The sequence below is a fragment of the Manacus vitellinus genome, unplaced genomic scaffold, assembly GCF_001715985.3.
Source record: "Manacus vitellinus isolate BGI_N305 unplaced genomic scaffold, ASM171598v3 scaffold_45_pilon, whole genome shotgun sequence".
NCBI lineage: Eukaryota > Metazoa > Chordata > Aves > Passeriformes > Pipridae > Manacus > Manacus vitellinus.
Window position 1 is genome coordinate 905,635 of NW_021940571.1, and position 71,036 is coordinate 976,670.

The 71,036-nt window shown below is 47.1% G+C and overlaps 2 protein-coding genes across 5 annotated transcripts; one reads left to right on the forward strand and one right to left on the reverse strand.

Annotated features, from left to right (window-relative positions):
• Positions 1 to 27,287: 27,287 nt before the first annotated feature.
• MME (membrane metalloendopeptidase) lies at positions 27,288 to 57,613 on the forward strand. 2 transcript variants are annotated; one of them, XM_029962346.1, is made up of 23 exons: positions 27,288 to 27,325; positions 29,966 to 30,133; positions 31,220 to 31,255; positions 35,042 to 35,203; positions 36,116 to 36,196; positions 36,930 to 37,025; positions 37,131 to 37,249; positions 37,866 to 37,931; positions 40,379 to 40,513; positions 41,878 to 41,979; positions 43,646 to 43,782; positions 43,885 to 43,978; positions 44,956 to 45,084; positions 45,832 to 45,930; positions 46,401 to 46,481; positions 46,898 to 47,001; positions 47,179 to 47,237; positions 49,242 to 49,361; positions 49,607 to 49,740; positions 50,667 to 50,732; positions 52,830 to 52,925; positions 53,301 to 53,377; positions 56,223 to 57,613. In XM_029962346.1, exons 2-23 carry the CDS (start codon positions 29,974 to 29,976, stop codon positions 56,320 to 56,322), a joined length of 2,253 nt encoding a protein of 750 aa, XP_029818206.1. In that variant the 5' UTR covers positions 27,288 to 27,325; positions 29,966 to 29,973; the 3' UTR covers positions 56,323 to 57,613. The 2 variants fall into 2 exon arrangements, with proteins under 2 accessions (XP_029818206.1, XP_008926046.1); XM_008927798.4 differs by lacking the exon at positions 27,288 to 27,325 and adding an exon at positions 29,635 to 29,767.
• Positions 57,614 to 60,791: 3,178 nt separating this feature from the next.
• Positions 60,792 to 64,282, reverse strand: STRIT1 (small transmembrane regulator of ion transport 1). 3 transcript variants are annotated; one of them, XR_003916056.1, is made up of 4 exons: positions 64,197 to 64,282; positions 62,118 to 62,217; positions 61,958 to 62,030; positions 60,792 to 60,888 (listed from the first exon to the last, which is right to left on the reverse strand). XR_003916056.1 is itself a non-coding variant. In XM_025895832.2 (3 exons), the coding sequence occupies exons 1-2, from the start codon at positions 64,207 to 64,209 to the stop codon at positions 62,123 to 62,125; spliced, it is 108 nt and encodes a 35-aa protein (XP_025751617.1). In that variant the 5' UTR covers positions 64,210 to 64,282; the 3' UTR covers positions 61,930 to 62,030; positions 62,118 to 62,122. The 3 variants fall into 3 exon arrangements, 1 of the variants encoding a protein (XP_025751617.1); XR_003212850.2 differs by having other exon boundaries at positions 60,792 to 61,060; XM_025895832.2 differs by lacking the exon at positions 60,792 to 60,888 and having other exon boundaries at positions 61,930 to 62,030.
• Between the last annotated feature and the right edge of the window lie 6,754 nt (positions 64,283 to 71,036).

Here is a 71,036-nt window from a genome sequence, read left to right on the forward strand (position 1 = left end):
AGAATGTGTTCACATGTGGGAGCTGGAGTGGAGGAGAATGTGTGTGGATTTGAAAACAGGATGACTTGACTTTACTTTTAATTCCAGCTCATCACAGTGTGCCAGGAATCACTGCCCCAGCTGCCCCAGAGCAAACAGAGCTGCCATTCCAGGGCTCCTGGGGTGGACAGTGCCAGTGGCACACAGACATTGCCAGAGGCTGCACTGGGGGCTCAGCACAGGCTACTGAATGTTTCACTCACACGTTAAACAAGAGAATTTCAGCTGATTTTGACCTTAATCTGTTTGAGGAAGTTTTAAGTAAAAGCTGAATAAGGACTCCAGGGCTGGAGGCAGAGATTCCACCCAGACTCACAGTTCCAGCCGAGGCAGGAGGACTGAATGGGCAGAGAAAGACTCACCAGAGCTGTTCACTGGGAAGCACAGCTCGAGTCCCCAGGGCTGGGAAATCAGCCTTTCATTAGCATCAGGTTCTCTCCACTGTTTTCTGGAAGGAGGAAAAAAGTCCAAGTTTGGGAATAATGGAAATGCAGGGAGCTCTGCTCGTGCAAGTGCTTCTCCACCAACCCTCCTTTTAAAAGCTCTAATAGCGGGGGGCAGGAACTCACACCTGTGCAGTTACAGAGGTAATTTGCACCCACTTAGAGCTCCATTTGGAGAGGTATAAAAATAGCCCAGGAACAGGAATCTGGCCCATTCCTTATAATGATTATTGGAAATATAACTGGAAGAATTATTTTAGCTTCACTAATAACATGAAAATTAGGCAGAAATGTGCTTCTGAACACGCTGTGACAATCTCTTCTGCTATCAGATATGAACACAGTTCCTGCAAAAGTTCTCTTCACTCCTTCATTTTGAAACAAAGGAAAATCTCCAAAGACTGTTCCAAGACATCTCCAGACCCAGGTTCACTGAAGTGCCTGTTTCTATGCTGGGTGACAGAGGCTGCATCCCTGCAATCCTGAGTTCCCAGGGATGTCAGGGACATTCTGCACATTTCCCCCCCAGAGAACCTGGCTGCACACTGGCCCGTGGACGTGGAATGCTATGGATGCAGGGACACAGCATTCAAAGGAAGGGCATTTTCAATAAGCACTAACAGTCTCCAGCACAAACAGGCCATTTGTGCCAATCCCAACTGGGTTAGTGATCCCAGAAACACCACTGCTGCCCTTCCCTTCTGTGCTGCCTACAAATAAGAGCCTAGAATTTTGAGTTCTGGCATAACCTCTTTTCTATTTAGGGGAAATTCACTGTACCTACAGTATAGTTCTTTTGTCAATTCTGCCAGCCATGTTTGTTTTCATTATAGGCTGGCAAATATTTTGCCTGTAATTGCACACACACGAATTTGGTGATGTGTCCTTCATTTCCAAGAGGAGCTACAGGCTGTTCTGCTCCTGGGCAGGAAACAGTTCCTGACTTGCAGCATTTCAGCTCTGTGTAAGCGTTCAGCTAAGCTGAGTATTCCACACAGTGCTGAGTATTCCACACAGTGCTGAGTATTCCATACAGTGCTGAATATTCCACAGAGTGCTGAGTATCCCATACAGTGCTGAATATTCCACACAGTGCTGAGTATCCCACACAGTGCTCCTGCCCAGTGCAACCCCCCAGCCCAGTGCATCTGCCATATTTAGCAGCCAGAGTTCTTCCCTGCTTAATGCTTTCTGTGACAATGTATGCAAGGACTTCTTCCTAAACATTATATATTTGATCACAGAATTAGACAGTGTTGCAGATCTCCTCACCCAGAGCCTCCACCCCAGGGACCCAGGGATTTAGTCTCACACATCCCGGGGGAAGAACGAGCTGCAGGCTCAGCTGGCTCCTCGTGGGAAGCATCTGAACCTCCCCACACGGAACTATTCAAGGCATCCCGAGTAATTTCCTCTGCTTACAGGGAGCAGATCTGTACTCCTGCCAAGCACAGGTACTAAAGGAATCAAACGTCATTTTAGCCCAATGCAAACAAATCTAAATTAAGAATTTTGATTATAGAAAAGTGTAAGGGACAGTGTGGCATTACGTGACCACCGCTACAATGCTTCATTTATAAAAATGAAAATGTTATTCCATCAAAATCCATTATTCATAACAATGAATATGTGATATAACTAAGGCCCATTAAACTAACTCATTATTTTAAAACAACCCATTGCAGTTATAAAAACCAGTGTAAATACAGTCTCTTATAGCAGGATTAAAAATATTCTTAAATTAATTTTTATCTTTTCTTTGTTCAAGGGTACATCCAATGCATCAGCTTCATCAGCCACAGTTCAGGAAGGTGGAAGTTGGAATCATTACACAAGTCCAGATTAACTCTCTTGGCAATAGCAGAGAACCAAATGTCCTGTCTGGACTTCTATAAGTATAGGACAATAATTTATATAGCATTTATTGTCCTCCAAGTGCCATGAGCTCACATCCCAGGATCCTGTGCATCACTGACAGACACAGAACAGCTGGTTCACCAAAGCACATCTGCAGCAGATCCTGTCTGCCCTCCCAGAGAGAGTGCTGGGACGTGGAGGGGTAGCCCCCAGAGCACATGGGACCACTGAATCTCAGAGAATCCCATCATCTCTTTGGAAGGACCCAAACCCAAACCCTGCCCAGATTAACTCTGCTTTGTGCTTGTGCAGGTGTGGATGCAAACCTGGAGATGGCACTTGAGGGAAAGCAAGTGCAAGCAAAGTCACAAATCCTTTACTGCTGTGCAACATCTGCTGGGTTTTCACAGATTTAACGCTCTTTAACAGGAATGATTCTCCTTCAGCACAACTCAGACTCCAGTATTTTTAGCCCCACTGTTTCTGCCTGTGCTGCTGTATCACAGGAGCAGGAGGAGTGTCCTGGCACTGGGCCCTGACACACCTCAGAGGGTGTTCTGGTGGTGCAAAGATGCCCCTCTTGCCGTTCACTCCGAGCTTTAGAGCCAGAATCAGCTGAGAGCTCACTACATTCAGTCAATCACTCCATCTAAAATCACCTCCTTTCTGAGACAAATCTCAGCTGGGTTGCCCAGTAACCCTGACAGACAAACCCCTTCACAGGAGCCCACTTAAGGCAGAGCTCAAGAGCAGAGGTTTATGAAGCTTCACAGAACTCAATATTTATCAAGTGTGACCCAAACACTGAGTTTTTGATAAAACCTGAAAAGAAGTCAGTAGAATACAACTTCAGGTCCTACTGTGAGCTCTCTGGGAAGTCTGAACGATTATTCCACAGGATTTAGGAAGGTGGATGCTACTCAGACCTCCAGGATTTCAATGCATTAACAGAATGTTCTGAGAGAGCTTTTACAGAGCTCTCTATCACAATTAGCTCTTCCCATTTGCCTTCCAGTCCCACAGGAGCCAAGCACATCCAGGTAAAAGCAAACCAACACAGAGAAAGTGCACAGAGGGTGCACCTTCTCCAGGTACAAAACTACTGATTTCAGTAGAATGGGGCAAGTGAGAGCCTAAAGTCAGAATTTTAAAGAAAGGGGAGGAAATGAAAGGAGAAAGCATTGGATTAACTTTGAGAACGGGAATGTAACACCTGCTGAGCAACCTCCTTCAGCTTTTGGTGAAAGGTCTGTGATGGGCACAGACACCAGAGGACAAAGAGCAGGCTGATGACAGATGTGTGGCACAGGGAAGGGGCAAACCTGGGCTTTAATGGCAGTGAAGGGGAGTGTTTCACTCAGGAGGGCCCCAGCTCTCTATTTATAGTTCCCATAAAGCAGCAGCAAGCAGAATGTGATGCCTCCTGATGCCAATGCCATCAGCACTGCCCAGAACAGCTGGGGGGATCCTCCCTCAGCCCACACTTCAACCTTTCCCCTTCCCACCCCGAACACTCACAGTGTCCCTGAGTACCTGCAGGGAAGAACTAAAGCACAAGTGCAGCAAAGTGGGTCAGAACAAAACAGCCTCAGCCCTCTCCTGAAGTCCAGCTGTTTAAGTGGGTCTCAGAGCTGAAAGCAGTGCAAACACAGTGTTTGCTACCCAGAAAATGTCCATTCTCCCTTAAGCGGAACACTTTGTACCTTTTTCCCATATGGAAAGGCATCCAAGTGAAGAATCTAAGGCCACTAACATTCTGAGATAAGTGTGCTTACCTCCAAGGTGGTTTTTAGGTGTGGTACAGTGCAGGTCACCACTGCTGTCCTGTGACAACGGCCAAGAACTGTAAGCTGAGAAAATCGTGTGACCAATTTGTTTCTTTCCTTTCTAGGTGTAAATTTTTTCAGTAAAATTATCCCTAAGACCCACAGTGAAACACTGCTGCTTGCCAGATTTCAAATATGTATGAAGACACCCTTAAAGGCCCAGCTGGTGCAAGTCCATACTTTCCTTTTAAGTCCTTGGGTATAAAAAGAATTTGGCTTTACTGGTATATGAAACATTCATTTCAGCATTTTAAATAGACTCTAGCAGGAAGAAAATTATGGTCTTTGCCTCACCTGGTTTCCAGGAGCTCCTCAGAGCTTTCCCTCTGCAAACAGAAGAGCTGAGGTCCAGCTCCTCCATAAGCTCTGTCTGGCATGGCTGTGCCCACCAGAGGATTAGGAACGAATCTGACACTTACCCACAGTGCTCTTACCAAAGGGCTGAGTCAAATTTGCCTGAAACTCTGCTCCCAGCTTTGGAAGCAGATCAGATCAGATGCCAAGCCCCCCCAGAGAAGGCAGCAGAGCAAGGCAGGCACAGGAGCTGTAAATACCCTCTGGGCAGTCCAGGTCCAGGCACAGCACCTGCAGGGCTTGTCCAACCCCACATGCCCAAAACAAGCACCCAAACCTCTCTCCATCCCCGCTGCTGCCAAGGCAGAGCTGTGCTGAGCCAGCCCGTGTCACACAGCCATCACACCATGGGCAAGTTAAACATTCACAGGTTCCTCTGCCAGCCTGGCTGGGGCTCCCAACACAGTTAGCAGCAGGGATCCCCCAGGATTCTCCCAGAGAAGGAAATGGGTTAAACTGATGAGGTATTTTTAATGTGTGTTGACAAAGGTCCAGAGTGAATGTACAGTTACATTAGTCAGACTGGGACTGCTCTGCTCAGCCCCAGTATGACTGTCTTCCTCTTCTATTATTTAAAGCTTCTGGGTTTTTTTAACATTTCATTATGTCGAAAAAAGAAATACATCAAATGTGAATCCACTGGGAGAACATTCCTGCATTTGCTGTAAAATCACATAGAAGCAGCCATGGAAATTTGTTTCATTTTCACACTATATTTATACTTAATTCGTACACAATCTTTTTCCTGTTAAAGAAATCAATGCCCCCTTGGAGAGCAGCTTGGGCAGATTGTTCAGGGATGGCAGTGATAAAAATCAGCAGCACCAGTTTCAATCCCTTTTGGTTCAGTCCCCACAGTGACAAGCAGAGCAGGACAACCTAGAGGAAAAACTCAGATTGTGATCTTCCTCAGTGATAAACTGTCTATTGCCACCTAAGAGTACAATGTCACATGGATTTTGTGGCTGATCCAAGAAGCTAATAAAGTAATGCCTTATCAGATCTCTTCTGAATTCCTTTGGATGTCACCAGGATGCTTCCCCAGGCAAGGGAAGCATCACAAACCCAAATTGTCCTCTACAGCAAATCCTCCTGCACTCTCACTCCCGAACTCTTTCTACAGGGAATTTTCTTCCTTTCCTCTTCCTTCAGGGCAGAATTCAGCACTGACTGACTGGATCAGGCAGTGACTGCTTCTGTACCAAGGTTTTGCACCAGACTTGTGAGCAATGTGTGTTCAAACACACTTAGACCTGCTTGGCATGTCAGCTAAACTGCACCTTACCCCCCCTTCCCCTCAATTCTAAAAGAACTGCTGGGGAACAGCAGCACTTTGGGGGCTTTTTAGGGAGACTCCAACCCTTATGGCAACTGGGTTAAAATTACATATAGGTACAAATTCCCTGCTAAAAGAATGCATCAGTCCTGTATTACGAACAGCATGAACATAAACAGATTTTACTGTTATTCCTTTAGATAAAATCTTTCTCCCCTTCCAAGGGTTTATATCACTTCACACTTACAGGAAAAGATCCCAGAAGCTTTTCAAATGGGATTGAGCCACAGCTGCTCTATCATAAATCTAGAGAATTAAAATGTGCAGTGAGACAGTTTGGCTAAACAACATCTTAATTTCCTTCACGTGAACCAGCTTGTATAAACAGGAACAGCAGGGATGGGAGCTTGCTCAGGATATGGAAATGGAGGGAAAGGGACAGTAAAGGCACAGGAAAGGCAGCACTGGAGGAGGCTGAAGGAGGGAGGCTGCAGGGAAACACAGGGAGCCAAGGAGAATTCACACACAAGGCCTTTGGAGCCAGGGAGGGAGGGAGGGAGAGGGGCCAGTCCCCTCTCCAGATGTAGTCAGAGCAGCTGCCAACCATGAAAAACCCCCCTGAGCCACTCAGATCCCAGGGGAAGTGGGGAGGGAGAGTGGCATAACCTGGCATCACAAAAGTGACTGAGAGAACAATTTAAACCTTACAACATGAGTAAAAATTTAGAGAGGTTACCCTGAAGTCTCCCCAACTCAATTCCTACACCATTTACACAATCCTCTCCCTCAAAGGGCCATTCCTGAAGGCTGATCGAATTCCTCCACTTTTGAATGCACACTTTTTCTGTGGGATACACACAGGCATCCTGCCAGCCCCTGCTGGATACTGGGTGTAAGTAACTTGTCAGTGTATTGCAGATTTTAGCAGCCACATCAATGAACTGTGCATGAACAGAAGAGTCAGGATTAACCCAAACCCAAACGTGCCATGCACACACCCGACATGAACACTGTTCCTCACTCCTGTCCAACCAGCTGAGCTGGCAACTGGCCATTCCTAACAAAAATACTTCATACCAGAACAAAGAACCAAGAACCTCCAGGTCTTACCTCTCACTCAATTAATCAGAGGCATGTAACAAAGATACTGTTGTTCATTACAAGAAAAAAAATTGTTATTCCTGGTGCAAAATCCATTTTTTCCTGACACCAGCAACCAGATGGCAACTAAACAATGAACTGTCAAAGAAAACTGGGAAGAGTTCCCCTTCCTCCAGCTAACATGGATATAGGTCTGCACTGACCACTGCCCCACAAAGCACAGCCCACAGCTGGGAGGGAGGAGCACCATCCTCTGCAGAACCTCACAAATAACAGCAACTGTTCTCCTTGTCATCTCCTGAGCACACAGAGACACTGGGACCATTCCACAGCTGCCCAGGCTGGAAGGCTCTGGGACTCAGGGCTTCCCAGCTGCAGGGACACTTCCAAGGGGCAGCTTCTTGGAGCCTCGAAGAGCCAGTTTTCTTCTGGCAATGGAATCCTTCCTGAGTTACTGTGAGCCCAGACAGGTGGATCTGTGTCTCTGCCTTCCCCTTTGTCCCAGGTGGGTCACACTGTGCTGTGTGCAGGTCACATTCCCTCTCTCTCACAGAACTCTCTCAGATTCCTCTCCCGTGGCTGATATATCACCATCCAATCTGCAACTCCAGAAACCCCTGTCTTGGCTCTGTCTTTCCATTCACAGCTTTATCTGTGCTGAACTCAGGCCAAACCAGGGGATCACATCTTACACTCCCATTTCTACCCCTGCAGAATGAACCCCTCAGCCTGGAACACTCCGTGGGCTGGATCAGCTTTCCTGGCTGCACTTTGAGGTGTGAGTCAGGACAGACTCTGCCTGTATTTTAAGACACACCAAGAAACCACAAACACCTTTGCTGGTTCTGAGACCAGCTGTGCTCCAGCACCGGAGTGGAGATCCTTGGGACCCCCCCGTGCCCTGGGAATGTCTGGGATAACACACCCTTGCCTCAGGAACAGCATCCCTGCTTCTGTGCCTCTCATCTGCCCTTGCTGCACTTTTCTCTCCTCATTTTCCTTAGAAGGGGTGCAAGATGATCTGGCAGGATTTTTGGCAGCCTGAGCTCAGCCTGGCTGTTGAAGCACCGTGGATTTGTGGAACCAAGTCTCTGTGGCACCTTTGGCTTTGCTACAGTCCCAGAGCACAAATCCAGTCTCATTCCTGACCTTCCCACTGTCTCCAAAGTGCCCCACAGCAACCACAAGCTGCAGAGCCAAACCGATCTGCAGGAATTCCTAAGGAACTCTGCTTTAAGATAAAACAAAATAAAAGACACCCTCCTTTTAAAACAGAAGCACAAGGCCCCAAGCAAAAACATGCACACAATTAATTTGATTTGTGCATGGAAATGTGGTGAGCACATGAGAATGCATCATATTTCTGTGCTGCCTTGGGCTTCTGGCTTTATGGAAATACACACCCATATATTAAGGCCTATTTTTCCTCTGAAAAACAAAATCCCATTATTAACTAAACTGACCAAATTAAATAAATGTGATGGTTCCACACAAGCTTAAAAAATGGATTGCCTATTTTTTAAAAAACCCCAACAACCTAACAGAGTGGTGTTCATTTTATTAATATAACTGTCTTTTGAGCAGAAAAAAGGAAAAAGACAATGGAAGAGTCTCTGATGCTGATGTGCACATTAATCACCAAGCCACTAAGCAATGTTAATAATCCAGGCAGTGTTCTGCTCTCCACACCAAGATGAGTACGAGCAGTGACCCCTCCAGAGCGAGCAAATCTCACTCCTGGGCTGAATTCAATCCAAAACACCTATTAGTAGGTTGGTTCTTAAAATGAATAAAATAAACTTTCTCCTGGAACAGGGTTTTTAATAATGAGAATCTGGGAGAATCTTTTTCCTTAGGGGTCAGTCACTGTAACTTCCCACAGTTGGACCTCAGGGACTGTTTTGTGGGAATATGGGTCCCACCAAACCAACAACTGCTGTTCCAACAAAGAGTAATGAAACTGAGGGAGTGGGAGGACTAAGACAAAATGCTGCAACCCACAGGATTTTTGAAGCACTTGTGTCATGGCTCATTCTCCCACCCCTTCTGATTCCAGAGGAGTTTTATCACTGACTTTGGCAGGAGCCAGGTTTGCCAACACCAAACACTCAGAAGGACAAACCCCAGAAGGGTCACTCACAGACCCCACCAGTCCACTGCTGGGTTCAGTCAGGAAGCATTTATCAAATATTCCTCAGCCACCTGTTTTCTTCTCAGTTTTCATATCTAATCAGGTCTAAGAAAAGACCTGTTTTACAAATTCAGGCAGTGGCATTACAGAATGTGACCTGCATCGCATATTTGCTGAGATAGTGACACTGATGTGTGTCCTTGTGCAAGCAGACTGCAGGGACCAAACCTTTCACCTGCTGTGATGGTCTGTACTGAGATCAAACCACAACAGATGGATCCCAAGATCATCCCAAGAATTAGTTCCTGACAAACAATAACGTCAGTGAGATTCAAATCAAACACTTTTAAAGACAAATTTATAAATCAGAGGAGAATGAAATAGTAATATTGAATTAGCAGCAAATCCTTGGGGTTATTTAATATAGTCACAGACTGGTTTGGGTTGGAAGGGACCTTAAAGACCATCTGCCATGGGCAGGTACACCTTCCACTAGCCCAGGTTGCTCCAAGCCCTGTCCAACCTGGCCTTGGACGCTCCCAGGGATGGGGCTGCCACAGCTGCTCTGGGCAACCTGTGCCAGGGCCTCCCCACCCAGAGCAGGGCAGTGAACACACCCCAGCAGGGCAGTGAACACAGCCCAGCAGGGCTGCCCTGGCCCAGCCACACACGTCCTGCACACAGAGCAGGTCCTGCACACAGAGCAGGTCCTGCACACAGAGCAGGCCCAGCATCAGGCCCAGCATCAGGCCCAGCACCCCCTCCCCTCTCTGCCCGCTGTCCCCGCAGCACCAGCTGCAGCTGCTCTCCCCGTGCACACGGAGGGAGTTAAGGTTCCCTTATTGCTCAACAAAAGCTGCTCTGTTGGGACGGTATGTTTGGGGTTTGGGACGCTCCTGCTGCCAAACACCTGCATTTATTCAGACACAAGTGCGAGAGGAGCTTGTTTTGTCGGTGCCGTTTCTGTGTCAGACACCAGCCCCGAGGAGGCACCTAGGGCAAACCCGCTGGGAGCTGCTCCAAGGCTCACTCCAGTGTCTGTGCAGCACATGGGAGCGAGGGAGGAACCAGCAGCCTGTTTGTCTCAGTGTTAGGGCAATCCTGCATGAGCAATGGGACTGCACAGTGTGCTGGGGGGAAATCTCGCTCTTTATTCAGTTTTGCTTTTTCTTTCGCAATTTTAATGTCAGTTCTGACTTGCTTCCTTTTATCTGGCTAGTGAGATTCGCCCCTTTGTTCTATTTAAAGTGGTGTGCTTTATTTAATTATTTTATTATTAGAGATAACATAATCAATACATGTATTTTAGGAAGGAAGACTTCACCTGACCTATTCTGTTTGTTGAGGTTGAAGTTATCTTATCAGCTGAGAGACTAACAGGAGACTTTCCAAAGCACAGGGCTGTGCCCTGCCCCTGCCAGAGCAACCAGCTGTAATTACCAGCTCACTTATGATGCCAGAAGGGCTACAGAAAAAAATTCAGCATTGCCTTTGGTGTTACACCCCAAAACACTGCAGAGATGAAGCACAGAAGGGAATCTGGATCTTGAGCTTGTCTTTCCTGTAGAACTGCTGGAATAGCAGTTATGCTGCAGGTCACCAGCTCCTTCAGCCCCTGAAATTCCAGTCGAGCTGTGCCAGCAGTGACACCAAACACTGTCCTTAAATCACAGCTCAGGCAGAGCTGAGGGGGGAGAGCTGCTGCAAGAAACAGTTCTTTCAACACACCTGGTGCCCCCCTGGGCATGGTCATTAGTGGTCATTAGTGGTAGCACGGTGGGCACAGGGGTGTGTGAGAACCAGCCAGGAGTGGTACAGCTGAGAGGGGAGACTGTCAGCACAGCAAGAACCACAGCAGATAAACTGATCCCACTGAGAGCTGCTGAGAGCTCCTCCAACTCAACCACTGCTCCTACAGCACGTGAAATCAGAAAAGAGCTCAAACAGGAGTTCAGATTAGCCCTAAAAGGATCCTCTTAACAAAGGCTTTGGCAGAGGCAGTTCATCACTGCCATACACCAAATCTGGACAAGCAAGCCCTGGGCTCTTAATCTGCTACCAATTCCAGAAACCATCCACAATCACTTGGGTGGCTGGATCAGAGTCAGCTGTGTGGGAAAGAATGTGAGCCTGTCACCTTCAATGAGTGCATGTCCACCCTGCACTGATCCTGAGCCTGACTGCAGAGAACTGGAACTTGAGCTGGGATTCACACACAGCACTTGGTACAATTTGGGCTGTATTCTGGATATCCATGACTCAGCTATATCCTCCTCTGATTTCTTTCAACATTCCAACAAAAGTTTCCTGGTTCTCCTCACAGCAGCTGAGTTTACACACCTTTCCCAGAGAACATGCAGGCTGATCCCACCTTCACTTTACACCAGAATTTATTTAGCACACCCAGGCCACTACCCTTAAGAATCCTGTTTCCTGACTCAAAAATCAGAGAACATGTGACCAAAACACACAAGTGATCCAGCATTTAATATCATCTTGGTGAGGCTTCAAATAAATGCACAATGTGGAGGGAAATCAACATATATTGGGAAAAAAAGAACATCTTAAAAAATGTTACCCGAATGTCTGCTGAACACTTTGTTATTAATTTTGCACACACACACTGGTCCAAAGTGCCTGACCAACTTAACTCCTGACCCCATACAACGTGTCCCACAGACATTGCAACCTGTTCCTTGCCCCAGAACTCCCAGACACCACAATGATGTGTAACTTTAGCCCGTGTTTGCCCCCAGGGCTTTGTGTGCAGTGTGCCCGTGTCCTCCTCGTGTGCCCAGCAGCAAACTGGCCAACACACAACACAACACAGCCAGTGGGGCAGGTGGGCCCCTGGGGAAGGTCTGGACTTGGGATCCAACCAGATTTACTATTTGCAGAATAATCCTCAGGACAGGGACTTGTCTCAACAGCAGCACAGGGCAGGTGAGATCTGTAACTGGGGCACCTACTTCAGTGACACAAATATGTTGTTCCGAATATCCCTGATGCCAGAGTGGGAAAAGCAGAGGACTAATAACTGCAGCTAAATCCCATCCTCCTGGCAGGGAGAACACAGGGTGTGTAGCAGCCAAAAACTGTAGTCTGGGTTGTTCTCCCCAGAAGCACAACACACCACAGGAATCTCCATCTCAAAAACAAGGCTGTGTCCTTTTGCTGCCTTTCATGTGACACAGTCACAGTGGTAACAACAGGTCTATCAGATATTGAGAAATATCTGATATTATCTATTTGAACTGTAGTGTGCAGGATAATTATAAACAAGCTGCTGGGGAACCTTCAGTACAAATGCCAAACAAACACAACAATCATCCCCACCAAAGTGCAGCAGCTGGGAACAGAACAGCTCCTCTGCAATGCCCAAAAAACCAGGAGGCACAGAAGGACTGGGAACAGAATGCTGCAGAAAAACCTAATACAGCTGCATATCAAAAGGAATAAAGCTCCTAATGGAGTTCTCAGAAAGAAAAGAATTCTATATTTGGCCTTTCTGGAGATGTAATGACCTGACCTCGTCACCTGGAGGGTAAACTGCCCACCCTGCTCCACTGAGAGGGAATCTGAAAAATGATGGAAGGGATCAGGAGAAATTGAGACTTTCTATAGCAGAATCAAATATAGCTCATTTGGCTTAAAGACTTCAAGTTGTTTCTGAAGTCTGACATAGATTTTCTCAAGTCTTTGCATTCCACCCCAGCAGTGAACAGCACCTGCACAACTGGGGGTTCCACTGTGACCCCCCAGGGGTCTGAACCCTGATACTCAACAGTTCAGTCAGATTGTCACACTTGCCAAATTAGGCCACTGTGACAATAAAAAGGATCAATGCTCTGATCTTCCATTAGGATTGACATGAAAAAGTTTCAAATCCACTTTGAGGAATTGGTGCAAGTCAGATCATGTTAATAATGGCCCAAAGATCTCATTATTTGGGGCTTACTTATTATTATTTACTCTCCTGTAAACACAGGTTATCACGGAATCCCTGGGGTTGGAAAAGCCCTCCCAGCCCAATGTCCACCGTGTCCCCCAGCCCAGAGCACTGAGTGCCACGGCCAGGCCTTCCTGGGACACCTCCAGGGGTGGGGACTCCAAACCTCCCTGGGCAGACCCTGCCAGTGCCTGACCACCCTTTCCAGGGAGAAATCCCTCCTGATGTCCAACCTGACCCTCTCCTGGCACAGCCTGAGGCCGTTCCCTCTCCTCCTGTCCCTTGTTCCCTGGGAGCAGAGCCCGACCCCCCCCGGCTCCCCCCTCCTGTCAGGGGGTTGCAGAGCCAGAAGGTCCCCCCTGAGCCTCCTTTTCTCCAGGCTGAGCCCCCCCAGCTCCCTCAGCTGCTCCTCATACGACTTACAATATACAGATTTAAATTTTGGACTCCTGCCTTTTCAATCCCATCCCTGCCCCTGCCCTGCATTCCTGATGGCTCATTTGTGTCCCACCGACCCTGGAGTCAGCACACGTGATCCAACATCCCCCAGAGGTGCTGCAGGAACAGGATGGGCTGCAGGAACAGGGCAGTGGTTTGGTTTCTGCAGGAGGAGTTTCCCCGGGTGCTGGGGACACCTCACAGCCTCTCTCTCCTCTCTGTGTGCCTCGAGCCTGTTCCGAGGGCAAACAGGGCCCTGCTCATCCCAAGGGCTCTGGGACCCTTGGCTGGGCCCCCCAGTGCCCAGCACGGTGGGGTTGGTTTCTGTGTGCACTGCACTGCACCAGGGCTTTCCTGAACCTCTGCATCACAGTCAGGATTTCTTCCCTTCCACCACCGTGTCCTAAAAGAACCCTTTCTATGCCCAATCCCTAACTGTCATTCTGGGGAAGAGTGTGTATGGAAAATTATTATGTTGGAAACATGTATTGAAAGAGCTGCCAGAAGTACACAATTTGAAAGTAGTAAGAGCAAGGCAGAGCACTGTGGGCTTTGGCCAGAAGAAATTTTCACTCCAAAAATCTTATTTCATATACACAATAATTTCCCCAAAGAAACAGTGCTGTAATGCTAATAATGTTTATGGGATGGGGTGGATCTCTTCTGAACACTGGCACAAAATTTAAATTAATTGACATGAAGCATAATTTACCTTGAGTGCTCTTTATTAGGCACCACTGGCAGCTTCTCCTGAACTAGGAGGAATAACAATTAACTTCAGATGGAAATATGAAATCTAAATTACAGTTGCTAAATCTAGGAAGAGCGAAGAGAAGATTCTATTATAATAAGATATATTCAAATTACATACAGAGCACCTTTAATTTAGGAGAGTGGGCTCGTTAGGAATGACAGAAATGTGGATGGATTATGAAGTTTAATATTTCTTCATATTTTTCAAACTGGATCATGAGCAACACAAGACTGCACCTTGTTTTCTCTCATAGTTTACGTACAGAAAATCGTAGACAGCTTCCCCACTGCCAGATACAGACACAACTTACGTTCCACTGGGCCTATTTTCCAACCTAAACCTTCCAAAAATTACTGAAGAGGAGACCAGGAATGCTTGAAACTGCAAGACACACCTCCTGTCCCAAACCACTCTTCCCACTTAAAAATGTATTGGAATTTGTTCAGGGCCCAAGTCCCCCCTGTGGCTCCAGCTGTGCCAGCCCCACTCCGCAGACACGCCTGCCAGGGCTCCACCCCACATGTGCTCGGGGCTGGGGCTGCTCCCCACCTCCTCCTGCCACGGAGGGACCCGCAATGGTACCACCCAAGGACAGCCTTTACCAGACTGCTGGGCTTTTGTGGCAGGGCTCCATGTCCCAGAGCAGCCATTTAACCCCAGGCACTGTTCTCAGACAGTCTCAAACAGCTTCCATCTCTGTTCAGACAATGACACGTCACTGTCCCCTCCTACGTGGTCGGTTCACACTCAACTTGTGAGATTTCATCTCTGGAAGTCACATGGGAAATGGAATAAACTGAATAAAATCCCTGGTGAGAACTGCAGCTGACTGATACAGAACTAGCATGCTCACAGGGCCCTAATTAAACCCATTATTCTGGTACAGTAAAGGGGAGGAAAGAATTTATAAGACAGAAGAGATTTTTTTCCAAAAGCATGTAAATAATTTATAAATTCAAGTTCTAATGGAAAGCAGGTGGGACTTGTACTATAAATGGCTGCAGCTCTAGACAACTGAGATGTTCACTGAACATACCTGCCAGGTAACCACAGAACACTCTCCTTTAGAAAACAGAAAATCCAGAAAAGTGAATTTTTGTTTTAGCAGAGCATAATTCTAACATGTTATACTGTATGATCCTAAGCAGCACCTGGAAACAAACAGCAGAAGTATGTGCTGTGTTAGAAACTGCTGTAACATTGCAGACATTCCTGCCCTGCTGCTTTCCCCTAAGGCAGAAATGTCCCAGTGAGAGCAGGGCCAAGGCACACAGGGCACAGACAGACCACAGACAGGGCAGGCTGAGTGTGGGGGGAACACAGTGCAACCCCCCCTGAGCAGTGTGCTCAGACCTGGGAATTGTGCTTTCAGCTCCTGTGGGCACTCAGCTCCCGGGACTCCCTGCTGTCTCTGCCCCCTGGCACACACTGGGTCTGGCAGCTCAGCCCACCCTCTGTGCCCCAGGTGTGCTGGGCAGTGCCCTCACCCAGTTCCACAGGGGAGGCACTGGGGAAAGGCCTTTGCTGGGCAGTGCCCTCACCCAGTTCCACAGGGGAGGCACTGGGGAAAGGCCTTTGCTGGGCAGTGCCCTCACCCAGTTCCACAGGGGAGGCACTGGGGAAAGGCCTTTGCTGGCAAGAGGAAAATATCAGCACTTCAAAACAAAGGACAACTGTGACTCTATTTCCAAAACCTACAAGTTCCATCTGCTTCCATCTTGCACTGGCTGTCACTGGGAAGGCTGGTGGGTATTTAAAAGGGAAATGTGCCAGGAGTTCCTTCTAACACCGATTTTTAAATTATTCCCCAGAGATGATCTGATCAGCCCCAGGGAGGCCATGACTTGCCAGCAGGGTGTTTGCCATGAAAGCACATACACACACAGAGCAGGTTGGAGCTCACCCAGGGCAGAGCCAGCCACAGCTGTAACCAGAGCAGAGACTGGCACTGACATTTTCTGTGGGAGGGGTTTCAGCTCTAATAACACATCCATTAATTTTCTCTTAGAAAAACCTGATCATGGAAAGCCAGTGGTGTCACCTCCTCGGGTGCTTCTTATTCAATCCCATAGACCCAAACTCTCTAAATTTAGCAAAGGGTCCAGCAAGGTAAACCTTAGAACTTCAGCAAGTAATCCTTCAGAACTTCTGACATTTCAGAACTTCTAAATCTTCTGAGTCTGAGCTCAGAGAAGAGGAATAAGAGCACTGACTGCCCCCTGCTCTGAGCCCTACCAACACTACAGAAATGTCACACTCCCCAGGTCTACATTCCCCTTCACTGTGTTCTAAGACTGATACAAGAAACTAATTATTATTATTATTATTATTACATTGGAAAACGTTATTGTGCTTCTCTACCACAGAATGAGAGGAAAATGAAAAATAAAGTATCGCTTGTTAATATCTTTAAACTAACTAAAGCTGGGAACTCAGAATGCATCTTAACAAAGCTGTGAACATCTTCATAGATAGAAGCTGATTCAAATGCCTAATCTTCAAACATGCTGCAAGCAGAATGGTTAATTTTTAAATCCCCCAAAAATTCGGATTATTCCCTCTAATCTCCATGAAATCATATGAAAGATAATGAAACACTATTTTGTTTTAATCATTATTGGCAAAATCATCTGAGAAATCTCCTGCTTTAATCTCCCCTAGCTGCCATGGAGATGACTGCAGCAGCACTGATTCCCTGGCACCTGCCAGAGCCCAGGAGTGCTCCCAGCAGGAGGGCAGTGCAGCCAATGTCACCGTGATCAGGGGACATTTCAGAGCTTATCTGAGCACCAGCAAGGGTTTTACAGGGAGCACAAGCTCATCAGAAAAGACACTCAACAAACCCAAACCAGCACACATTTCAGTCTTGTCTCACTTCAAATTTTAATCTCGTTCTGCCTAGCTACCTTATAACAGATACAGAACATTTTAATTCGTCATCCCAGCAGTTTTAACAGCTTCTTAAGAAACCAGTATCTGCAGTATCTGCATCAGACACAGAATAAAAAAAGCCACCTGTAAGATAAAAGGTAAAATACCTTTTCTTTATCACTACCACCCCGTATCAATTAAGAAGAATACCTGAGATATCTAACATTAGGCTATCCAAGACACAGCAGGGTGTTTCAGGAGTGTTTCAGAGCACAGATAAAACCTGGAAAAAGGTTGGAATAAATATTTATAAACACTCTTGTGATTTCTGACTTGGCTCAGCCATCTTTATCAGAGCAGAATATTATTTACATAATAAAATCAAACCCCTATCTGTAAACAAAAACTAATAATCAGGGCAATAAGGTGCTGAGGGCAAAGGATTTTTGTCTCAGGTGAAACAAATGTAACTCATAAACACGAGAGCACCAGTCAGTGAGAAATGACATTTGCCCAAAGCTGAAGAATCAGCTGTAAATGATGCACAAACAAACACAGTATTTACCCAAAACTGTCAGGAAAAGCTTGAATAAAATATAAGGCAAAAGAAACCTCTCTGTGAAGAAATTACAAACTGCAAAAGGAAATAGCTGAAATCTCAGAACGTAAAGAGAAGTTTTTTGTGCTGCATTTGAAATGAAGGAAGGCCCAAGCTGAGGTGGAGGCAGAGATGCTCCCAGCCCTCCCTGGGCACTGCAGGGGCTGGGCAACAGGGAGGGTGGGGTCACCCCTGCCTGCCAAACCCCAAATAAACATCCCCAAGGGCACTGTGTGTGCTGAGAGCTCAACACCTCCCACCCCGGGGGGATTACACAGCAGTGCTCCACTGGGAACACCCCCCAAAGGAGCTGCCCGGGGCAGGGGGCTCGGGATAGTCCCTGTGGGCAAAGGGGGATTGCTTTCCATGGGATGTTCCCTGTGGGCAAAGGGGGATTGCTTTCCATGGGATGTTCCCTGTGGGCAAAGGGGGATTGCTTTCCATGGCTGTGCTTGGCTGGGATCATCCACAGGAAGAGGGGGCTGCTGGAGGGACACACCATCCCTGTACCCAACAAAAGGAGGGAAGACTAGCTAGAGAAAACTATTTCTGAAACTGCCAAAGGATTCCAAACGCTGTAAAACCACACACATGGGATAAAGGGAACCAAAGGGAAACTGCACTCGGGGAGGGCTTGTGGGATTTGACAGCCATGGCTTTGCACCATTCCCTCACCTAAAGCAGGAACAGCTGGGACAGAAATAATTCTGAAAAGGATGAAAATAAGGAAAACCATTCTGTTAGTTCTGAGCCTTTCTGAATGTTTTCCAGAGGAAGTCTTGCTGGAGTGAAGGTCAAACTGTAAGTGTAACAGTAGTCTAAGACAAGAAAAACTTAAAGGCCTATGAAAACACGTGGAAATTACATCAGCACATTACTGTATTTCATAAGAATCTTCATAAAATAAATACTACCATTTCCAGTCCTCAGAAATGAACAATGGATGTCACAATTTCCACACAAGTAAGTTTAACCGAGTGTATTTTCTAGATCTTCACACATGCTGAGAAGCAACTGCCACACACCCGAGGCAGGTAAGTGCTGTTGTCCCCTGCAGAACTACATGAACTAAAGATTTCTCTTCCCCAGGAACTCTGCTTGGCAAATGCAGATCCAGTGTCCACCATCATCTCCCCCACCAGTGAAGAAGCAGAGACCCCTGTGGCCACCTCTGTTATCTCCCTGAGTGAGAGGGGACAATAAGCCCTGTGCAGTGGGCTCGGTGCCTCAGGCAGAGCCTCCCTGTCCGTGGGCTGCTGGCCCTGCCCCAGGGCTGCTCCCAGCCGGGGTCACCCACCCTGCCTGGAGCTGCTGGCAACCTTCAGCCCTCCTTGTCTCTGCAGCAGCCCTGGGCCTTTCAGAAGCTGATTCCGTGAGGAGGGAGGAAGGGACAGTTTGTGCTTGATGTTGAAACTGCAAATTTGTTTTCCAGAAGCTCTTCAGACTGGTAGTTTTGATCGTATTTTAAGAACTCACAGCATGACACGCAGAACTATCAGCCCCTGCTGCTGTCACAGAAAGGCAAACTGCTGTCTCTGAGCTGGGTATCAGTGGCATAAATACAGCGCAAAGCCAAGGACTGCCTGGAATTACTGTACCTGCAGGGGACAGCTACTCTGAGCTTGTGTAATAGCAACAATAAAAGGTCATTGTACCACTTGACAGAGATAAACCCCAAACTATTAGGCCTAAGGAAGACTGGCATTATCCCACTCCTCTCAAAGTCAGCACTTTCAGAAGCAAGTGTTTTCAGTAGTGGGGATGCCATCAGTGATGTTGCAGTGGTTATGGAAGCAGCTGAATTTATCTCCCTGTATTTAAACAAGGCTTAAACTCACTGCAACTTCAAAACTTTTCACAGGAGTGAACCAATTTGGCATGAGCAAGTGCAGTTGGACTGCTGCAGTCAGGAGGTATGGACATGGATCCAAACCAGTCTGAGAGATGCTGATACACATCACAGCTACGAGAAAATCTGAATTTGAGCTTGGACTCAAATTTCACAAGTCAAACCCACTGATCCAAAACTGGATCCGAACGGGTCAACTTTACACACAGTTCTACACTCACTTTGCTGCACAGGTAAGTGGGCTAATTTTTAGTGGTCCTTTTTCAGGGTAGTCACTAAACAGAGAAAAGAATGCTAATTATGGTTTGGATTTCTTTAACCTGGAAGCAAAACCAGCTGTTCTGTGCTACTGTGACAAAACTGCCCACTTGTTTTCTGTCTTTTCCTACCCTCCACTCTGTCCAAGACCAAAGCTTATTCCGAGGCATTGAGACATGGAGTAGGGGGAGGAAAGTATTTTTAGGTTATGTGTAATTTTCCCTTCCTCTCTGGAAAGTAAACAACAACAGAAGTTTGTACTCGTCTGAGTTTTGAGTAAGAATAAACCAGGACTCCACAATAAAATCACCTGGCATTTAACAGACACTGATCTCCCCAAAACACACGAACAATGTGGTGCCACAGACCCTTATAAATGGCAAACAGGTAGAATGGAGGAAAGCAGAGACTTCACCACTTTTTAAACACAATTATATGTTCCAGGATCAGAAAGGAGCAGTAGTCACATATACCTACTGTACACTGCATGCACAGTGCCTGGCTAATGAGCATTTTAATAGTCACCTCTCAGCAAATATGTAAATATAAATTCTCAGTGAAAACACATCATATGCTCTAAGCCAGGCATGTGTTACCAAGATAATTTTGAACATCTATTTCTGCACTTTAAATGATAAAATCTTTGAAACTTTTCCTTGTTCTCTACAAAATAACTATTTTTCTACTTCTCATCTCTCAGTTTTATGTGTATTTAGAGACGTCCTAGTTCCCTGCCAAAACTGGTGGTGTCTTTAAACTTCTTAAGGAATTTAATAGGTCTGGAAACTCTTAGTAGGCTACTAAATCCCCCTGTAAATCCTGGCAAATTCCCAGACTGCCCATTCTCACAGGGATACATGGCCTAATTACAAACCCATTAAACACTGCGAGTTCAAGGGTCTGCTTTAACCCTGCAATTATTTGATCCTCCTCACACAAACAGCCTCGGTGAAACAGAGACAGCAAAAAAGGACAGAGCCAACAGGAAAAGAGAAGCACAGATAGGCAGAGAGAAGGCAAAGAGAAATTGTGGGGACAGTGAGTGGCAGTGGGAAAACACTGAGCAGGGAGGGAAGAGCACTGGGATAAAGGGGCAGACACTGCTGGCACTGTGTGAGGACCCTGTGCCAGGGGCACAGGAATGAAGGTGCCAAGATGCTAGTGCCCCTTCTCCTTCCCAAAGGAACGGGAGCAGCTCTCCCTGCTCTCCAGGAGCCACAGCCAGGCCCTGCAGGGATGGGATCCCTGATGGGATTCCCCAGCTCAGGTGTGCTGTCCCCTGTCAGCTGAACACAGAGAGGAGTTTACTTTACCACACCAGCTTCCCTGGGAGTGTGCTCAGGCACTGCAGCCAAACCCAGGGAGCACAATCCCCAGCCAGGGCCCGTGTCCCAGCACAGCCACGTCCTGCCTCTGCTCCCACCAGTGAGGCACCACCAGCTTTGCCACAGGCCCGAGGGAAGGCAGGACAGTCCCTCACTGAGACAGTCAGTAGAGATCTGCTTTCCCATTTTCACGTTCACACAGCTTTGCCCTTTCACATTTTAACACAGAAAAGCTAATGGGAAACATCAGGAAACCCTGTTGGTTTTCTGTCCCAGATCTACTACTTGGTGTGACCTAGAAGGATGGGTTGGAACAGGACAGCTCTCCCTGGGTTCTGACAGTCCAGAGTCAGCATTTTTTCCTCCCCATTTTCCATACAGTACTCATGTTATAAAAGCCGTGTAGTTTGACATTTCAGATTAAAAAAGACTGAAAAGAGACATTTAAGTCATGGACTTGGTTCAAATGATCTCATTGTGCAGGGCCATGGAGCCAGCTAATCTGTGACATTGAAACACAACTTATTTTTCTTGCTGATGTCATTTGGATGGTGAAAAGAAACTCCCTCTTTGGGTGCCAGCAGTGAGAAAGAACCAAAAAATGCAGTTTATTTGCCACTTTGCCAGGCAAGGTGGTACCACCTCCTGCTTTGTTAAGTTGTGGTTGGTTGTTTTCCAGCGACCCAGACATTACTTAGGGATATTTTTAATCTGTCATCTTAAATTGAGATGTTTCTTTCCTCTGTTTTGAATACCTTCCAGCTTTTATAGTCTTCCTGATGTAACTGTACTCAGCACTCCCAGCAAACATGGCCTGTAGTGCTGAGCATGTGGATCAGGCTGGGAGTCCATCAATAATGGCTCCTTTTTTTAACAGAATATGGCACTGAAAACAATCCCACCCTTTGGCACGGCATAACCTGAGCAGTGGCTGTGCCACTCTGGACACTCCTCCAGCCTGCTGGGAACACACACCTCAGGCTCTGCTCTTGAAGAGTCTCTCTCTGCTGGAACAGGCTCCTCAGCCACCAGCCATCTGATGTACTCAACACACCAGAGCCACGCTGGGGGTGTATATTCACCCAGTGCTCTCACACACTGCTGTGCCCCAGGGGTTGTTTGGAGTTATAAATAATGGGATATTTTCAACAACAGGGACAGGATGCTTCAGTTTGTGCATGAGAGGTAAAGGCACTCACTGAACTCCAATCACTCAATGCACCTTCAGGCAAACAACAAAAAGACTCAACAGTCTGATACTTGACAGTGAAAAGGAAGATTATTCTATTGTTGAGAAAATGGGTGATGTTCCTCTCATTATCTAACAATGAAACGACAAGGCAGGGAGTAGAGTAGGGCTGCAATCCCATTATCCTTAGGGCTGGCAGTGCCAGGGGTAGCTCTGGGACATATTTTACTCTGTAATGCTCTCCCTGTCCTTTCAGTGATAACCAACCCCTCCTGCCAGCTGCCAGATTCTGCCATACTCTCTACCTTTTTAAAAACGCCAGTATTAGAAACACATCACAAAGGCATTTGCTGCAGCACTCAGGGCTACTCTGATGCTCTCAGAATATGCCATGATGGTGGCATCCACGTGAAGTGCTGTGCAGAACTGAGCAAAGCTGCTCAAATAACAACCCCTGGACTAGTCATCTGTAAACCCTCCTATGGATCCAAAAACCTGTGCTCCTTTGTTTGTCAACTTTAATTACCTTGTGCAGACACACCAGGCATTATGATTCAGCTTCAAACAGCGCCGCAGTCCAGCACATTATCAGCCCTAATCTTGTTCCTTAGTGGAATCCAGCTGCTGTCACTGAGCCAGGAGACACACAGAGCATAGACTGCACAATCAACATCCTCTCACATTTGGGGTCCCCATGCACCTCCTGCCCCTGGCTCACTCTTTGATCAGTGTTGCTCCCAACTCTCTGGCATTTCCTATCCCAAAGTCACTCCAAACACATCCCACATGGTCATCCCACTGCTCCCACACCTGCCCAACCTCCCACAGCCTCCACTGCCCAACCACGAGGCTCGTGGGCAACATCCACCTCTGCAATAAAGGCACCCTGGAAACCACTGGACACAAGGCCTAAGAGTGATGAAGATGATGATGGCACCAACAAAACACAAAGTGCAGGCTTTTGGGGTGATGCCAACAGCTGTGGATCCCTGGAGCTGTGGATCCCTGGAGCTGCAGGGCCCCAGTGCAGACAGCTGCTTGGAAACACAGCAGGGTGTTGACTCCTTGGATTTTGCATGTCCCTGGTAGTTTCTGCTCCAGTTGTTGCTGGAGTAAAGGCCTCTCTGTGTTTCTGCTCACTGTGGTTTTCAGTTAACCAGAGGAGTGTGACTAAGCTTTCACCCTCATGTTTGCACTGTGCAGGAAGCCCTGTGGTTAATGCTTCTGAACTCTCCTACCTCTGGTCTCTGTGTTCACACCATTACCAGCTTTCCTGCCATCTGCATATGGCACGGGCAGTTTCACACCACTTCCACTTTTACCCGTTTCTTCCACAAAACACACCCACTGTCTTCCCAGCACCACTTACAGCGATGACTCCCTGCAGGGGTGCACAGAAGTTCCGGACCCCAAGGGGCCTGTTAGCCACTGTTAACTGCAGCCTCGTGTGTGGCTCTCAGGCAAGCTCAGAAACAGCCAAAAGAAAAATAAAAAGCAGCTTTTCAGCCCAGGGTTTTATCAGGCTTGCAAACACCTGCAGATCAGTTGCACTTCGAGGCCCTCACCTAACAAAGACAAAGCCTCAGATCACAATACAATTAGACCTGAATAATTTAGGCACTGAAACAAGGATTCTGAGACCCAGACTGTTTACTTTCCTGAATGAGGAGGAATTACCCACGCCTGGATTCAGTACAAACTTACTGAGGAACAAACCCATAACCCAGTGAGGAAACACTCAGGCTGCTCAGACTTTAACACCTCAACTCTCTCTCCCAGCCCAGCTGCACTGAACACACACACATCCAGGGAGGGAAGGCAGCAGGTTCTCCATTCCCCTCTGCCTGTGACACAGGCTGTGATGGGCAGGAGATGAGCAGCACTGAGGCGAGCAGTCACACACACAGGCAGCATCCACTTGGCTGCTGTTGGTTCCTTGCACCTTGGCTTTGCTGCTTTGGAAAGTGAGCTTCTCTGAAAGGAAATACAAGTATCATCAAGGTGGTTTCACAGGAGTGTAAATGAGTCCTAATGTCCCAAATGCCATCCCGAAGTCATTCTGGGATTAACATTTTGCTGTGGTCAGTTTGGACCAACTGGAGAAGACAGTATTGAATGGGTCTTTGGCTTTTCTTCACTCCATGGAGAATTCCAGCTGAGCTGTTGTGACACTGCTTGTTTTTCTGATGGCTGATCAGTGCACCCATTTTTTTATGTTTTTCTACCTACCTGTGGGTGCAGTTTTTGGAGAAGCTTCCTTCCCTAGCCAGATTTTTAAGGGACAGTACTGCTAAGGGATAGTGCTGCTATCTCCCCTCAGATTAATTAGCATTGAGAGGACACCTTTCTTTTTCAAGGACACCGATTTAATGACCATATGCTCTTTCATTAACTCTTTTTGCCCATTATCTGATTCTCTAAATTGTATGCTGAGTGTTATCTGGTTCTATAAATTTACCATGTATTTGTTTCAACCTGGTGGTTGTCCATCAGGAGTCCAGGGATCAGCAGTGCCAGATCCCACCAAACTTGTCCCTAAAGGATGAACCTGGAGACACTTATCCTGCTCTTTCTCACAGCAAGCAGCAGGATCACTTGAGTGTAGAACACCAAAGGAAGGTTATAAGGACAAACTATTTATTCTTATCTCTAAATGTGAGGGTTTCATTGTTTCTTTCAATTCTGGGGTGAACTTTCTGTTGCTGGTTTGGTTTTGTGTTTCTTATCTTGGTGAAATCAGAGTCAGGGGAAGGTGATTAAGAGAGAAGCAAACACTGGGTGTTTAACCAGATTCAACACCAGCCCAATGTGAGCTGGTAAGAGAATGAAGCCTCAGGTCTCTCATCCCTAAAATTATAGGGTTGGAAAAGCCCTCTAAGGTCACCAAGTCCAGCCATTCCCCAGCACTGCCAAGGCCACCTCTGACCCATGTCCCCAAGTGCCACATCCACCTTTAAATCCCTCCAGGGATGGGGACTCCACCACTGCCCTGGGCAGCTGTGCCAGGGCTGGACAACCATCTCCTTGAAGAAATGTTCCCTAATATCCAACTTAAAGCTCCTCTGGAAGAATCTGAGCCATTTCCTCTTGTCCTACCACTTGTTATCTGGGAGAAGAGACCGACCCCACCTCACTATTGTCTCCTACTACAATCCTTGCCTCTGCTTGCCCACGGGAGCAGTGATAACATTTTTCTTACGAAGGATATCACACTGTTGACTTTGTGGGAGTTCTCCCTACGAAAGGCCCAAACAGAAATGCCAGCACTTGACTCACAGATCACACCTCTCGTGGCCTGGGCATACACCAAGGTCTGTTCCCTCTTTCCAAGCACGAGGTTCTACAAGAGTGGAAAGTCTCTCACAGGTACGTCACTTCTCTTCGGGCTATTTACAGATTTCCAGATGAGTTTGTTCCTTTGTTCCTTTTCTCTCTCTTTGTGGTGAATTAGGCAGTTCTGCTTTTTTGGTTCACATAAAATTTTTAAAACAAATCCTTTTCTGCCATTTTAGTTCAGTCTGATCACACATCACCCTCTGCTTCCCGAGCTTGGTTGCAGTTAAGGCTGTGCTATAGGCAGCTGGTTACAAAATCACATGTATTTTTAATGACTCCTCTATTCTTACATTGCCTGGTGAGATTTGCTGTTGTTTAAGGCACCAGGTAATTTCAGGAGTGACCTGCAGGAGCACATGGCTTGTTCCAGGAACTGGACTGGAACTCTGCAAGAATTAATGCCGGGAAGGTTGAAAGTGAGACATTTATATTAATTACAACACTGATCCTGGAAAAGATATAATCAGCATTTCCCCCACTCTTCTCTGTAAGAAAATACAGTATTTTTGCTCTCTTTTTGTTTGAAACATTATTCTTGCCCTTTTTTTAGACTTCTATTGTCATTTTGGTGAGTAAAACCTCCTTCTTCAGAGGTTCATTTTGCAAAAGTGCTTCATTTTTACAGCCAATGCTCAGTTATCAGCCTCCCCTCTCCATTCCATCTGCCCTGTGGATCACTCACAGGGTAGTTCCATAAAGAAGTTGGGATTCAGTTTCCACTTTTCTTGGAGAGGAAATCGCCCCTCTCAAGCCACAGAGGTTTTCGTGTGTGTAGCTGGGAACAAAAGCTTTCAGAAATTCCAGCTGCCATGTCTGTCTCAGAGGTAATAAAGGTGCTTTTAGGAAGGCAGCAGGAGTGAGCGTGGTGCCTGGTGTGAGGGAGAGGAACGATGGCAACGCACATTGCTGCTTCTGATGTTTGCCGGTCTATTAGTAAAAATGAAAATTAATTACAATGAAACTTTGTAAGAACGAAACAAGTATCTCTTGGTACTCGGTTGGTTAAGAAATCTTACGACAGAGCTGAGAGCTGCTTCTCCGCGCAAGAAGTCCCAGCTGTCTCCCTCCCGAGGAGAAATCACTGGGTGAATGAGGACATGCGATCCTGCAGAGCAGTACGTGACTGCGTTAATTTGACAAAGGCGATGGGTACGCATGGAAGCGGGCACCGAGCCGTGCAGCCGTGCAGCCGCCAACCCTCCGTGCGCATCCCGGCGCGGCTCCGGCGCGGGGAGCGATGAGCGATGAGCGATGAGCGGCGGGGCGGGCGCGCAGGTACCGCCGCTCGGGGGCTCGGAACCCCGCGCCCCCGCCCTGCCCTGGCCGCTGCCCGGGGGCCGGCTCGGCGAGTGCTGAGCGCGGCTCGGCGGGGCGGGGGGGCTGTTTGTTTTGTTTCTGCCCCATCCCATTTTTATGATCGCGAAGAGGAAGAAGCCTTCAGGTCACCCAGAGAACTGCTGGCCGGCGGACAAGGCTCCTTTGATCGGCCTCGGCTCGGCGGGCGCGGCAGCGGAGCGCCCCGGGCGCGGATGTCCCGGCCATGCGGGCGCCCCCGCGGCGGGGCCGCCCGGCACAGCCCCTCTAGCCTAAGGCCTGAGCCTAAGCCCGAGCCTAAAACCTAACCCGCGCCGCCTTCCCCCGGGACCCGCGGGCGCAGACCCGCCGCCTCGCCCGGCGCCGCCCGGGGATGTGCGTGGCGGCCCCGCGGCCGGAGCCCTGCGAGCGCAGCGGGTGAGTGCGGGGACGGGGCTGCGGGAGCGGGGCGGGCGAAACGGAACGGACGGACGGACCGGACGGACGGACGAGGTCCCCCCGCGGCTCCCCGAGCCGGCAGCCCCAGCGCGGTGCTCCCCGAGCCGGACGCGGGTCCGCAGCAGCGCCCCGAGCCGCGCGGGACCGCCCCGGCGGGGCCGCTCCGGCAGCGGCTGCAGCAGAGAGCCCTCCCGCCCCTGGGCGGCCCGGCCCGGCCCCACGCACCCCCGCGGGGCCGGGGCTCTGCGGGCTCCGGGGCTACGCCGGGGCTGTGCCGGGAGAGGTGCATCCCCCGAGGGGCTGCCCCCGGCGCTGCCCCGCCGTGCCCGCTGTAGCCCATCTATCTGCACGGGACAGGCGGCACAACTTAGCGAGAAAAAAAAAGTATTCTCGTGACGTGCTGCATTTTCTGTAGAAGCGAACGCTCGGAACCAAGTAAGCCACAAGCCGATTTTCAACGTGCCCATCCCAAAACCAAAAGATAACGCATTAATTAACTCCCCGTACCTCCTAGATCAGGATCAATCAAAATATCGTCAGCTCTCTGCGGTGTCTAAGCTTTAGTAGGCAGAGCAAAGGGGAATCACAGAAGCACTAAGAGAAGTGTAAGAAAAATACAATACCAAGGCTTGTATCTGCTTAAATTACTCCTACACTTTCGCTGTGCTTGCAGTTAGCACATAAAGCAGCTTTTACCTGGTGTTCGTTAATGCAGATGGGACCAACTCCTTAAATAACTACAAGTAAAAATTAGTCAGACGCCTAGGACGGGAGGAAGAGTCCTGCAGGGACAGAAAGATTAGCTCACTTGGAAAAACTTAGCTGACTGCAAGGGACGTATTCGCACATGAAAGGTGCAGTGTTTCCTGCTGCTCTGCTGAACTGTGTTCTCAGTGCTCAAAGTCACCCCCCGAGTCAGGAGATAAGCATCATTGCTTAAATGAGGCTCCAGGTATTCAGGGGATTCTGGCGACTGGTCGGTATTTAGACCATGTAAATAGCTTTTTTTGCTGCTTAATATGACTGAAAGTGAGAAGGGGATAATAGTTAATTTGCTTTTTTATTATCTATGAACTTTTATCTTGTAGTTAATGCAGGGCAGATTTCTCACTCCTTTACCTGGCTCTGTGGGATTTCAGTCCTGTGCCTCACAAACCACTGTCTCATTTGACCAAAAAACCTACTCATCAGAGAAAAACAGCAACTCATGAGGTGCGTGAAAGCAGTTGTACTGGTGCCTGTAGGTGTTGAAAGACACAGGCTGGGCAGACCTTGCAGGATTCCAGCCTCCTGAGCCATGGAAGAGCTGCGATTCTGGCACTGCCAGTCACCTCCTGCATCCTGGTGTCCCAGGAGTAGTGACAGAAGGGGAGACAAGACACTTTAAAGGGAAGTAAAATGGTCTCGTTTTTCATTTAGAGGAACAGTGTCAGGGAAACAGGGGGTCCAGATGAAAAGCACAGACTGGGTTATGTGACAGACTGCTGCAGTTTGAGGAGACTAAGATGAACAGAAGTCAGCAATACAGCAAACTAGTTTAAAATAATGAAGTTCAATTCTTGGACTGGAATGGATGCAGAGACTGAGAAGGGTCCCTCGCTGACTTAGAGAAGGGAAATGCTGCAATGAAGGGTGACCTTTGTGTGAGGGGTCTGGTGAACGTGGGTGTTCCCATTATCTGCCCCAGCGAATGGGAAGGGTGTGTGCTCTGTTTTGGATGTAAGGAGCCCCAGGAAATGCCACAAGTTTCCATTGTGAAATACTGAGAAATACATTGCTGTATGTGTAGGAATTGGGATCTCTGTCAGTGGTGGGAACTCTGGCCCTGGAGGAAACTCAGACCTGCCACCAGCAGCACTGCAAAGGTGGCCCAGTTACCTCTAAGGAGCAAAAGAAATACAACCTTAAATTGTACTGCCTGAGTTCCCCCCGTGAGCCCGAGCCTGTTCCCACTGTCACCAGCGTTGCGTGACTCCTGTTTCACACAGCTCTAACCTCAAAAGACAGGCCTGGTTGCAGTTCTTTAAAAATTGCTGTGAAGACTCACTATCTTCAGTGTGAACTTGACAGGCTCCCAGCAGAGCCTGAGTTTTTTTTCTATTTTTAGAGCCAGCTGTAAAGCTGTAGTCAAGAACTGCTTACATAATATTTTAAGAAATGACAGCCAAGCACAATGGCATATTTTGACCTTTGGCATTAGATAAGTAATTGGCAGATTAAGTTAATTTTTATTCAAGCAGAGAGACTTGCTTTTCACTTGCTTGTGAACTCCTGTACCTTCACACCAGATTAAACCTCACGGGTAAATTTTCAAAACAGCTTTTGGTTTGTTGGCCTTCCTTTTCTCTCTGGTGTGAAGGAAGCTCCTCCACGGGAAGGAACATCCCCGTGCTGCTCTCCATCAATGACAGGGAGTGCGTGGTACGTTGTGGGGGTGGGGGTGTGCACGGGCCTGACAGCAGGGCAGGATTCCACAGTTCCTGACTGACAATCCAGCAGTGCTACAAAGAATCTGAAAACTCACCTAGAAAGCATCTTTGGTGCTGTGTAGCTGAGGAGCCGGCTCCAAACCTGTGGCTCAGTGTGGGCGCTCAGGGACTGTTCCCTTCTCCTTTGCAGACTGGGTTATGGGCAAGTCAGAAAGCCAGATGGATATAACTGAAATGAACGCTCCCAAGCCCAAGAAGAAGGGGCGCTGGAGTGGCCTGGAGGTGGGGCTGGCCGTGGTGGCAGCGCTGTTGGCCGTGGTGGCCGTCACCATGATCGTCCTGTACGCCACCTACGACGGTGAGTACCCCCCGGAGGGGCAGGCACCGAGGGACGGGGAGGGGGGTTAACATGTTATCTGAAATGTAAAGCTTGAAACGGCTTCTTTCCAACCAGGACTCTCGGTAAGTTCATTTGTTCGTGCAAAGTTGTGGTAAACACAAACCATCTGCTTGTTCTAGGGAATATTTCTGTTTGTAATTAATGCCTCAGTAAGCAAAACCCCACCAATTACAACACTGGTGAAGAAAACAAACTCCAGGGCTCCCTTCGTGTTCCTGGAGATGTAGGAAAATCCTATTTTTCCCTTTGCAGGCTGTTGCAGCAGGGACTCTCAGTGAGTGTAGTGATCCTGAGAGGTTTTGTGCTTCAGCAGCCAGAGCAAAACACTGGAAAGTCCTTCCATTCAGGGGTAAATACCCTGACAAGCTTTGGAAAAGACAATACAGAGAAGCTAAAATTTCCATTTGGGGTCAAACTAGAATGTTTTCTTATATAGGGAATTAAGTGTTTTGTTTCATTTTAAATTACTTAATAATTTTGTTTAAACTTTTTATTGAGGTCTAGTTCAATTATGGAATGGAAAAATGTCATTCTGAAATGAAAAATAAAAAAAGTTTTATTTCTAGAGACTCAAAAGGAAACATTTTCATGTTCCTGAACCTTGTTTTTTGTTTAGAGGACTTCAGAGTGAATGTCTCAGAATTTTCGTAGAATTCCCCCCAGATCCTTTTGTCACTGTAAGGTATTGCTACGTTCAAACTGACTTTGCAACTGTTTCCAGTCCATGTGCTATTTTTCTCTGAATTTCTATTTTAAAAATAGCATTTTGCCCACCTCCAATTGATTGATAGGACATTTTCCTCTGATGACCACAAAAATTCCACATGATGACTGACTAGCACTGAATGACCCTAAAGGGATGAAGATGATGATATTTTTAGACCCTGATCCTATAAATATTCCCTTACTGAGTGTAAAGTGTCCATTCATATTTATCTTACTGTACACTGCAGTTAAATTGACTGTCAATGAAAATATTTACAGTAGGTTTGATTATATTGACATTCAGTAAAGAATTAAGAATATGATTGTATTCTCTTTTAGATGGAGTTTGCAAGACAGCAGACTGCATAAAATCAGGTAAGAATGGAAATACATACCTTTTAAATTAATTTATGTCTTTTTAAGCAAAATTGCTACTGTGGAATGTTCCACTTCTCTGCAGACAAGTATGGCACATGCAGGCAAGGCATCTGCTACCCCACATGATTTTCTTAGCATAGTTCTCCTACAAAAGTAAAATCTTGTGCTGTGGAACTGTCAGATCTTACAAAATCATCCTTCATGTCCAAAAAATTACAAATTTTATAGTCTGACAAGCTAACTTCATCCTTCAGTAACAACTGCATAAAAATTCTTCATTTACCTGCTGATCTGAACTCTGCTAGAGAATGCCCCAGGGAAATGCAGAGTTCCATGCTATGTATCCTCTTGTAGGAGGGGAAGGGGTTGTTATCTGGGCTCTCCCTTTCCCCTCACCTCTAGTTCTCTTGGCCTGTTTTCTTCTCCACATCAATTCACACTGTTTTGGGGTTTTTTTGCCTAATTTACTTCTAGATCACAGAATAACAGAATCACAGAATGGTTTAGGTTGGCAGGGACACCTTCCCCTAGCCCAGGCTGCTCCAAGCCCTGTCCAACCTGGCCTTGGACACTTCCAGGGATTGGGCAGCCACAGCTTCTCTGGGCAATCTTTCAGCTCTTAAGTTGAAACCCTCCTTCAGCTTAAAGCCATTAAATGTCCCCACTCTCTTTACAACACTCCCTCCACCTCATTCCTAGGCTCAGGAGGAGCCCCTCTCTCTCATTTCTCAAGAGCAGGGAGCATTTATCTGGCTGTGCCAACATGTATTTCACAGGGGCTCTGTGCCAGCTCTGCCTTCTCCTTTCAAGCCATTTTCCATCATGCCCTTGCAGGGTTCTCTCCAGGGCAGGAGGAGAGCCCTGCTCTGCCAAGGTGGAATCACCTGCTCTATCTGTAACAGGGCTCTTTTTTCATGGTGTGTTTTTCTGGGAAGCTTCTGAAGACGTGGCCTCTGAAATCCCTCTCTGGGTGTGACCTTGGGGCAGTCGTTCATTCCTTTTTCTTTCTCCACCCCTGTGGAATAACTTGGCTACCAAGTTCACAAAGGCTGTGGCCCCGTCACAGAGGTTACCAGGGGATCTAAACCAGCAGCTCATACCATGGCTCATTTCCCAGCACTGAACTCTCACCCCACTGAGCAAACACGTTGCCTGTTGCTCAGCCTTGGTAGCTCCCCTGAGCAGCATCATGGGATGGCTCCGTGTTATCTCGTGTCATGAGCACCATGGGACTCCTACACGGGTTCTCTGCATCACCACTGCCCCTCTGCAACCCAGGGGAGTTCAGCCCTGGGCTCTTTCCTTCGTTTCAGTCTCATTTTAGACAGTAGCCAGAGCAGCCCTGGGAGTTGTCCCCACACCTCAGTCCTGCTGGAGGCCCCCGCTGGTGAAGCCCCAAGGCAGTCCCAAGCTCAGGAACTGCACATTGTCACCAGCACACTCTAAATATAGGATTTATTTCAGGTGGTCATCACTGTCTTTTCATGACACTTCCAAGGTGTTTTCCTCCCACCATGGAAGCTCGTGCTGTGGTTTGGAATATGATCAATTTAGTTATCTACTGGATTTTTTTCATCTCTGGGGATGCTCATTTTCAGCTAAATATACATGTCTGCTAAAAAGGAGTTCAGATATACTACATGGTGATGAACCAGCTCCAAAGGATAAGCAGGAAAAGTTTGGAGAAATGAGGCACAATGTAAAATGAAGAGCTAGCAAGAAGTGCCCAAACTAATTGAGCAGAATGGTTTCACTCTTTTCTGCTTCTGTTAAAAGCTTTAACAGCATTTAACCACTGGAAAATAATGAAGATATTGATAGAGCATTTGAGAGAAGAGCTTCCAATAAATGACCAGCAATAAAAATGTAATGAGAAGTCAACTGGTCATAGGCAGGGTAAAATCTCAGTAAGAGCATGGTGGTGTTACCCATGGATGGGGGAGATCCCCTGCAGGGTGGCACAGCACACACCATGGAATGGGACACTGGAGCACTTTTTGGCTGAGCTGACACTCTGCTCATTTCCCCGAGGTCAGACATCAGAAATGCCTGGGGAGCACAGGGGATTTTGATCTCTCCCCTGTTTCACCTAGGTAAGCACATTGTGTTGCTCCTGTATCCTCCCCAGGTCACCAGTTGTTATGATAGGTTATATTACTTTATTTGTAAGCTATTAGAGCAACAACTGGCACTGTTGCTTTAATAGCAACTGGAGTACTACAGTAAAATTAATCATTAAAAGTAATTGAGATAAGGCTTTACATTTTCAGTACAGGTAGGCAACTGAGTAAACCAGTGACCACAGTCTGGGTGGAAGAGGAATAGGAAAAAGCCCAGAAGGTTTATGGGCAGCTGATGGGAAACTCCCATCAAGGAACTGGGTTTCACTGGAGAATCCGGTGTCATGATCGGTCAGTGACCAGTTGTCCTGGACAAGGCACTTCACGAGGGTCAACAGGGACAGCAAGAGGCACTATCAATTCTAGAGTAAAATGTGGAGTAAAAAAAAGTGAGTGTAGCTTCAGGAAAGTATCAACAGAAAAACCTTCCTGACAAGAACTTAGAAGGTCCAACAAAGTCAATATTTTACTGAAATAGCCTGGATTCAGTTGAGCCTACATCCTACTCAAACAATTCCAGCTTTACCTCTGCCATGTCTCGTGCCTTTAATGCCCCTTTTCACCCCACTTCAATACAAAGAAGGGTAAGTCAGACAATGAAACATTTACAGTTCATTTAGAACTGAGTGGCCACTGCAGGGAGCAGCACCCTCGACTCATTCAGCCCTCAGCAAACACGGGCAACCGGAGAGTGTGGAGGCCGTGCTCAGTCAGGAACAGGAACAGCCATTCCTTGGGCTTTGCTCTGCAACAGTCAAGTGGGCTTGCCCCTCTTCTGAACCGAATGTATTTGTGAGCTCCCCATTCCGAGCACACACCCCAGTGACTGTCCCCTGTCCGTGTGTGACCATCCCCTGTCCGTGTGTCCCCAGTGACTGTCCCCTGTGACCATCCCCTGTCCGTGTGTGACTGTCCCCTGTCTGTGTGTCCCCAGTGACTGTTCCCTGTCCATGTGTGACCGTCCCCTGTCTGTGTGTGACTGTTCCCTGTCCGTGTGTCCCCAGTGACTGTTCCCTGTCCGTGTGTGACCGTCCCCTGTCCGTGTGTCCCCGTTGACCATTCCCTGTCCATGTGTCCCCAGTGACCATTCCCTGTCCATGTGTGACCGTCCCCTGTCCAGGTGTGACTGTCCCCTGTCCGTGTGTGACCGTCCCCTGTCTGTGTGTGACTGTTCCCTGTCCGTGTGTCCCCAGTGACCGTCCCCTGTCCGTGTGTGACCGTCCCCTGTCCGTGTGTGACCATCCCCTGTCCGTGTGTGACTGTTCCCTGTCCGTGTGTCCCCAGTGACCGTCCCCTGTCCGTGTGTGACCATCCCCTGTCCGTGTGTGACTGTTCCCTGTCTGTGTGTCCCCAGTGACCGTCCCCTGTCCGTGTGTGACCATCCCCTGTCCGTGTGTCCCCAGTGACCGTCCCCTGTCCGTGTGTGACTGTTCCCTGTCCGTGTGTCCCCAGTGACTATCCCCTGTCCGTGTGTGACCGTCCCCTGTCCGTGTGTGACTGTTCCCTGTCCGTGTGTGACTGTTCCCTGTCCGTGTGTCCCCAGTGACCATCCCCTGTCCGTGTGTGACTGTTCCCTGTCCGTGTGTCCCCAGTGACCGTCCCCTGTCCGTGTGTGACCATCCCCTGTCCGTGTGTGACTGTTCCCTGTCCGTGTGTCCCGCAGCCGCCCGGATCCTGGAGAACATGGACCGCAGTGCCCAGCCCTGCGGGGACTTCTACCAGTTTGCCTGCGGGGGGTGGCTGCGCAGGAACGTCATCCCCGAGACCAGCTCCCGTTATAGCAACTTTGACATTTTGAGAGACGAACTAGAGGTCGTTCTAAAAGGTCAGTGGGGTTTGTTTGTGGACCATGTAAAGTTTCTTCTTTGCCTTTACATGTTATCCTAAGGAGCTGTGGTTTTCTAGCAAAGCTGAAAATACCACCAGATATTTTGGGGTTTTGTGTTCGGTGCCCCAAACTGTTTGCTTGGAGAAGGCTGTGGGAGTTATGCTGCTGTGTCTGGCACTGGGGCAGAGCTGACCAGACCTGCCCTTTCTGGTATCTGCTTATTATAACCACTGAAATGCCTACCCTGACCCTCATGCACTGACACAGCAGCCAGGCAGGTGAAGGAGGAGGAGGTCTGCCCGTGCCCACACCAGCTGGAATGCTGGAAGCTGCTCCCCAGCAGCCCTATGCCCTGCATAGCTGTATTCCATCAGAAATCCCAAAGAACAGGCAAGCCATTTCCCAACCAGTCACACCACAAACTTGCAAACATTTCTTTTTCCACAAAATGCAACAGTGTCAAATGGTGCACAATTCCCTTTTTCAGACAAGAACAGCACAGTCAAAGAAGTCAGTTAATACTCAAGAAACCCTCTCCAAACCTCCCTCTCCACACTGAACATCCTTTTTTTACTTCACCTATCTCCTGGTTTTGCCAGCTGTGCCTTCACATGATAGCCTGGCCACCTAAAAACTGCCCCTGGGAAGTCAGAGCACTTGTGTTTCACCAAGGGTGACCCAAGGAGTATCTCCTGACTCCTCTATGCTCAGCTTATTAACACAGACCGATGTAATCACAAGGCATTGAACCTCCAGAGCTTTCCCCCCTCAGCTTTTGAAAGGCAAAGCCCCCCTGGCATTAGGGCTGGCACAGAGTATTTCCCATCCCCTCAGGGCTGTGTGCCCTCCTCCCCTCAGCACTCCCAGCCCAGCTCAGCCATCAGCACGCACTTGCTGTCTGTGTTTCAGATGTCCTCGACACCCCCAGCACCCAGGACATCCCTGCAGTGCAGAAGGCAAAGACTCTGTACAGGTCCTGCATTAATGAAAGTAAGTGTCTCCTGAGTTTACTGCATTGACATCAGCCAAAGAATCCCACCTCCTCACACAGCTCTGCCTGTACCCCAGCCTGTGCAGAATCTGTCAGAAATTCTTAGTGAAAACTACAGTGCATCCATCCTAGAGAGTCAAATAGGAACATTAATTGTAAAGTTAGCACTGTATCTCCTGCTTTAATAGCTATGGTATCTTAGGTGAGATTACATTACTCTTCAGTTACTAGTTTGCTGCAGATATTTAAACTCCAATCCTTTCAGTTAAATATGAGTTAATTCTTTTGTAGAAATCAGCAGGGATGAGGTGAAAGCTCCGTGGCATTACCAGGCTGTGGGAAGACAGGGAGACCATTTAATTCAAGAGTCTGAGCTGGGCTCTGCCACTGGAACAAAGAGCAGTAAAACAGTTTGCAGGGCTTCCTAAATCACGTATTTATAGTTTTTATAATGGTATTAATACTTCTCAAAACTATTATTTCAAGCTCTCTGCAGAGAGAAAAGACAATAGTTCTTCAATGTCATGGCTGCAAGGATGTGCACATGCTGTTTGCATCATGACTGGAATGTTTTCACATTAAATGTTAAAGCAGAGTCATCCATCAGAGCAAACTGCTGCTGTGGTGATGGGGGAAACAGAGTTCCCAGCTTCATTGTTCCAAACTCATTATAATATATAACATTTGTGGGGTTTAAAATGTCATGGTAACCCATTTTGTTTTTTCCAAAAGCTGCCATTGATAGCAGAGGTGGAAGGCCTTTAATCAGTTTATTGCCAAATGTGTCTGACTGGCCTGTAGCATCAACTGACTGGGAGGCTTCCTATGGTAAGACAACCTGTGCTTATTTCTTTTCAGTTAAAATATCTAAATTACTGTGGTTTTTATTGCTTACCAGAAATCACAGCTGAACACACCTTTCCTTTTGCTTAGGTACTGCCTGGACAGCTGAGGCAGCTATTGCACAGCTCAACTCCAGATATGGGAAAAAGGTCCTTATTAATTTTTTTGTGGGCACAGACGATAAGAATTCCACAGCACACATCATCCATGTAAGTCTCCCTGGGGGCCAGGACTTGCTGATCATAAAAGTGCAGCAAATAACCAGAAGCGAAATGGGAACCACCAGCAACACCAGATTTGAATTTACCAGAGTATGTTGGAGATGAACTGGTGAAACAATGTAGTTTCAACTTCAGTTCTCTGTTTCCCAGTGCCCTGTCTGTTCTCCAGGTTGACATCCTTGTTCTGTGCACTCATCCCCTGTTATTTTCAGTGAGATGGGGAATAACAGATATGTATAATACACACAGAAGTTACAGGAGCAAAGGGCCAGTCTCTCCTGTCTCTGGGTAGATGGATCCATGAGCACTTCACATGTATGAATTCCAGAGGTGCAGGAACTGCCTGGCTTCTCTGGGGGCTGTTTTGTCCCCTGGACTTCACCTATTTTCACACTGGTTACCAGCAGCTTGCAATGTAACAGAAAAAGAGACTGAAAAGAAAGGCAAAAAGTATAGGGAGAGTGAAAAGAATTAAAGGTGAGGATGAGAGAGAAACTTCCCTATGGCCAGAGTGAAGCCCCAGCACCTGTAATTCCCAAACGAGAGTACAATGCTCTGCCATTTCATCCTGAAGTAACTTTTCCATTTTTGTTTGCATTTTCAGATTGATCAGCCTGGCCTGGGCCTGCCTTCCCGGGACTACTATGAGTGCACTGGGGCATACAAAGAGGTAAGGTGGGGACACATCACTGAGGACATTTCAGAGGGTTTAGGCTGTATTTTCAAGGCAGACACATCCTCAGGAGTGGGCATGAGTGAAGGATAGAACAGTCTTTCCTCAAAGAGATTCCAGTGCTGCCCCTGGAAAACATCCCTGGGAGAACGAGGGAAACTGGAAGGGAAAGGTGATGATAATGAGCATTTAACCAAGGTTACAGTAACAGGCTTGGGGAGAGAAACAGAACCATTCAGAGCCAAAGACACACTTTTCTGCACAAAAGATCTGAAAAGATCACACTCCTCTACATCAACTGTAGCTAAAGTATGTGATACCACTGGAATTGCTCAGATACCTGAAACCTCACATGGTCTCCTTTAATTCCTCTTTACTCATTACTGGTACATGCTCTCATTAACCTGTTAGCACTGACACTGTATCTCTGTTGCTAATCTGGGATGTGCTTTAAGTCCTTGGGAGCTGCAGTGTCTGTGTTTGCTGAAGTCATGGAGCTGAAACTGCTACCACAGTGACCTTTAATTACCTGCTTTTCTTCTGTGTAATTAAATGCAGAAGCAATGAGAAAGTGTACAAACCATTTTGGGTTTGTTTGTGTTTTGCTGACCTGCCACCAGTTAATAGTGATTACATTTAATTACAGATCACATGGTCATAAAAGACAGTCATTGCCACCTGAACCGTTCAGCTCCATGAGCATTCCACATGTGAATGGGATGGCCTTTGGGAGCTGGCTCAGGGAGCACCACCTGCTCCTTCCTTGTGCTGTGTCAGCTGCAGCACTGGGACACAATTCCTAATCTCTGACCTGTCTGAGTATCAGCTTTGCACAGCAGAGGAGGAAGGACTCTGAAACCCCAGCTTTATGACTGCCAGGCAGGTTCCCATACCCTCCCCATTCCCATGACTGCTCCAAGGGAGAGTAGTTCCCTTCCATGCCCACAGTCCAACAGAGCCTGTTCCTGGCTCTGGTTCCTGCTGTGTCACTGCACTCTGGGACTGTCCACAGCAAACACCAGCTCTGCCTCCTGCTCTTCGACCTCTGCCTCCCCCAGGGCTCCCCACTCAGACACATGGGTGGAACCTGGCAATAAAATCATCTTGTCCTGTGAGATACAGGACAGCTCAGCTCACACAGGGGCGAGACTGCCATTCCCTCTGGAATATCTGACACTCTTTATTCAGGGCATCTGGAATTAGCTGACTGAGTTCTTTGCCACCTGACCTAAGAGCTGCACTTTAGGACAAAAACAAAGTCCACAGACTGGTGCCTGAAAGGCTCTGTTGACTTCCTGGTGTGGGGTAATATCTGTACTGAATTTTCAGGTGTTTTTTCCAGGCTTGCTATGCACTGTCTGCCGTGACTCGTTGTAGCTCTGTGGTTTCATGGGCTCTCCTCTTTCATTACCAATGGCACTGAGCTCAGTCCTGCCTCTGGGCACTGTGCTGGCAGGACCTTCTGAGCTGCTCAGTGCCCACACCCCAGCCAGGTACAGCCTGGCACTGCTGCAGGGAGGGAGGGATGCCCAGGAGGGGAGTGCTGGAGTGGCTGCACGTGGGACATTCATTACAGGGGTGTGTCCTGCTGCCCAAGGAGCACAACGTACCAAAATACTGCTATTAATAAAGCTGATGATGTGCACACCTTATTAATCCTAGCTTTAATCACTGGTTTGGGAGATCACAGTATATTGCATAAAACATATATTATTTCACAGCTAATCTAGTATTATGTATTTTTTAAAATTTACATTTTAAAAGAATATTGAAAACAGCATTTCTGTTGATAGAAAAGTGGAATAATCAAAGAGGAATTAGAATAATACTGAGTTCCATAAAATATAATGACACCTGTAGTGATTTGACAGTGGGACATCTCAGATAATTTACTGCCCTATTTACATTCTTATCCTTGGTGAATTCTTTCCTGTTTAATTTAATATGTACTATCCTGTCTATAATACACCTAACTTTGGATACAGTGCCATGATTTCCAACTGTTCCCAGAAGCACTAGAGGAGGCTCACTGCTCTGGGAGTGCTTTTCCCACAATGCTGATTCCCTGGTTTTCTGTTCCTGGGAACACTGCTCTTTGGAAGCGGTATTTTTGGAAGTTGTAATTAAAGTGAGCTAGAAAAACAGGGATGATGGTTTAAATATGGACGTACAAACGTCTCAACTGCAATAATGAAAACACAGTGCAGTCATTGAGCATGTTTAGCTTTGAACAGTGCTCCAATTACACAACAGTTCTCCATGAGGGAATTTTCAAAGTTAATTTCTAGCTGTGACCTAACAGTATTTCAGAATAAAATTAAACTGTTTAAGTAAGGGGTAAAGATCTGTAGTTCATAAAAATAAAGACAAAATCTTAACTATAATCAAGGCATGCTCTGCTCTGAAGAGTTTTGTCTTTAAAATGTTCCTATTTTTCCCTGCAGGCATGTTCTGCCTATGTTGATTTCATGATTTCTGTAGCCAAACTAATCCTACAAGAAAGAAACATTTCTGTCAATGAGGATGAGATTTCTCAGCAAATGAATACAGTTATGGACCTGGAGAAAGAGATTGCCAATGTAAGAAAAACATTTTTAATGTATTCTTTACATAACTGACTTTTTCCAAAATACCTAAGAAAGTTTACTGTAAACTGAGTTGTTAAGTGACCTGCTGGTGGTATTTTGTGGGGCCAAAAACGAATGTCACACCTGAGAGGAACACGTCCCAGTGCAGACATGTCCTGGAAGGAGCAAGGGAAAGGATCTGAGTTAGCTGTTTGCCAAGGAAATGTTTTACCCTGGGCTGTTCACAGAAGCCCTACAAGAGGAGACAGAGAGACTTGGGCTCTGTTTGATGTGGTTTGGAGTGTGAGTTTTGGGAGATGCTTTGGGGCCTCTCCTCCCTTTGTCCTGTTCCCCCGTGGGCTGTTTGGATCCCAGAGCAGCAGATTCCCAGCCCTTGGCCTGCCCTGAACACAAAGTCATGTTTGTGCTGCACAAGCTGCTCCACAATGCTGATTGTTCCAAGAAAGAGCATTTTTAATCAAACACTGTTCTCCATTAAAAGGAAAGGGCAAAGGAAAAATAATATCATGAGTTTGACTTTGGAGAAATAGTGAGAATGTGAACTTGCATGGAAAAAACCAAATGGAAACTCAGGCATTCAGGAGCAAACCATGGCTTGTGATTATTAACTATTGCAGCAGGACCTGAAGCTGAGGATGACTGTGGAACAAGTTAAAGACATATTTTCTAGCTTCAGCTATTTTTCAAGTTACACTGATAGTAAGGGCACACATTTGGGAAAACCATTTGTACAAAGTAAAACCATCTGATTTTGACTTTCTTCACATCTTCCTCAGAATCACAGCCCTGGGCTCAATCAGAGATGGGAAACTATTACCAAATAATGAATTCACTGGAGAAGGATTTTACAGAGGAGTAGGAAAGGAACCCACACCTGCAATGTCTCTGCAGCAGTTGCTGCTGACAGGGAGTCCAGCTGGTGCTGGGGAAGCTGCCTCTGCCTTGGGTTTTAACCTTCCATCCAAAACTCAGCATCAGCCTGAGAGTGACTGAAGAGAGCTGGCATTGTGCTCCTGGGAATCTGTTAAAACACAGAAAAACCCCACTGAATGCACAATAGGAAAGGGGAAGCAGGAGAGAAGGATGGGGATAAAATGAGACTTGGCATGACTGATTTTTCAAAACACTTCAGTTGGTAAAATCTGCTGTTCTGGATGCACATATTTAACTCCCTGGTGCAAAGCCACATCGCCCAGAGTGACCCTGAGCCTGTGGGAGTGGTGGGTTGTGGCTCCCTGGCTGAGCAGGGCATCCAGAAAGAACACACAGGGTATCATGTGCATGCTGATCAGAGCCAAAACTCCTGGGGGCTGCCTCGGTGCACTCAGGAATTGTCTCATCATTAACTTTGATAGGCAACAACAAAATCTGAAGACAGAAATGATCCGCTTTTGCTCTACAATAAAATGACGTTGGCACAACTCCAAAACAACTTCTCACTGGAAATCAATAATAAGGTGAGTGATCAACAATCTGATATTTTAACCCCTAATTTATCACTGATGAGATTAAACAGGAAAGCCTGAATTTTTTTTCTGTTAGAGACATTTCTTTCCTAAGCTGAGCTATATTTGCAGTTGAACAGGATCCCTGATGTGCACAGTTGTACCTCCACTTCTGATGTCCCTGAACTGGATGTACAGGGCTGTGCCTCTTTACTCGCTGTCTCTCCTGACAGATCTTGCCCTCTACCTCAATATAAAGTAGAGGAAAAAATACCCAGTGGAAGGTGTCCCTGCCCATGGCAGGGGGTTGGAACTAGATGATCTTTAAGGTCCCTTCCAACTCAAAGCAGTCTGGGATTCTGTGGTTCTGTGAGTTATGGGTTCAGGATGGTCACTCTTGCCAAGCTGACAGGCACATAACCCTTGCTGGCCATCAGGATGCTCTTGCACCCTTTGCAGAGGACCAATAAATCCCCTTCCCATAACTCCCAGGGCAGCTCCCGAGGGCCAGGACCAAAGGCCAGCCTGTAGCCACCAGCTGGCTCAAGGATGTAGCAGTGGAATCCCAGCCCCTCTCTGTTCATCCAGAGCTGCAGAGGCAGAACAGGAAGTCCTGACTTTCCAACATTCCCTCTGTAATTCCCAAAGCAAGCACAAAGGAGCCCAGAAGTCAGGACCACGAACCAGGACAATCCTGCAGTGCCAGCCCTGCCTCAGCAGTCAGCCCCAGCCACGTGCTGTTTGTGCAGTGCAGCCTTCAGCTCGTGGCACCAAAGTCTGGCTAAAAACCAGCTCAAGGTTTGCTAGCACAGGTGTGTCTTCTCAGGAGCATCATGTCCTACTAGACATGGGTATATTTGATCCTAAATGACTTTTATGGAGGCTTCTGAGGCCAGTAAGGTGCTGTGGAACACTGTTATTCCTGCTACACTTTCATAATCATTGTGATTTTATTGACTTTAAATTCTTCACCTTTAATTCTCTGACAGTTCCCTCCTGCCTGGCTTAATTGGTTCCATAATTCACCTTCTCCCACAGGTGCAGTTGGTTACCATTACAGTCACCTTGTCAGAAACCAACCTCTGTCACAGAATGGCACTGCCCTGGTTATTATTAGTTCCTGGGGGGTGCTGCAGATCAGCAGTAATTTAAATTTATTCCAAAATGCTCAAAAGACACATGATGGGAGTTGGTAGTGTGGTTGTAATGGTCAAAGGATAGAACAGCAATAATTCCCAAGATTAGCTTGAAGTTTGCTGCTCCTCTTCCAGACCTGCAGTGACTGTTCCTGAAAGCTTTTCTGCTCTCCTCAGCTACATTTGTTTGCCTGATGGAAGATGTTACCTCCTCCAATAATACTTTCCACAGACTGGGAAAAATCACCAACACTTTTCAAAGTGATAGGAAGAACAAAAACTTTAAAAAATAACAACAAATTTTGTTAGTTTGAAATCAAAGCAATGTCTTGACCCTTTCTGCTGAATTCCACCCTTTACACTTCAGACTTTTTAGCGATAAATGATCTCAGGCCATTCTTAGGATGATGACCCCATTTACAAGTAGTGCAGCTATTAGGGAAATTAAAGGCAGAGCATTTGTGTCATGCAAACATATTTAACCTGGAAAAGACAGCCATGTTTATGACTGAACCATGTAATACTGCATATTAATTTTCCAGGCATTCAACTGGTCAGAATTCATAAATGCCATCATGTCAACTGTGCAAATCAACGTGGCCAGCACCGAACATGTCATCGTTTACGACCCCGACTACCTGCTCAAGCTCAGGTCTATTCTCAGCAAATACTCCCCCAGGTAGGTGTCTGAGCTATTCCTGGCACCTGCCTTTTCTTTCCAGTCAACTCTAAAAGCCTCAAAACATTACCAGCTTATTACTGGTGTCCTTTTATTAAACAGGGACCTTCAAAATTACATGACCTGGCGGTTTGTGATGGACCTTGTCAACAGCCTGAGCCGGGACTACAAGGACACCAGGAATGCTTTCCGCAAGGTGCAGAAATTCATCTCTAAGTTGTAAAGATGACTTTTGTGACCCACAAAAGATATATTTTTTTTCTGTAGGTGTAGTATATAAATATTTAATGTATTTTGGATTTTGCACACAAAAGCCAGATGTATTTGCTGAGCCTCTGCTGGCGAGTATCCATAATTTATGTGATTTATGCCTGCTAGCTGAGTAGATTTGAAAGCACTGCTCTGGTACTTGGGTTCTTGTTTTTCTGAATCTAAATGAATCCCCATTTTGATACCAGAACAGTCCCATTCATTTGCAGGGTATTACAGTTCTGACTGACTTGTTACAAACTCTTCAGCAAACATTACGGGTCCAATCTTGGTTTTCAGTCGTTAGATCCCACAGATAATTAGTGCTTTTACAGAAATGCTGAGCAGTCTCACAGATTGGACATAGCAGTTCTTTGTATCATCCACTCAGCTCTATCATGTACCATGATAATGTGTTATCACATATTTACATTATCATGACAAAGCCCTTGCACGCTTTGTGACAACATCACACAGAGTAAAGGAGATTGTACTTCACAAGCTCCTGAGGGGTGGCAGGCTCCGACAGAAGTTGCTGCTTGGGCGGAAAACACAATCTTAGCACTGCAGAAATTAATCTGCTGCTTAATCACAATGGCCCTGTCAGAGCTGGAACTGCAACACAGATCCCTGTACCAGTGAAAGTGGCCTGTCAGGGCACTCCCCTTCAACCTCTCCCATTTTAGCTTTTACAGTAGTTTTCTTCTACCTTTCCTGTTTCAAAAGGATAAAGAATTTTGCTGCTGATCCTCCTCTTTCCCCACCAGAGCCCATCCCAGAGCCCACCTTAGTGCCCTAAACACAAGTATGGGTTCAATGTGTGTATTTGAGGCCGAGGAGGCTCCTCTGACACACAGCCCTGCCCGTCAGTCCCGCTCTGCTCCCCCGGGGGGCCCTGTCTGACCTGCTGGTTGTGTTTCCCAGGCACTTTATGGCACAACCTCGGAGACGGCAGTTTGGCGCCGCTGTGCCAATTATGTCAACGGGAACATGGAGAACGCCGTGGGACGGCTCTACGTGGAGGAGGCCTTTGCTGGAGACAGCAAACACGTGGTAAAGCTCTGAGCAAACCCAGCCCAAGTGCCATCAAAGTGTCACCTCATCCTCACCTACCCTGCACTTCTTGACACTGCTTTGATTGCACTTTCTGTTACCGTGTAATCAAAGTGGGTTCGATCTCTCAGTTTTTATTAAAGTGTGAATAACAGTTAGTACAAAGTTTTAAAAACTGAAGTTTCTGTTAAAGTAACATGTGAAAAGTGAGGTTTGCACATCCCCTGGAGGGAGAGAGGCAGCTGCCTGCAGGTCCCTCAGTGGCACACCAGCAATGCATGTCCCAGGAGCAGCACTCACTGACTCCAGCAGTCACTGCTGCTCTTGGAGACTGACACCATTCACATCCCGCCATCGTGGGCCACAGGGACAACTGCCTATTTCTGGTTGCCTTCAGTCCCACAGAAAAGTGCTGAAAATGCCCCTGATGTGAAACCTGAGGTGACTCTGATCCCCCCTGGGTCCCAGTGTAACCCAGCCCATTCTGGGGGCTCTCACATACCCCACAGTGCCCTCAGATGCACAGTGTCCAGTGGGGTGTCTGTCAGGTTTTGGTGACCTGCAGGGCTCAGCTGCATTGCCTGGTGAGCTCCTGCCCTTCCAGGACAGGCTGAACGTGCTCTGTGCCTGGAGCCACAGATTTTACCTGTGAGCCCACACAAAGAGGGGCTGCAATAATCAAACTATGGCTGGGCAACAGTAACATCATTTTCTGTGCATTTGTAACACTCTGGTGGTTTTTCCCAGGTTGAGGAAATGATTGCAGATATACGTGATGTTTTTATAAAAACCTTGGATGAACTTTCCTGGATGGATGCAGAGACCAAAAAGAGAGCAGAACAAAAAGTAAGATCTGTCTTAAATATTGGTAATGTGTACTTCTACAAAAATCAGTATGCCAGTTGTTTGTCCTGACAGACATAAGCAGTAACTCTATCACATTCAAATGCACATAGACCTGTGTTTATATAGGCACAGCAGCTTACAGATTCCATGGAGAGGGGCACAAAAATAGGAGGAATCTGTAGACAAGATTAAGACCTTTCAGGCAAATCAGTAATTAAAAGGGGAGATGATAAATATCTAGAGGAAAGCAATACTGAAAATGGCAAGGAATGATTTGTGGTGATTTGACCAGCTACCAGGAGCAGCCACAAACTAGTGCTTTCAATGAATAAAAAATGCAAACCAAACCTACATATAGTTAAAATGCCATGGTTTCTGCAGCTGCTTCCATATTGCCTTGATTATATAATTTATGACTGATTCAAATCATGGCTGGATTTGCTCTGAGTATCCAACTCTTCTGTCCCCAGGCAAGAGCAATCAGAGAGAGGATTGGTTACCCCGACGAGATCGTGACAGATGACAACAAGCTCAACAGTGAGTACCAGGAGGTGAGTGACAACCTGCCCAGGTCTGCAGAGCCCAGCACTGGCTGCAGGGATGCACAAACACACAACTCACCCCTGGGTCCCTTCCCACTCCAGCTCACCAAACTGGGAGCTGCTGGTTTCAGGCAGGCAGCTCCCACAGGTTAAGGTCAACACCAACAGCTGCTGAACTCCACTCAAAATACCTATATAAAGAGGGAATAAAGAGCTCTGGAAAAAAGCTGCTACCGTATCTCCAGCTACAGTATCAACTCTGTGGCATAGCAGGGCACTGCAAACCCAGGTCTAACTGCAGAGCAAAAAATACTCTTAGGAATGTGTCCCTTAGCTCAGCATGCTTAGGGCTACATTTCCCTGATCCATGTAGCTTTTATTCCACATAGTAACACCACCACTAACTCCTCCCCCTTTCTTTTTAGTTGAACTACAAAGAAGAGGAATACTTTGAAAACATTATTCAAAATTTAGTATTTACCCAGAAGAAAAGGTTGAAAAAGCTCAGAGAAAAGGTGGACAAAGAGGAGTGAGTATTTAATAACACTGTGTCTAGTCTTTTATCCAGTTTGCCCAGGAGAAGGTACCTTCTAACCATTGCAGTTATTCTGCAATTCTGTTACATGGTTTCTGGGTTTATTCTAGTAATCATTAACTCTGCCATTAAGAACTGAAATTCTAACATTTGTTCTTCTGGTGTTACCAGGTGGATAAGTGGAGCTGCTGTTGTCAATGCTTTTTACTCAGCAAGTAGAAATCAGATAGGTAAGGTTTACCAACTTACTAGTGGGATACAGATTTAAAAGGCCAAATTATTTTTATATGTATGTATGTGTGTATCTTTAAAATTAAGAAGTGATCTTGATACTACAAATTTGAGTATAAAGATTTCTTATGTCAGCCTGTCCAAAACCATCCATGGTTAAAAATAACTCAACATAGAAGAGAGAGCATTAAACTGTCTTTAAAGAAATAAAACCCCATCCATTCTAGCTACAGATTAGAACCACGTGGAGGTCCTGGGGTTTCTCCTCTCGTGAACCCTCCCAGCTCCCCTCAACAGTGCTGCAAGTCTTGCAAGAGTCACAAAACATTTCACAACATTAATTATGCCTCTCAATACTTCTGTCATCCCCATTCTGCACAGTGTTGCCATTCACATCCCAGCCTGCAGGGTCCTTTCTGAGCCATCAGTGAGGTACCAGGAGCCAGGTCTAACTCCTGAAAACAAGGCTACAAAGATGGAAAACCTTTGGCCTGCAGGGCCCTGCGCAGAAAGGAAACAATATTATTTCTTGATGTGAGCATTTAGCACAAAAACCCGCTCAGAAGGCTTTGTTTCAAATAGGTTTGTTCAGTAATTCACAGGAATCAGGAAGACTGAAGCTGGTGACTGGCAGCTAATGTGAGCCATAAATCCTTACCTCATCCTTTAGCTATGGCATGCACGGGATAATTAAAGCAGTCTGATCTTTAGAGTGATGTCTGAATTAGTTAGCACTAGGCTTAAGGGAAATCTCTGAAGAGCAGTTCTGTGCATGATGTGTAGGAAACTTAGAGCCCTGTTCTGACATTTGAACGTGGTCTGATCTGCACCGTCCCACCAGCACTTGGACCATGAGGAAGCCACTCGTGTTCCAAAGCCCAGCTGAGGGGCTGCTGCTCAGGCACCCAGGAGTGTTCCTCAGGCACCCCCTGGCTCTGAGCCTGCACATCCTTCCCAGTGCCCATCCCCTGGCACTGCTTCCACGGCCAACAGCTCCTGATCCTGTGCTCCAGAGACCCCCCCTTTCCCAGTCAGCCCAGCACACACCATGACACTCACACTCCTGTTACTGTCAATGCTTTCTGGCAACATCAGAACATTTGCACATCTAGTTCCAGTCAAACCAGCAATGGAACAGAACTGCTATAGCAGCAATGTGCACAGGTTTTTTCTAACCTGTTTATTTACCAATTTTCTCATGGTTCTTTCTCCTCTTGAAAGAAATCCCTAGAACTGAACTGGGTTTATGCTGAAAGGCAAGAAGATTTCTTTCTCTTGCTGTGTGAGAACTGTCACCTAATTCTTCTTTTCTGTTCAAGTTCTGTAGAGTTACATCCATCTCCTTCCCAGTGAGAGTTAACACTTTGTATTGCTGCAGTGGGCAGAGGTGCAGGGAAAAGGCACAGATCAGAATATTTTATAGTATTTTACTATTCTTCATTTATAAAAAGATCAGAATTGCAACATGATGTCTTTTTTACTGAATTGCTTCTTACAAGCCTAGAAAAACGAGCACAGAAATGGGTGAGAAGAACTGCTTTGTTCCAGTTCTCTCATTGCCAGCTTGGCCTATTTTTATTGATTCTAGTGGGAATTACTGGCATTTTCAGTGGAAGAATAAATTCCTGTCTCTGAGATTGATTTGTGATGCAGGCAATGATCAAATAACTTATTCTTCCAGGGGAACACCTTCCCACTTCTCATCATGATGTGAGGTTTATTTAATGATGAGACAGGAGTCTGAGAATGCCAAGTGATGGGAATTGGAACAAACTGCTCTTTTTGCAAAGTAAAACAGTAACAAAGCAAAAGCCGATGGTGCTTTTGAAGTGTGTGAAGAGGGGAGCAGTCCTGCTGCTGTTCCTGCAGTCCCACAGCCACTCCCAGGTGCCAGCTCATTGCTGCTGTTGGGTCTGCAGGAACAGCGTGGCGTTGGCTGAAGCCAACAATGGTGTGTCCCCAGTGACAGGCAGGGCCCTGACCGTGTTGTGGGTTTTTTGCAGTCTTCCCTGCAGGCATTCTGCAGCCCCCTTTCTTCAGTGCCTCCCAGCCCAAGGCCCTGAACTACGGCGGGATAGGGATGGTCATCGGGCACGAGATCACCCACGGCTTCGACGACAACGGTAAGGGCTGAGCTGCTGACAGACACCCAGGGCACAGGGGGGCACAACTTCCAGGGCTTGACCCTTCCAGAGAGCACAGGCAAGACAGAGGAATGTCCACATGTAACAGCAAAGCTGGACTTCTGAGGCATGACAGTACTGTTCTCCCAAACCCACAATCCAAAGGGTCTGACTGACTCACTCCCCTCCTTACTGTACCAAACCCTCTTTTCCCATATCCATAATTGTTTAACGTATCGTTGCAGGCAGGAATTTCAATGAGAATGGAGACCTGGTGGACTGGTGGACGGAGGAGTCAGCAACCAACTTCAAGGAGCTGTCCCAGTGCATGGTGTACCAGTATGGGAACTTCTCCTGGGACCTGGCTGGGGGACAGAACGTACGGCACGTTTATGTGACACCCCACTCTGCTTTAAGTGGCAAATGCAAGCCACAAGAAGCAATTCTCTCCATTCTACTGCCTATTTTTTTAGAGCCTGACAATATATTCCATCATGCAGAACAGGGACCAGATCAAACTCCCCGCCCTGAGGTTTTCCTAACCCAAAGGTTAAAGTGTTGGCACTCAGAGAGAGCCCAGTAAAAACAGAGCAGAAAATTTCAACATATTTTTCTGACATTTTTTCACACGTTAAGTTCAACCTAAGTATGATTCTAGATTTTGCAGCTTTGACTATCAAAACCCAATATAGTGGGCTAAAGGTTGAAAATATGATTTTTTAAAAATAAAATCAGAGATTCCCCATTACCAAAGATTCATCATCTTTAGTGATACTTGACTGACTTAGGAATACCAGCTAAATAGAGATCTTCTATGTATCTGGCTATCAAAAAGCTACCTAACTTGCCTAATACCCAGGAAAATACCTTCTAGCAGGTTTGCTGATGTCTGTTAACAGATGATTTCAGCTCTTTGGAGTTTTGATTTTAACTTCTTCTCTAGACTGTACAGGCTCTGTCCACTTCCTCTAACTGGAACTGTACTAGAACTGAAGATGAAAGACAGGGAGAAAAGAGGAAGAATGAGTGACCAACGACTGAGCAACAGAGAATCTGGGTGACAGAAATACAGAGCCTCCAAAGCTGCCTGCAGGGGAAGAGAGAGGATTAGGGAAAACAGCATCCACATGGATTTTGAGACAAGGGAGACAAAGACTTTTCAGGGATGTTAACCTAATCTGCTAAACCTTCAGATTTTAAAGGAATTCTTGCCTTTAGAAGGTGAAGAATGCACAGTTTGGTGCTAAGAGGTCCTGAATGAGCTCTGTTTTTCAGAAAACTGTACTTTTCCTTTCTATTTTACAGCTCAGTGGAATCAACACACTGGGAGAAAATATTGCTGATAACGGGGGTGTGAGACAAGCATACAAGGTAAGAAGTCCAGTTTTTTATTTCAGCTCAAACTGTCAGAGATTAAGAAAATTCAAAGGCAGAGCCTTTGAAGAAGAACCACAATTTCTGTGTGAGGGACAGGACCAGAGCTACTGAGCCATGAGGCAGGGACTGAAACTAATGGCTAGTTCTGGTATTTCTTTCATCCTGTCAATCCTGTCAGGCTACATATTACCTGTTCCTAGTGCACTCTTTTTCAGCTGATTTCCATTTTGCATTTTTTCCTTTGTGAATAAAGAATGTGTAGAATGAAAACATTCCCTGAATCCCACTTGGACCATCACCTGACTGAAATGCTGATACCCAGCAACTGTCTGCCTCTGGCTGCCTTTTTCACTAGCTTTTTCATGGCAGGAAGGAGGGACAGAATGACTTTCTTCTGCCCCATAAACATGAAACACTTTGCTGTTCATCCTGTACAGGTGACTTGGCCCCCTGTACAGGTACCCAAAGATGTCAGGGACATCTGGACTCCTTGTGCTAAGCCTTCCACAGGAGCTTGGATTCTTTCTGGCCTTCCTTTCATTCTCTTCCTGAAGCAGATGCTGGGTGCTCCAGACTGGCCAGCTTTGAGACTGACAGCCAAAGAGGCAGAGGTTCTGTCTGTGAGCGTGGTTTGGAAGACAGTAGCTTCTCTATCAACTTGTTATTCACAAATGTGATGGCTGCAAACCTAACAACATGATCCTCCCTCTCCTTCCCTGAACACCTTGACAACTGAATGCTGTCACTGCTCAACAAAGAGCCTGCTGGACACATGGCCCAACTCACACTTGTCCAAGTTACCAGCACAGCTTCTGCAAGGAAAGCCCTCAGCAACTTCCTTCACTGGAAATGAACATGTTTGAGGACAATTATTAATGAGAGTTTTAAGAATGACCTGGAAGCTTAAAAGAGGCATCAGACTTATTAGATTAGTCTGATCTTTGGTTACTGGAACATTTGTGCAAAATGCAAAGCCATGAAAGGGGATACTCCTTCTGAAAGGAATGGGAGTAGCCAGAGTAAAATCAGGTCAGAAGTATTAAAAATTATTATGACCCCATATAAATAGTAAAAAAGGTCCAGAAGGAATCTGGAGAGGTCTCTAGTCCACCCCCTCTCCAGCAGGTAGAATGAACCACTCCTGTGTCCTGCAGACACCCCACAGGAGCTGTCCCGCTCCCTCCTCGCGCCCTCCCAGTGCCATCACGGCTTTGCTTCCCACAGTGCAGACAGAGCAATCCGCTCCTTTCTTTCCTGTGACCTTTTACATATTTGAAGACTTACATGCTTCAAGGCCCAGACTTCTCTTCTTTAGACTAAACAAACCCAATTCTTTCAATCTTTCCTCATAGGTCATGTTTGCTAGACCTCTGCTCGTTCTTGCTGCTTTCTTCTGGACCGTCTCCAGTTGGTCCACATCTTTCTTGAAGGGCAGTGCCCAAAACTGGACAGAGCGCTCCAGCTGAGCCCTACCCAGTGCCAAGTGGAGTAGAAGGATTACTTCATGGATCTCATATAAGCCCCTCCTGTTTATACATCCCTGTAGGACATTTGCCTTTTTTGCAGAGCTCTGGCGCTGTTGGCTCTCGTTCAGCTGTTATCCGCTGAAACTTCCAGAGCCTTTTCCATGGACCTGCTCTCTGCTCACTCCTCAGCTGCACTTGGGCAGTGATTGGCTTTACTCGGGCAGTACCTTGGCCCTGACTTCAGGCAGAACATTTCTGCAGCCCCTTCCATCAGCAGTGGCACACGAACAGCACATCCCTGCCACGCGGCCCCACAGGGAACATGGAAGCAGCTGTTCCTACTGTGGAAAGGTTTTAAAGTCTTCTGCAGCTCGCTTAAAAAAAACCCAACCCAACAAAACCACAATGGAAAAAACCTCCTTTTCAAAATGCAGCGTTAGATAATTGATACCACAGTCCTGAGAAATGGCCCTGTCATCCTGTGCTTAAAGGTGGCACGTGTGGGATGGATGGCCAAGGAGTCCATGATTAATTATGTCAGAGAACCCATGTTCCTCCTTGTCATCATTTCATTCTGATTGTCTGGGCTGGAAATTTTAACATTTCTATTCACTTCATTCTACAGGCCTATGAAAACTATTTGAAAAAGCATGGAAAAGAAAAACTCCTTCCTGGTCTCGACATGAACCACAAGCAGCTGTTTTTCCTGAATTTCGCACAGGTATCCCTTCCTTCTTGGCTGAAGCTTTGAAAAATCACCTAAGCTACACTTATCAGTAAGTCAGAAAGGGCAGGCTGACTGCCATGGCTTTACTGAGAGCTGGCAGAGCTGAGCAGTGTTCACTGCAAAGCAGGGAAAAAGTCTCGTCAGGTGATTTTTATCTTCCCTCCTAAGTCTGGTAGAGAGTTTCTTGTGCCCAAGTGCCTTTGTCTGAGGACAACAATACACTTTTTTGAACAAAATACACCTTTTTTTCCTCTATGTTCTCATGTGACATTTATTCTCGTGCCATGAATTGCTTCACAGTTAAATGACAGCAGGTGTCTTGCTGTGCAGTCTTAGGGCTGACAGTGCTTCTCCCTGTTACCTGTGCAGGTGTGGTGTGGAACGTACAGACCAGAATATGCCGTGAACTCCATCAAGACGGATGTGCACAGCCCGGGCAAATTCAGGTGAGCACACCTCTGTCCTGAGTGCAACTCCCAGTGCACCCCAGCTCTTTGCTGTGGACTGCAAGGACCTGCCCAGAGCTGGGCTGCACTCCCAGGGCAGGGTTAACACACCCCCAGCTACACTGCAGGTGGTTGGGAGGAGACAGACAGACTGCCCCTCTCCCAGCCCGGCACAGCCCTGTGCTGCACAAACAGGCACAGCCCTTCCCAGGAAGCTCCACAGGCAGAGAAAGGATGAGGGAGAGTTGTCCTCATCCTTGAAATGATACAGGTTAATTCTGTCCACACTGTGGAGCAGCTTTGAACAGGTACCACCACAGACACAAACATATCTCCTGGCTGTCACCACACAGGCATGATTGTTACAGCAGAGTCTCAGTGACTGTGTCTGGATTCCAGGGCTCTTCCAGAAGTCCCCTGGCTTCCTCCATAGCTCCTGAGAGGGTTCTCATAGACCAAAGGCTGTGGATGGACCTTTGTCTTCCACTGAAGTCCCAGTAGAATCAGTGGAAGATCGTGGCCCTTGCTCAGTGACAAGCCCGTGTGCTGTGGTGCAAGAGCAAACAGGTACTTTGTGCCTGCTGTGCTCTGCCAGCCTTCTCAGGGTCAGGTGGGCTCAGCTCAGTAGAGCCATGCAGGAAATGTGGCTGCTCAGGGTGGAAGCCTTTGGGCCAGACTAGCATCTTTTCTTTTATCTGAAGCCAGAACAGCCTATTCATCAGCAGAGTAACAGGGTTTGTGCTCTGACAAACCTGTTTGGTCAAGTGCCATGGGCTCAGGAACAGTGCAGCCAGCACAGCATCTGCTGGCTCTGGAAGGCTGAGTCATCTCCAGACTTCATGTCCACAATGGCCGAGTTCTCTCCCAATACAATCCACTACATTAATTCCAGTATCTTTCTTTCAACGGCTTTTCACCAAAGAATTATCTTGTTTATCCCACATACTCAAACACTTAGTGAAAGCAGCGATTGTTCCCTCAGTGCTCCTTGCCTGGCTCTCAGTGTGGGTGGTTTGTGCTCCCTGGGATCTCTCCTGGAGGCAGTTTGTGCCCTACAGTCCTTCCTGTCTGGTCCCTGTGCTAACAAGGCTCCAGGGCTCTCCAGAGCCTCCCTGCAGATCTGATCTGGAAGAGACACAAGGCCTTTGGAGTTCACCAGTTCAGCATCTCTGTGTAACTGTATTTGGGTGTACCTTGGATATATTACACTGTGTTGTGCTGTCTGTACCTTGGTAGGGAAGGCTATAAACTCTATTTGGAATGACACAAGTGTTAATGAGAAACCATAAACACTTTCAGAATGTGAAGTCATTTTCAGGATGGGGCCTCACAAGAGCTCTAAAACAAAAGTGTTTCAGTACACGAGACCTACCCACAAAATCGATGCCTAATGACATACTACTGAAGTGTCACCAAGGCTCCCGATGCATCTTTATTAATTATTATTTGGGGGTGGGATGGGCCATTTAACACAGGCTACACTGACTGCAGGCTGTTTCTCCTTCCATGCAGGACAGGCCGCTCCTCATAAAACTTGCTAATTGCACAGTACAGTTTTAGTTAATGGGTTCACAACTGGACAGGGAGAATGTTTGTTCCAGTAGGAAAATCAGGAGTTAACAGAAAGATGCCTTTGGTCAGGTAATCATCATAAGGAGGTGAAGGACAATGTACCTGAGTGTTAACATGCAAAATTAAAACACAGCAAGCACAATAAGAGCCCTTGACCTGTATCTGCTCAGGTACCAAATCCCTGTAGTTCTGGGGATATCAGTAAATGAAGCAGGATTCTTATTTCACTGCTGTTTTGTGCAAGTAGAAATTTTAGTACACCCCAAATACTTTTTGCTCTGTTTTGGCACAATCCCGTTTTAGCAGTTCCAGTCCTTCCAGGCAGTGAAGCACAGCTTCACCAAAATGCATGACTTGTTCAATAATCCTGTTTCTGTGCCACCCCCTGTTCACTGTTGGCTCCCAGGACCAGTGGGCAAGAGTCACTTTTGGCCCTGTAGAGACAAACTGATGCAAGTGTCAACTGCTGAACTTCACCTCAGCTTCTGTGGGCATGTCCTGCTTCTGCCTAGTCTAATGGTTAAGATTATCCACAGAACAACCACAAATTACTCAAACAGTTCTTTAAAGAACTCCTGGTCCACAGTCATTGTCCACCAGTACCCGTATATGACACTGAAGTTGAAATTGTTGTCTCCATAGGTGTGTGCTGCCATATTCCCATTCCTGAAGGACTGAGCAGCTCTTAGCAGATCTATTCACGCATGTTCACAATTACACATATCAAATCAGCCTTAGCTGGAATGGCCTCATATTCACTTGAAGGCTGTTGTTTGTACAAGTCTTTTTGCCAGGAAACTCATTCACTGGAACATCTGTGGACAATGCCCAGAGAAGGAGTAGGATCTCAGCTAAAACTTGCCTGGTGTCAAAATGTAAATGAACATTCACTGACAAGTTACACCACAGCCCTCGACCTCAGGGTCTTGTTCTCCCTTCACCAAGGAACTTGTCAGCAAAATGTAGCCAAAAAAACCTTCAGTGAAAACTACAGACAAGCAAGAAACCTCTTCCAGGTGAAATAAATGGGCTGTGAGGACCAGTAATGAGGAAGGGACAGGGCCTGTATTTTGGGGGTTGCAATAAGGGTCATACCAAGTGGCAAGAGAAAACACAGCCGCTGCTTGAGGGGAAATGAAGCTTCAGAGCTCAGCAATAAGGGCGTTCCCCATTGGTGTGAGTGGACACAAATTACAAATTACAAAATATGACTCGTGTTGTTTGTTTCAAACAAAGGCAAGGAGCAATGACAAGCTGTTGTTTTGTTTCACAGGGTCCTCGGATCACTGCAGAACTCTCCAGAGTTTTCTGAAGCCTTTTCCTGCACCACGGAAGACAACATGGATCCTGCTAAGAAGTGCCGTGTTTGGTGACAGACTGCAGACCTCCCACCCCGAGGAGCTTTCCAGGAAAAGAGACACTTTCAGCCAATTTTGAGAAGGGGAGGAGGGAAGAAAACCGAGGGGAATATGCTAGAGTAGTCACTGTAATTGTTGGTAAACATGCAAACCCCAAATCATCACCCACCAAAGCATCCCAGGAGGACTAAGGCAGCCCTGAGCTGCTGTAGCTGACTGGCTGCCTCTCCCCCACGGAACCCTGTAGGATCTAACTCACTGACCATGTACAGCAACATGCACTGTAGTTTAACCCTGTTCCCCACAGCCAGTGGCTTTCTGGATTCATTCTAAGATGACAAAGTACAACCTGTGATCTCCCAGCGGTCAGTGAGTGCCCAGTTCTGGCCAGGGGAGGAAGGAGATGCTCAGTAACACACGGCTTTAGCCATCATAACACGATAGAAAAACAACAATTCATAGCCCAGTGTCAGACTTTGTACCCTCTGCTGTTATGGGAAATCTGCTCTACCAAATGTTTCATCTTTACTTGAAACCATTTATACAAGAGGAGTCCAAAGACCTGCTGTACTTAAATAACGTCTCACTAATTACTCCAGCGTGTATTACCTGATGTCACTATTTACAACAGTTTATTTACTGCTTTCCAGCCCAACTGAAATTGTAGGTAATTTAATTTTCGAACCTATAATCTGTAAGATTGTGATCAAAGACCCTTTCACAGTTTTCTAAGCTTTTTCTTGCTTTCTCTAAAGTTGCTCTTTTTAAAAGTTTCTAGTAATGTATAAATCATAGTTTTTATATTTAAATCTGAGCTACACTTTTGACTTGAAGTATTGTAATATATTTTATCAGTGGTTGCATAGAACTGGGAAATTTGAGTAAAGCATGGTATTGGGCAATAAGATAAAGCCTCCAGAACTGAGTTCTCCAATGGAGTGCACTGATATTGGAGTTTTCAGGCTGATTTCTCAGTGCTTAGGGTCTGATCCTGCACATAACTTGTACGTGTTCTGGTCCATGTCAGGCCTCACACCAGGAAATCTGCACAGCTGATTGCAAGGAGGAGCTTTAAGTAAGAGGGTAAAAGGCTTTAAATCTGCAGTGATATGTATTAAACATCCTCATGCAGATTGCAAAGGAACTTACTGCTTTGTGTATCAAAGCAAAGACATTACCAAATCAAATACCAGATACCTCAGATGACTGCTACAATAGGTCTATTTAAAAACCTATGTCCTTTCAGCTTTCTGAGTTCGTCATCTGATCAAAACATTTTGATAATAAACTGAAATTATGAGCCAAATGCAGTGTGTGTTCTTTACAGGAAACAGCAATAAAATAAAATTCGCTGCAAATAAGTGTCTACACTCACCCCTGAGCCCCACAGGCAGAGGGAGATTCCATTCCCAGTGTCCAGTGTAACCTGCCCTCCTCCAGCTCCAGGCCATCCATCCTGCCATCAGTGCTGGGGCTGTCGGGGTGTCCGAGCAGGGCCAGGAGCTGCACTGGGTGCTCCCTGTGGGTCCTTCCAGCTCGGGACACTGTGCTCTGCATCCTCTGACCTGAGCAGGCCCCCAGGGCTCCTTCCTTACATGCTTTGTTAGTAAACAAATCCCACAACAAACACATCCCGAGCTCTCCACACAACTCCCAGAGTTGGCTCTGCACAGAACGAGCCTCTCAGGGAAAGGGAGAAGCTCTTCTGCTTTCACCCAGGAACCAACATCCCCCACAGCTTTGTACAACACGGGTATTGGAAAAGGCAAACCTAGCGAATCCTGCGCCGCTGGCCCTGGTGAGGGAACAGAGCCACGGAGCTGCTCTGAGGGAGCCAGGAATGGGGCTGGAGACACACGGAATGCCCGAGCCAGGCTGGGATCCTCCATCCCAGGGGATCCGGGCAGGGATGGCAGAGCCAGGCTGGGATCCTCCATCCCAGGGGATCCGGGCAGGGATGGACAAGAAAGCAGGCTGGATCACTCCATCCAGGGGATCGGGAGGGCTGCAGAGCAGCTGGGATCCTCCATCGGAGGGGACAGAAGAGAATGGCAGAGCAGGCTGGATCCATGAGGGGATCGGGCAGGAAGAAGAGAGCCCAGGAAAGGATCCGTCCAGGGGATGGGGCAGGATGGCAGAGCAGCGGGATCCATTCACAGGGGAGGGGGCAGGGATGCAGAGCCGGTGGGCTGCCGTCCCCAGGGGATCCGGGAGGGATGGCGAGCCAGAGAACTGAGGAATGCCTACCTCTGTGGCACCGGCAGGGAAATTAAAATCCTAGCTAGGTGGATAGATAAGAGGCAGGATTAAGATCCAGCACACCGCAGTACCAACAGGAGGGACTCCTACCTGAGGCGGTCGGCGGAGTCAGGCGGGCAGGCTCTGGGGAAAGAGGTCCAGGGGCGAGCCCTGCGGGCTCAACCCGGAGCACGAGCTGGAGCAGGGCCCGGGGGCTCTGAGGAGAATAAGAGAGGGCTCTGGTGATCCCTGGGGCGTCTGGGCGCACCGGGGGCTCCTGCCGCGGGGGGGCTGAGGGGCCTGGGGACAGGCACCACCTCGGCCGCCCTTTCGCAGAACATTCTGCCCCGCACTCACGCCCCCTTCAAGAACTTCTGTGTCCGCCCTTCCAGAACAGTCCAGCACCTTCCAGAAATTCGTGGCCGCTTACAACGAACTTCTGTAGGCCCCTGCTCCCTTGAGGGGCAGCGGGTCCCCCGTGCCCTGGGGCTCCTCCAGCCCCACGGGGTGAGCGGGTGGCTGTGCCCCAGCACCGAGGGACCCTGCTCAGGGGTGACACCTGCCTGGGCTGGGGACTCCACAGGGAGATCCTGACCGGGACTGCCCGCGGAAAGGGGAGGGGAAGGGACTCTGCTCGTCACTTCGCACTCCCACCCCAGAGAGGAGGAGAGGGAAGGACCCTCCGTTAGCCCCCGGGGAGGGTGTGTGCTCAGTGACGGGGTTACTGGTACAGGTCAACCCAGGTGTGGGAGGCTCTGCCAGGCAGAGTTAACCTCCAGAGCGGGTTAACCTGCTCCCTGTGCTGGGGCCAGCCCGGGGCAGGAGCAACGCACCTGGAGTCACTGTCCTTGGAGCAGTGTGGGCTGGGAATGTCCGAGAGAAACTCTGGGCTGGGAATGTCCAAGAGAAACTGGTTTAGGCAGGTGTTATCCCAGCACTCCACTGTGTGCACACTTGTGCCCTGTGTAAACACCCCTAAACTGGATCACAGGCATTAAAGGAATATAAACATGAGTCCAGAGCAGTTTCCAGGATGCCACACACAGATCCCGGGACAGATGGACAGAGACTCGTCCCTAATTGATTTACTCAAAGAGCTGTCAGGGGGAACAGGGAAAGCCACAGAGGCCGTGGGGCAAACCTGGCACCCAGCTCTGCAGCAACAGCAACTCCAATATTTCTGCTTGGCTTTCGTAGATAAAACAAGGAATAATAAATGAAACAGTACAGATCATCTTAGATCACAGAAAACACCAGCCCACCAGCAGGTAAAAATAGAAATAGGCTTGGAAAAGGTGCCCACCCTAAAGGTGAGCAGGGCCCTTTGATCTTGGAGAACTAGATCTCAGGGATGGGATAGAGTTCATTAGGGACAGTTGTTATGCCCCAAAGCCATCACACTGTAACAATACTGGAATGTCCTACAGCCTGACACGGTGACAGAACCAAAGCTATGGCCTCTCTTCAGTAGTGTAGCACCAGAGCTCTGCAGGAAATCTGAATACACGTGGTTTTCTTCTCATCACTCACCAGCATCCGAGAGAAAAAACCCAGCACCCAAACACTCGTTTTGTTTTTCAAGAATTAAAGACCCCAAACCTTTTGTTGCAGCTCTGACAGCCCTGCACATGTGGGGAGCTTCACATGGTACAGCTCCATTGCCCAGCCACCCCAGTGGGCTGTCCCAGGGTGGTTACAAAAGGTCACTTTGCAGGGCACTCCGTGGGCTTCCAACAGTGTGGGGGATGCATAATTTCTTGGAATAATCCTCTTTTTATTACTCTACAAAACTGGCAGGAACTTTCCCTTTGTACACAGCGAGTCAGTCTGACAATACTGAAGCCAGCCTAGAAAGTTATTTTGTTTTGCTCTGCCAAATCAGATCTTTCTGCTCTCAAAAATCAGGTAAAGCTAAACCAGATTGTAGTGTTTATATTTTAGCTCTGTAACATTTTAATTGGAAACATTCGATTTCCAGTGTTGTGAGACACCCAAAGAGCCACTTGGGCCAACAGGATCTCTCAGAACGTTTCCCTCCAGGCCTGGTAAATGAGCTGAGATGTGAAAACATGGACATGGTTTCTATGGAGTCTCTGCTGGCCCTGTGTCAGTCAGAGCTGGGATCAGTCAGGGTGGGCTCAGTCTTAGAAACCCAGGAACTGGTCCTGAAAAGGAGATAATGAGGTGCCTGCTCACACAGCCCACCTGCACAGGTGAGCTGGAGGGGATGTTCTCACCTGGCAGTGACTGACAGTGATGCTGGAGGTCCTCACTTGCTGCAGGGATTGGGAATCTCCAGCTCTCCAAGAGACTGCAGGGTTTGTCCCCTCTCTTCCAGGACACCTGATGAAACAGCATCCCCCCTGTGCCCTCAGGTCATTTGCAGGTGAAGCAACTCGGTGTTGAGACAATTCCCAAAGGGAATGTCACACTTGAGTGCTGTTGCTGAGGCTGCTGGAGCGGCCAAGGAATGTTCACGGCTGCACTACAGACAAATATGTTTGTGTTTCCATTCCTAAAGGACAACAGACAGTGCCCACAGATGGAGACAGGATGTCTGACTGATGTGCCTTCCTCACATTCTCAAACTTATACAAATTGTGTAAGCAGGAGCCAAAAAAATAGCTTCTCTCTCTGTTTAACCCTACCAGGGGTCATTAAGGTTTTTTTCACATTCCCTTAAACATTCATCTTGCTGGGATCTCCCAGACATGCCTCCCACAGTCAGTTCTCTGCTTTAACTGGGGATTGAATTATTAATGATTTTGTCTTCTGAGAACTGCAACTCTTCAGTATAAAACCCTTCATGCTCAAAAGCTCAATGCTGTCTGTGAAAATGCAGCAGCTCAGATCATCTGATGATTATTTCTGATTTAAATGGCAAAGTCGCTGGAAGTTCTCAAGGCACATTATCCATGAGGGGAATATAATTATCTCCAATTATAATTAAAAAAGACAAACCCCCCAAGTACAAGACAATCAGGGGGCCAGAGTGAGCCTGAGCCATGATTCCAGGCACACTCAGCTGTACAACAGCCTTCCCAACCCTAAAAAAGCCTGAGGTTTTCTGTTCGAAGGACGTACATATTTCTGTTTCATAACAATAGATTCCAATAGATCTTCCCCATAATAAGGCTAAAAATACTTCCCCAGGCCCCATGAGAAATTAACCCTTGCCTGTTTCTAACAAGTTTGAAGCTCCTTAGCTATTTTAAAAGTTTGCTATTCAGCAGGCAGGCAAGTGTCCACCTACACAGGACTCCAAAACCACTCACCCCATTACAAACCATTTGGAAACTGGGAAATTGGTTTGGTGACTCTTCCTAAAGCTCTAATTAGTATGTGAAACACTGTGGATAAAAAGCGTACACCATGTTTACAGTGTTGATATTAAAAATAACTCATTTTATACTTATTTTAGCCATTAGAAATCTCAGTTGAACTTCCAGGTTCTTCTAATCAACATCCCTGTAAATTCTTCTGTCCTGTAAGACAAAGCAAATTCCATTTGAAAGGTGGCAGTGCCAAGCAAGGGAAGCAGAGGTGGCGTGTGGCACGTGCCAGTCACTTACTGCCATCAGGAGAAGACAATGTAAACCATGAGGGCACATCCCAGGAGCCAGCCAAGTGCCAGGAGCACAGGGACAACCAGGCGGGACAGCGGGGCTGGGGCTGCAAGGGAGGAGAGGGGCCATGTTACACAGGCAGGGAATTATCCCAACACATCAAACCAGGAGCGTCCCAGCCTGCCTGACCTGCAGGAAGGGGACACTGAATTCCCACCCCTCAAAGGATGGTGGCAGTGGCTGCACTGAGGGGACACTGAATTCCCACCCCCCAAAGGATGGTGGCAGTGGCTGCACAGCAGAGATTCCCAGCTCGCCTCCCTGCCCACTGCATCCCTCTCGTGTCCTGTCCCCACAGCCACACAGGGAGCTCAGGTTGAGGTGATTAACCACTGCAAGGCTGTTTCCTCCTTTCCAGCAGGAAAATACCACAGGTGTGTCCAATGTGGAAACTCTCACAGCTGGGCCAGCCACAAACAAGGGGTGAGTTGCCCACTAGTCCTAGAACAAGGAGCCCAGTGCAGGTGATGGTTCTCCACGGAGCACATGGAAAGCAGGACTGGCTTTATATAAATATATTTCTGTACAACATCAGAATTTTAAAGACTCTTCTATCAGTTTCCTGCAAATAGCAGTCTCTTGCCAGAAAGCAGAATCCTATTACTTACCAACATATTACAACCTCTTAGAGCAGATCTCTCTGCAGTTAATACATTTCCAGGTTTTTGAAGGGATTAATAAATTATGTAAAACTATTCACAGCACCTTGCACAGTTTAGATCAAGCAGGCAGACTTAGAGGGATGCTTAATAATTAAGGATTGCCACATTGCTCTTTTAAAGCTGTGCACAACAGACCTCTCTCCACGACACTGCACGGTGTGTCTGCCAGAGGGAGAGAGCACAGAGAGAAAATCTGCATGTGCTGCCATGAAAATACTAAACAGATAAACAACCACAACAGCAAAGATAAAATCCTGCTCTGAAACTGGGAGTCCTTTTGCCACAGGGGAGTTTAATTTAAACTCCCTTACCTGTTTAATTTAAAGACTGTTATGGCTTTGACACTGTGCAAGGTAAAGCTGCTTCTCCAGGAATCATTTCTCTTTATTTGCCTTTTTTCTAAAGGTCTAATTACAGCCCCAAGGCTGGATCCTGCTGGGTGCACAGGGCAGTTCTGTCAGAGCTCTGCTCGTGCTGCTGTGTCTGCTGACTATGGGAGTCTGTCATGTGAGACCCAGGTTAAACCAGTGGTGGTGTAATTTCTGTGGATACCAATGCAAACTGAAATAAAGACACGGCGTTCAGCATCCTGTTGTACCTTAGCAGAAATTCGCTCTCCTCCTCAGATACCAGAGTAAATGGTGCAGAACCCAGCAGATAAGTCTTTAGAAACTTTTAACATAGCTATGAAGATGGATTAAAAAGTTGCTTTTACAAGGACAAGTGTTACCTGAGGACCTGTGCACAGCAAACACCACAGATAGACTTACAGCTGGGAGTTTAAGTGAAGTAAATAAAAAATGACAATGGATACAAAATGCATTTTTATAAGCTGCCTTTTCTCCTTGGAGACAGTGAGGTGTGCTTACAATGGAAAGCTCATTATTAAAATTTCATTTTGCTCTGTCACTCAAGCTTTGTGGGGTTAAAATCTAAATTATTCTACGTTCATCCAGAACTGCACTCAGAGCTCAGCTACACACAGACATCAAAAATGCTGTCAAACAGATCTCATTTTACACAGTTCTGTTCTATTGTGTTCACTAACCTGAAATTACAGCTACAAAACACTAAAGAAAAAACTGGTGGGATTTAGAAATACAGGAGGAAGACAAGTTACTTTTAACTCACTGCTGTTAATAGAATTAGCTTTTAAACTGGTAACTTAACATAAAATACATAGTGTTTCAACAAGAATACAAGTAGCTGAGTATTGTCACATTTTAAACTGGTAACTGTTACTGCAAAGTAAAATACACAGTGTTTCAACAAGAATACAAATAGCTGAGTATTTTCACACTACATTGCTCAGGTTTATTCATTTTAATATATTGTTACATTCACATTTCACAGTGCACCTTACCTGGTTCTGCCATTCCCCCTCTGCTGGTTTAATGGCAGGTTTAAGGTTTGCCTCTGCAGTTGTTCTGGGAGCCTTGGGATGCTTTAAATAGAGCGATATTTGGAATGTGCTGCAGCTGCCTGGCTCACTCGTGCCAGGGTTTGGCTCTATGCATTCAATTGTCTAAAAAGGCAGGAATTCAGGGGATTCAGGGTTACCTCTGCCTGGTCCTCCAGCTGCACATCTGTCCCCGAGCAAAGTGAATAAAGGGAGCTCAGTTTTTGAAGGGGGAGAGAAACAAGGGTGAAAAGTGCTTTGTGGTCTCTTTATAGCCATGAAACACCACATGGTAAGTTCAGATAATATTTATGACCATCCACATATTTAGAGCGTGACAGGGACCCAGTTCTTAATCCCCCACATCTCCTCTCATCCCTCTCCTATCAAAACCCAAGCCAAGCCCTACTCAGATACTTCTGCAGTTATTAGTTCTTTCCTAAGCAGCACCAGGAATCTCATTCTGCACAAAGCACAGAGGCACATTTAGCTCCCTCCCCCTGAACGGGTACAGGGTGCAACCACAGGTTTTCAGCACTCCTGGGGGAAGTGGAAAACAAAATTCCAGGAAGGAACATTCCTAAAAAAATCTGAGAATTATTTTGTCCTAAACAGGATAAATTATTGCAAACTGTCTCTAATTCAAAGGAGAAAAAACATGGAGACAAGTGCCAGATCTGAGCCAAAAGCACAAACTGCACAGCAGGTCATGTCACAGCAAAGGGGAGCTGCGTGTGAAGATCCCTCAGAGTGATCCTGGGTTTCACCAATAAGCAGGAAAAAGTGTTCAGGGGAAATGAACCAAGTGTGCAGAATGCTCAGAGGAACAGCACACATGCCCTGATCCAAAGGCTTTCCTTCAGGAATGGGAGGAGACTTTCTCTAACATTCACCAAGTTTACACATAATCCCATCTCAGACCTGTGCCTGGAGAGTAAATGAATCAGGGATTCTTCCTGTGTTTCTGAACTGGAAAAGGACAGAAATGGCTGCTCCAAAGCCATTCCAGGTAACAGGTGCAAGGATGATTTCGAGAGATCTAATCTGGATGTTCATATAGTTGAGAGGAATTTCTTGTGGGCTCCCAGAAGAGAGGACAGTGCTCAGAAACACATTAAGCAGACCTAAAAGAGATGATCGCTTTCTTATCTGCTTGTTGATTAAAAATTAAATACTTTACACTAAAGAAATCAATTATCACCTCTATTCAGAATTGCTTCCCCTCATACAATGGCTGTGGGATCACATCTTCCTTGGAGTCTCTATAACCAGCCCAAAGAACAGTGTCTCAGGAACACTCTGACATCCACAGAGGGGAGCAGCACTGAGCTCTGGCCACACTGTGCTGAGCAGTTGTTTTACATCAGAGACAAATTCAGCCCTGCAGAGATGGTTTATTGCACACTATAAACACTCCCTGGGCTTTGGAGCCCGGAGGGAATTCTAAGATGATGATTCCAGAACAAGAACTGAAGCCAAGTCATGTCACCTAAGGAAGTTTTCATCAATGGCACACAATCACAGACTGGTTTGGGTTGGAAGGACCTTAAAGCCCATCCAGTCCCACCCCCTGCCACGGGCAGGGACACCTTCCACTAGCCCAGGTTGCTCCAGACCCCATCCAACCCGGCCTTGATCTACCTCCATGTCTCTACAGCTGTTTTCTGCCACTTCTCTGCATTTTTGAGCAAGACAGTTCTCTTTAAAAACTGCTTGCCTTTCCCCAAACACCACGTAGAGAAGGTGATTTCATTCCTGCTTACCCAAAATAAAACTCAGGGCTATAAAGCACTTTATTATGCCGTGCACAATTCAGCCTATCACAACAGTCTGAGACACAAGAACAAACTGTGAGCTTTGCTGTCTTGGTCTGGCTTTGCTATAGAGCAAATCTTTTTGGATAAGATCCAATTTGTTGCAAAGTGAAATATGACTCTGTGCAATATATTTATTGAGAAAGCCATCTCTGATACAGTGACTTCCTTGGCTGCACAGCTGTTCCCATAAGAATCCTATCTGGTTTGGTTCTGCTGATTATATATATCCATCTGATCTCATGGAAATAATTTCCACCAGGAACCATGTATTCCTGACAAGACCACCTGATCTTCAGGGCTTGGGATCTTTCCAGGCCCAGTTGCCACAAGCAAGGGCAGCGAGTCATTGCTGCTCTGCCCAGCTCTGGGCACTGCTGCCCCAGCTCAGCTGCACCCACAGCCAGTGCTGTCCTGCACGTCCTGAGCAGGGCATCAAGGGCATCAAAGCTGTAACTGCAGCAAAGAGCAGAGTAACAATACAGATATTATTTTAAACAACACATCTTCTGATTGGAACTGAGGAATGGACTGCAGACATCAATCCTACAATAGAGCTCAGTCCAACAGATAAAAAAAAAAGCAGGGGGACAGTCTCAAAATATAAAAAAAAAAACAAGGAGAGGACACAAGGCTTAAGAAAAAACTCAGATTGATCTGTGGCAAAACACATCTACTGCTTTGCTGCTGAACAACAATACACAAGAAAAACAATTCCCTCATTTCTATTTGTGTTTCAAATTACGTGATAATTTCTGTATGTTCTTCCCTCTGAGCTTGTGCTGGGACACTGAGATACTCCATGTCCAGAGTTAGATGGGGAGTTGGGTTTGGGAATTAGATCTCTTTTTTAGCCCCCAGCTCACTGAGGTGCTCAGATTGGTCTCACTTCAGGAACCTTTGGAGCAGCCTCCTTGACTTCATTTCCATTAAGTGCTCGAGGCTGGGGATCACTTCAAATGCTTTATATGTCTCAGTGCTTTAAGTGAATGAGGGCCAAAGTCAGGAGGAGGAACTGAGGCAGCAGGGCTGCGAGGCTTCCCGGGAGAGAAGCAGCTTTAAGGGGAAAAACCAGTGCTGATGTTTTAGAAAATATTCCATTCTCTTCTTCAGAACCACGTGGGTTCTGCCAGAAGGGAAAACAAACAGCCCAGCTGCATTCCTTGGCTGGCAGGTTCAAAGTCTGCTCTGCCCAGTGGAGCTGCACACGGCGCCGGCCCTGGGGAGCACAAAAACCCTCTGCAGGTGTCTGAGCTGTGCCAAAGCTCTGGGGAAGGGCTGGAGGGAACAACATCCCTGCTGCCTTCCAGGCTTCCCACCTCAGAAGCCAAAGTGCTTCATTGCACTGATCACTATCTTTGGCTGTTCCCTCAGCCCACAGAGGAGCTGTGGGAGCCTGGAGCCTTCCTTTGGGAGACTGAGCCATCCTGTCTGAGCTGTTTAACCTCGGGAGACTGAGCCATCCTGTCCCAGTCCTTCAGCCCTGGGAGACTGAGCCATCCTGTCCCAGCCCTTCAGCCCTGCGAGACTGAGCCATCCTGTCCCAGCCCTTCAACTGCTCCTGCCCCAAAACTGCCAGGGAGGGAGGAGCTGGGGAGCTGTCAGTGCTCCTCCATCAGCCAGGGACCCTCAGCATCTGCCTTGGAGCATGGAGGGGACCATGGAGTGCTAATGGAACTCTTAAGGCTGGAAAAGACCTCTACAATCAAGTTCAACTGTCACAGGAAGTTAACATGCAATGAGGTGATTAAAGCCAGAGTCCAATCCTAAAGAAAATGGGAACAATCCAGCCAACAGTGGCAGAAATGTGACCCAGAGCCCTTGAACAGGCAGGATGGTTATGTAGGAGCTTCCCTGTGGGATAATCCAACCCTGGGCCATGCAGCCAACAGGGCCATTGAACCACGTTGTTGGGAATGGGTTTTCCTGTAACATCACCGGGCACAGATCTCCCATGAGAACCCTCAGCATTGCCCCTGCCCTGTGCCCACACACAGAACCCTCAGCATTGCCCCTGCCCCGTGCCCACAGAACCCTCAGCATTGCCCCTGCCCTGTGCCCACACACAGGGGCTGTCAGGCAGCACAGGCTCAGCTGGGTGGGGTTGGAGCTGCCCCCAAACCCCTCGGGGTGCAGTTGGGAGCTCTGCTCTCCCCTCCCCAGTCGGTGCCTCTCTCGGGCAATATTAAGGAAAGCTTTGGCTGTAAACCATCCCACAGCACCTCACTGAGAGGCAGAACTTCCCCTTCTGCACCACAGACAGGTTTCCACATGGAATGCTGGAGCACAGCCCAGAGAGCAAATATCAACTGCATGGAAACAACCCCATGGATGCATTTCCTGGGCTCTTTCTGCTGGATCCCAGTGATTTAGAGCCTGATGTTTGGGAGGGAACTGTCAGAACCTCACTGACACACCACCCACTCTGCAAAGCCAGTTGGCCATTTTTGGTCTTAAAATAGCCAGTATGTTGAGAGCACATCCCAATCTTCTTCATTTCACCAGTACCCAGACATTAAATATTAGAAAGCTGAATTTCTGTCTTCGTTACTGTACTTGTAACCCCTGGAAATCTGCACACAATGCAGCAGGCTGGCAAAGCAGGGCTTTGTTTTACAAGTTCTACGTGAGCCATATAAATAGCTGCAGGCTAAACTGCTGCAGAGGACAGGAGGGGGACAGACCAACTCATCTTCACAGAGGGAATGCTCCAAGTAATAAAATCTTTACAGCTCTGTAATATTGGTATTAATTTTTAAATCACATTTCTTTCTTTCAGTTGAGTTTTTTCCTTACCCCTGATTTACTAGCAAATCAAAAGCCACATTTATATGCCTTGAATTGTTTTATGACTTTGCCATATGCTCCTGTGACATGCAGACTAACATGGGAGAATATTAGATTTTTGCTTTCAAGAAATAGGTTTATGTGTGGAAAACTTGTCTAATGAAATGCATTTTATTACTCACACCAATCTTAGCACTTGAAAGCTCCCTTAGAAATTGCCAGGCATTACTTCTACTCACATTTACATCATGAAAACAAAGGCTGATTTATTTGATAACTGTGCAACTGAAGACCTGAAAAAATCCATGTATTAAGCTACTAAATATTTAATTCCACAGACTGTTTCCCAGGGCTTGGGGTCTGCACGTCATTTCTCTTGGCAGAGAGAAGTACCACTCACTGAGTGCTGAGATACCTGCTAAAAACCAGCTGCAAATATGATGGAGGAACTGCTCTATCGTGTCCCCCTCGACATGTGCCACAGCACTGCTGGACTGGTTCCCCACTGCTGTCTAAAAATAACGACGACAGCGTGGGGCTGCCCTTGTACAGCTCCATTCCACGGCAGCTGAGCGATGGCCAATCCACCCTGGCTGGCACAGGGGAGCTGTGGGGAGGCATCTGCCTGGCACAGAACTGACGGGCAGAGCCCAGGGGGATCTCCAGTACGGAGCTGGAGGTGACTGCAAGGTGACTGCAGCAGGAGCAGCCTGCTGAGCCCCGGCACAGCCCAGCCCAGGGCAGCACGGGGAGCCAAGCTTTTGGAACTGCACATTTTTGGAGTCAGAGCAGCTCTGGAGCCACAGCTGACCCAGCACCACTCACCTTCTCCTGAGCTGGACTGACACTGAACCCCCAGAGCTGCCAGGCCCAGGGTCAGCCACAGGACAAGGTTCAGATATTTCAAATAAAAACTTCACCCATTTCTTCCTCTCCAGTGATTATTACTGTGGAAGGACACTCAGCCCACCACAGCCCACAAATCCCCAGGCATTTATGATTTGAGAACTGGCAGCTTTCTGGAGGATGTGTGTTATGATTTATATATTACTGCAACCAGTTGGTGTGCCTTTGCTGTCACAGCTGAAGGAAAATTGGCATCTTCTTCAGAATTTAAAGGCATTTAGTATGTCACTTGGATCCCAACTTCTGGACCAAGTTAAAACTCAAGTCTTACCCTGCTGCACTTCTGCTGTGAAAGGCAAAGCTTCCTTCAGAGGGTGGCTGAGGGGGGCAGGCAGCAGAGCAGGAAGCAGGAGCAACATGGGACACTCCAACAAAGATTTTACCAGGATGGACCTGGGCACAGAGATGGGAACAGTTGGATATTGGATCACAATTTTGGTTGTTTCTTTGTTCTAGTTCCTGAAAAACAAGGGACTGAACTGCTCAGCTGGGACGTGTGTCCCAGTTCTTGGTCCAGCCCTAAATTTCCTGGTTGAAAACAACTCAGAGTGAAGATGCTGCATTCCCAAACAACCTCTGGCCTGTGTGATTTCAGCTCATGTGCTGGACAAAGCCAGTCATGGGCAGAAAACATCTTTATTTGATCTTCCTGTGTCCTCTGAAAGAACATCAGCTCGTGCCAGCAAGGAACACAATGGCAAAACACTAACTGGCTAAGGAAAAAAGAAGTTCATTACCATAAGTTGTGAAAGACTTTCTAAAATACCATGTTTACCTAAGACTGAACTCGTTTATTTCTTGATCTGCCCATTCCAGTTGACCACAAACACCAGATAAAACAGAGCAAGATGATTTCAATGTCCTCTTATGAACAAAAGGAAGCATTTCTTAAAAATCTTTTAGTCTACATTTTCATAAATTCATGGAATGGTTAAGGTTGGAAAAGACCTTTAAAATCATCAAGTCCAACCATCAGCCCAGCACCACCATGTATGAGAAAACTACAGCTCAGCTGGGTGTCAGCCAGCCCTGGAACCTGTGCCCTGAAGTCTCCACTGCAAACTGCACCTTCCCCACAGAAAAACCCACAGATACCCTGCTCTTCTCTGCCCCTGTCAGCACTCCCTGCTCTTCAAAACCAGCAGAAGTAAGGCTGGGACAAACTTCAAGCACAGAAGAAAACAACTTGTGATAAATCAGAGCCCCACTCGGGTCAGCAGAGATCCCCCAGAGTGTCCCAGAGGACTCAGCCCTGTGCACACACATCTGCAAGGGGCAGAGAGCCCTGCACTCTCCA

Excerpts from the sequence above, each read along its gene's own strand:
- MME (XM_029962346.1), top strand. The coding sequence starts at position 29,974 with ATGGGCAAGTCAGAAAGCCAGATGGATATAACTGAAATGAACGCTCCC. Across the intron at positions 37,250-37,865 it reads CCACAGCACACATCATCCAT|ATTGATCAGCCTGGCCTGGG; the intron begins GTAAGTCTCCCT and ends TTGCATTTTCAG. Across the intron at positions 37,932-40,378 it reads GCACTGGGGCATACAAAGAG|GCATGTTCTGCCTATGTTGA; the intron begins GTAAGGTGGGGA and ends TTTTCCCTGCAG.